The sequence below is a fragment of the Schistocerca nitens genome, chromosome 5 (genome assembly GCF_023898315.1).
Source record: "Schistocerca nitens isolate TAMUIC-IGC-003100 chromosome 5, iqSchNite1.1, whole genome shotgun sequence".
NCBI classification, from domain to species: Eukaryota; Metazoa; Arthropoda; class Insecta; order Orthoptera; family Acrididae; genus Schistocerca; species Schistocerca nitens.
This window is the reverse complement of record NC_064618.1, coordinates 839,362,232-839,434,320: the sequence shown is the minus strand read 5'-3', so window position 1 is coordinate 839,434,320 and position 72,089 is coordinate 839,362,232. Positions and strand designations below refer to the sequence as shown.

Below are 72,089 nucleotides of genomic sequence, written 5' to 3'. Positions count from 1 at the left end.
GTTCCGGACTGCAGCGTCAGAACCGCTAGACCACCGCGGCCGGCCTTCAATAAACAGTCCCTCCTCAAACAATGTCCAGTTCCGTTTTCTCTTTCTGATGACTTTCAGCATATATCTTTCTTCTCCAACTGTTCTTAATACTTCGTCATTCCTTACTCGGTCTTCACTTTTCACATTCTTCTCCATATCCACATCTCTAGTGCCTCCAATCTTCTTTCATCTTCCTTCCTCAACGTCCAGATCTCCGCACAATATAGTGCAACCCTCCAGATGTAACATTTGACAAGTCCTTTCCTCAGATTTTTCTTTAGTGGTCCACCAAGAAATTTCTGTTTCCTCTTGAATACTTCTTTTTCCATTGCAATTATTTTCCTAATTTCTGTTGAGCAATACATATTATCCACTATTACACTTCCCAAGTAACTAAAGTTATTCACTTGCTCTTTCCTCTCCCCCTATTTTCATATGGCATCCCCCCCCCCTTTCCTCCAGTTACCATGCTTTTCGTTTTCTTCTTCTTAATATTCATTCCACATTCTTCTAATTTTGTGTTTGGATCATCTAACATTTGTTCCACCTCTCTTGCACTCTCTGCCATCACAACAACATCGTCTGCAAAAGTTATACACTCCACTCTCCGACCCCCTATACAAACTCCTCTCCTTACATCAAAACTTTCATTAATAATTTCCTCCAGATAGCTATTGAACAGTGTTAATGATAAACAACAACCTTGTCTTACACATCTTCCCAATTCATTTTTTTTCACTCATCACACCTCCTATTCTTACTCTTGCTCTCTAATTCAAATATAAATTTCTAATTAGCCGTCTGTCCCTCCAGTCAACCACGTTTCCTGAGGATTTCCAGTTTGTCCCATCTGACACAGTCAAAAGCCTTCTCAAGATCAATAAACACAACATACTCCTTCCTCTTCTTCTCCATGGCACTGTCACCTATCACTCTCAGTAGCCCAATGACGTCTCTAGATCCTACTCCTCGCCTGGCAGATGACCTGGGGATGTCGCTGCTAGAACCTTGCTAAAATGGGGGTGAGATGCGAATACCAGAACCCAACAAGAGAGTTCTCTTAGCCTCTCACACCCCAATTCTCCACAATCCTACCTAAACGTGGCGCCCTTATTAAGCTGAGTAACCCAGTGGAAGGTTGGGTAACGAACCCCAGCGGGAAACTGGGTCAGCGAGCCGACAGGATGTGGAGGACAGTGGAAGGCAACGGGAAACCACCCCTATAACTACTTCCCCAGACGTTCATGGGATGGACCTCTTTGTACGATACTCCTTATACCATAGAACGAAACAAAAAATATTGTAATCCATGAAATATATTTGTACAACGTAAATGAAGGAGGAAGAAAAAGGAAAAAATTATTTCTCTTGACAGTGGGAAAAATGGAATTGGGTGCTGATGCGTCGCCTCCCAATGGAAATATCACACGAAAACACATCCGAAGCACCATCAAAAAGTTTTATTGGAAACAAAACATATGTCACACAGGAAATGCCACTGGCTCTATCGTAACACAGTCAGTAACTTACACAGAAACAAACTTGGGTCTTCATCAAGTGAGTGATCAGATACACTATTGGCGATTAAAATTGCTACACCACGAAGATGACGTGCTTCAGAAGCGAAATTTAACCGACAGGAAGAAGATGCTGTGATTTGCAAATGATTAGCTTTTCGGAGCATTCACACAAGGTTGGCGCCAGTGGCGACACCTACAACGTGCTGACATGAGGAAAGTTTCCAACATATTTCTCATACACAGCAGCTGACCGGCGTTGCCTGGTGAAACGTTGTTGTGGTGCCTCGTGTGAGGAGGAGAACTGCGTACCATCACGTTTCCGACTTTAATAAAGGTCGGATTGTAGCCTATCGCAATTGCTGTTTATCGTATCGCGACATTGCTGCTCACGTTGGTCGAGACCCAATGACTGTTAGCAGAATATGGAATCGGTGGGTTGAGGAGGGTAATACGGAACGCCGTGCTGGATCCCAACGGCCTCGTATCACTAGCAGTCGAGATGACAAGCATCTTATCCTCATGGCTGTAACGGATCGTGCAGCCACGTCTCGATCCCTCAGTCAACAGATGGAAACCCTTGCAAGACAACAACCATCCACACGACCAGTTCGACGACGTCTGCAGCAGCATGGGCTATGAGCTCGGAGACCATGGCTGCGCTTACCCTTGACGCTGCATCACAGACAGGAGCGCCTGCGATGGTGTACTCAACGACGAACCTGGGAGCACGAATGGCAAAACGTCATTTTTTTCGGATGAATCCAGGTTCTGTTGACAGCATCATGATGGTCGGATCCGTGTTTGGCGACATCGCGGTGAACGCAAATTGGAAGCGTGTATCAGTCGTCGTCATACTGGCGTATCACCCGGCGTGATGGTATGGGGTGCCATTGGTTACTCGTCTCGGTCACCTCTTGTTCGCGTTAGCGACACTTTGAACAGTGGACGTTAGATTTCAGAAGTGTTACGACCCGTGGCTATACCCTTCATTCGATCCCTGCGAAACCCTACATTTCAGCAGGATAATGCACGACCGCATGTTGCAGGTCCTGTACGGGCCTTTCTGAATACAGAAAATGTTCGACTGCTGCCCTGGCCAGCACATTCTCCAGATCTCTCACCAATTGAAAACCTCTGGTCAATGGTGGCCGAGCAACTGGCTCGTCACAATACGTCAGTCACTACTCTTGATGAACTGTGGTATCGTGTTGAAGCTGCATACACGCCATCCAAGCTCTGTTTGAGTCAATGCCCAGGTGTATCAAGGCCGTTATTAAGGCCAGAGGTGGTTGTTCTGGGTACTGATTTCTCAGGACCTATGCACCCAAATTGCGTGAAAATGTAATCACATGTCACTTTTAGTATAGTATATTTGTCCAATGAATACCCTTTTATCATCTGCATTTCTTCTTGGTGTAGCAATTTTAATGGCCAGTAGTGTACGTACATAACTTCAGACTTCTATAAAGTTAAGTTTATAAGTTCGACCAAATTAAAGTCTGATGTGTAGCGTAAGGCTTGTCAGTTACTTAACAAAGTTAAGTTCTGAAACAGGAACCAAAAGTTACAGTCCCGAGTCATTTGTGACTTACGAAATGCTGCAGGAATCAGGATGATACTCATCGTAGAAACATGGGATACAGTAATTATTGAGACATACAGAACAATTAATGAACGCCGAATTTTTGAATGTGCTTGTATTTTTCAGTGTGTCTATAGCAAAACAAACTTGCCTTACGTTCGTAAACGGTTCTCGATCGTCGCAGAATTTCGCAGTGTGCCACGCATACCGAAGCGTATCATCGAATACTGATACAGAGGGCACCAAAAGAAAAGTACCATTGGTAGCTAGATTCGATATAAAAATCCTCGAGCATACGAAAGTAAGCGCTTACAGGATCGGTTGCGGACTCGTTCCAGATCAAGCAACAGAACAAAATATATACGTACAGCTAAAATTTTCTAACTCGATTTCCTCGAAAAGTGTGAACTGCTGCGTCCTGTTTACATATGTTGAAGTCCTAGTCGTTCCCTATTCACCCAGTGAGTATAAATCCAATGGGTGAGGGGAGGTTTGCGCGAACCCCTGTAATTCCGACACTGTCAAAGCGCTGATGAAGTAGATCAAATGGCTCTGAGCACTATGGGACTTAACTACCGAGCGAGGTGGCGCAGTGGTTAGACACTGGACTCGCATTCGGGAGGACGACGGTTCAATCCCGCGTCCGGCCATCCTGATTTAGGTTTTCCGTGATTTCCCTAAATCGCTCCAGGCAAATGCCGGGATGGTTCCTTTCAAAGGGCACGGCCGACTTCCTTCCCCATCCTTCCCTAATCCGATGAGACCGATGACCTCGCTGTCTGGTCTCCTTCCCCAAACCAACCAACCAACCAACTTAACTTCTGTGGTCATCAGTCCCGCAGAACTGGGAACTACTTGAACCTAACTACCCTAAGGACATCACACACATCCATGTCCGAAGCAGGACTCGAGCCTGCGACCGCAGCAGTCGCGCGGTTCCAGACTGTAGCGCCTAGAACCGCTCGGCCACCCTGGCCGGCACGGTAAGCTTCAGAAGGCTTTTGGAGAGGAAGTTATGTCAAGTGCTCAAAGGGATCACCCAGCCAAAAAAGCTTGCATGTCAAAGTCAAAGCCGGCCACAATGGCCGAGCGGTTCTAGGCGCTTCGTTCTGCGACCACGCGACCGCTACAGTCGCAGGTTCGAATCCTGCCTAGGGCATGGATGTGTGGGATATCCTTAGTTCGGTTTAAGTAGTTCTAAGTCCTAGGGAACTGATGACCTCAGATGTTAAGTCCCATAGTGCTCAGAGCCATTTGAACCACTTTGTCAAAGTCAAAAGTGAAATGCATGCTTGTGTGCTTCTTTGATTCCGAGGGAATTGTTCATATAGAGTGGGTGCCTCCTGGACAAACAGTTAACCAATATTGCTACAAAGAAAGTTTAGAAAGACTTTGTAAAAGAGTTCTTCGTGTCCGTGCCAACATTGCTGGTAATTGGATTCTGCATCACGATAATGCGCCATCCCACACTGCTCTGTCAGTACAGCAATTTTTAACCTCAAAACAAATTTCAGTACTACCACAGCCACCTTATTCACCAGATACCGCGACCGCAGCAGTCGCGCGGTTCCAGACTGTAGCACCTAGAACCGCTCGGCCACTCCGGCCGGCGAAGAAGTAGTGAAGCAGAGTATACCAAGGCCTTCCATCACGGCACCGTTACAGTGACGAAGTAGGGAACAGTTCGGCTTGCACGCGCCGATCGTAGCTGCGTGCGTGAGTCGGTGCCGTAACTCGGCCGCTGTTGCCGCTGTTCTCTGTAGGTCCAACGATGCGGCTCTCCTGGTACCGTCGCCGCGGCCTCTGGTCTGGCGGTGCGTGGGCCGTAGCACTGCCTCCGACCTGTGTGTTGTGCCAGTAGCTGCTGGTCCGTGCTGTTCGAGTCGCAACAGCACTTGCACTCAGCTTCGTGATTGAGGTGCAGCTAGTTCGACAAGTGGCGGCTCCAAATTTGAGAAGTTGAAAATGGCTGGGCCAGTGGTTTACTGACCTCATGCCCCTCAAAATCGTATCCGAGTCACGCCCTTCGCAGTGGATGCAACGGCGGCTGGTCGGTTCAAACGGCGCGTCTGAACCAGTACTTTAAACTACAGTGAAGCGCCAAAGGAATTGGTGCAGGCATGCGTATTAAAGTACAGAGATACACTATACGATCAAAATTATCCGGACACATGGCTGAAAATGACTTACAAGTTCGTGGCGCCCTCTATCAGTAGTGCTGGAATTCAATATGGTGTTTGCCCACCCTTAGCGTTGATGACAGCTTCCACCCTCGCAGGCATACGTTTAATCAGGTGCATGAAGGTTTCTTGAGGAACGGCAGCCCATTCTTCACGGAGTTTTGCACTGAGGAGAGGTATCGATGTCGGTCGGTGAGGCCTGGGACGAAGTCGGCGTTCCAAACAACCCAAAGGTGTTCTAAAGGATTCAGGTCAGGACTCTGTGCAGGCCAATCCATTAGAGGGATGTTATTGTCGTGTAACCACTCAACCACAGGCCCTTGCATTATGAATAGGTGCTCGATCGTGTTGAAAGTTGCAATCGCCACTCCCGAATTGCTCTTCAACAGTGGGAAGCAAGAAGGTGCTTAAATCATCAATGTAGGCTTGTGCTGTGATAGTGCCACACAAAACAAAAGGGGTGCAAGGCCCCTCCATGAAAAACACGACCACACCATAACACCACTTCCTTCTAATTCTACTGTTGGCACTTCACACGCTGGCAGATGATGTTCACCGGGTATTCGTCATATCCACACCCTGACATCGGATGGCCACATCGTGTACCGTGATTCGTCACCCCACACAACGCTTTCCCACTGTTCAATCGTCCAATGTTTGCGCTTCTTACACCAAGCGAGGTGTCCTTTGGCATTTACCTGCGTGATGTGTGGCTTATGAGCAGCCGCCCGACCATGAAATCCAAGTTTTCTCACCTCCCAGCTGTTAGTCATAGTACTTGCAGTGGATCCTGATGCTGTTTCGAACCCCTGTGTGATGGTCTGGATAGATGTCTGCCTACTACACATTATAAGCCTCTTCAACTGTCGGCGGTCTCTGTCAGTCAACAGACGACGTCGGCCTGTGCGCTTTTGCGCTGTACGTGTCCCTTCACGTTTCCACTTCACGATGACTTAGGAGACAGTGGAGCTAGGGATGTTTAGGAATGTGCAGATCGCGTACAGACGAGTGACACACTCTAATGCAACTGCCAGTTTTATCTGTTCACTTTTAAACCACGTTGTTTACTTTGTGTATCAAATTCTTCAAGTTTTTTCTTCTCCGGCACCCCGATGTACCATTTTTGACTTTCATACTATTTGTTTTGAAGGAATTCATCCCATTATATGACATATAAGAATTTTCTTTTTGGAGAAAACTTTCTTCATCTGCATCATTAGCTCATTATATTGTTTAATATTGTTCCTCTTCTTTCACTTTATTTCTCTCATTTTTTAAGTCATTATTTTCTTTGCTATCGCTATAATAGTTTTCCATTTTCCTTCTTATTATCCACAAGGCAAATTTGTGGTCTAAGGAATGTGTCCGTTCCACTTAAAAGTTGTTCGAAGTATTCTTCGCTTTTGGCACATATGAAATATAGCAATAGACTCTTTTCCACTTCCACTTTTATCCTGTTCTGAATTTTTTTCTTATATCTATCGTCACTATTTCTTCATCATTCACCTTGAACAGTTGACCAACTGTAATCTACGTTTTGAGTACCATACACTTCTTTTACAGCTTCCATTATTCCACGAACTTGGTTTCCGTAATAACGTAGACTATCTTCATTTAAGTCGAGTATTTTCCTGTACGTCAGATAATCGAAGAATTTGGCTTGGCCTACGTGCGTCATGTTCGCTATTTCTTTCTTCGTCTTCGCTTCCTTACCAGACACAAGTTCAGAACCGTCTCTCTGATACCACTACTTAGTTTTCATCATTTAAAGATTAATTACAATGCTTTACTTTCGAAAATACATGAATCTGGATTCCACTCCACTGCTCACAGCTCTTGCAGACTAAATTTTGCCCTCTGCAGCGGAGTGTATGCTTATGTAAAACTTCCTGGCTAATTGAAACTCGGTGCCGAACCGAAAATCAAACTCGGGGCCATTGCTTTCCGCAGGCAAGTGCTCTACCAGCGGAGCTACGCAAGCACAACTCACGACCCTTCCTCATAGTTTTGCTTCCGCAATATTCTTTCTTGCTGGAGTGGTAGCCATGCAGTCTTCGTGGGAGAGCTTCTGTGAGGTTTGGAAGGTAGGAGACGAGATACTGGCGGCAGTATTGTACATACGTGGGGACGAGTTGTGAGTCGTGTTTGGGTAGCTCATATTGTAGAGCATTTGCCTGCTAAAGGCAGAGGTGCCGACTTCGAGCCTCAGTCTGACACAAAAAGGTTTGACCTGGCAGGAAGTTTCATATCAGCACACACTCCGCTGCAGAATGAAAAATTCGTCAATGTAACTACATGTTGTCTCTTCCGCCGACAGTTATGTGGGACACGTCCGACAGAACAGACAACACCCGGGATGACGCGGCCTGCACTTCATTTTCTGAAACAGAGGAAGGTGGAAGGAAGAGAACCCGGCTACATTGGGCGTCGTGGTATTGCAGTGTCGAAAGCTGAAAATTTGTGCTGTCCCGGGATTCGAAACCGGATGCTCCGTTCCTCTAAAATGCATGTCTTAACTGTCTCATCTACATCTACATACACACTACGCAAGCCACCGTGCAGTGCGTGGCGGAGAGTACCCTGTACCCTGTACTAGTCATTTTCTTTCCTGTTCCACTAGCAGAGAGAGCGAGGGAAAAACGACTGTCTGAAAGCCTCCGTATGAGCCCAGATTTCTCGTATCTTAACTTCGTGGCGCCTACTCGAAATGAATGCTGGCGGTAGTAGGATCATTCTGCAGTCAGCTTCAAATGAAGGTTCTCTAAACTTTCTCAGAAGTGTTCTTCGAAATGAACATCTCCTTCTATCCAGAGATTGCCACGAGCTCTCAAAGCGTATCCGTAAGACTTGCATGCTGATCGCTGATGATGATGATGATGATGATGTTTGGTTTGTGGGGCGCTAAGCTGCCCGGCCATCGGCACCCGTACAAAGTCCGAATTTTACCACAGTCCAGTTTTGTACACGGTCGAATCTATTCACTGTCCCGAATGATGAAGGTGATGATGAAATGACAACACAAATACCCAGCCCCGGCCAGAGAAAATCCCCGACCCGGCCGGGAACCGAACCTGAGACCCCGTGTTCCAGAGGCAGCAACGCTGGCCGCTAGACTGCGAGCATTCGGGAGGACGACGGTTCAATCCCGTCTCCAGCCATCCTGATTTAGGTTTTCCGTGATTTCCCTAAATCGTTTCAGGCAAATGCCGGGATGGTTCCTTTGAAAGGGCACGGCCGATTTCCTTCCCCATCCTTCCCTAACCCGAGCTTGCGCTCCGTCTCTAATGACCTCGTTGTCGACGGGACGTTAAACAACACTAACCTAACCTAACCTAGACTGCGAGCTTTGGACCTTGCTGATCGAACTAACCGTTAACAAATCTAGCAACTCGCCCCTCAATAGTTTCGATGCCTTCGTTCAATCCGACCTCGTGCGGATCCCAAACAGCCGAACAGTACTCAAGAACAGATCGCGCTAACGATCCCCTTTACAGATGAAACACACTTTCCTAAAATTCTCCCAATCACCAACTTATCGCACGATGCATTTCACTGTTCTTCATCCATTACATCTCCTACTCGCACATTCTTGATTCCCATAGCCTTTCAAACGATATCCATGCATCCACTCCGACATGTATGTCATGGAATCGTCGCCATCGATTACATTAATGTAAATGAGTACACTCTATTCTGTCTGATATGAGCGACAGATAAGGTTTTCAAAAATGCGTCTAAAAAGTGTGGTGCGCAAAACAAAGAAAATTAGACCATACAATGTACCTCTGTTGACTCTGGGTTTCCGCTGGTAATACACGTAAAACGGCTGAACAGTGTTAGCGAGGCTTTGTTTCGAAATCAATAGAAATATTGCTATGACATGTCTTAGAAGTGAAAAGAACAAAGAATAAGAAATAGTGGATAAAGGATGTATGCTTATAAAATGGATGAACACAGGAAACGGAAAAACGGTACTTCCGAAGTAAAACTGAACAATAAACTAAGAAGTTTAACAGAGAGGATTGGATCAGGAAACAGTTTGAGGAATCGTCTCAGTTGTGCGACTGGATTCGTGATTTCCTGTCAGGAAGGTCGCAGTTCGTAGTAACAGACGGAAAATCGTCGAGTAAAACTGAAGTGATATCAGGTGTTCCCCAGGGAAGCGTCCTGGGACCTCTGCTGTTCCTGATGTATATAAATGACCTGGGTGACAATCTGAGCAGTTCTCTTAGGTTGTTCGCAGATGATGCTGTAATTTACCGTCTAGTAAGGTCATCCGAAGACCAGTATCAGTTGCAAAGCGATTTAGAAATGATTGCTGTATGGTGTGGCAGGTGGCAGTTGACGCTAAATAACGAAAAGTGTGAGGTGATCCACATGAGTTCCAAAAGAAATCCGTTGGAATTCGATTACTCGATAAATAGTACAATTCTCAAGGCTATCAATTCAACTAAGCACCTGGTGTTAAAATTACGAACAACTTCAGTTGGAAAGACCACATAGATAATATTGTGGGGAAGGCGAGCCAAAGGTTGCGTTTCATTGGCAGGACACTTAGAAGATGCAACAAGTCCACTAAAGAGACAGCTTACACTACACTCGTTCGTCCTCTGTTAGAATATTGCTGCGCGGTGTGGGATCCTTACCAGGCGGGACTGACGGAGGACATCGAAAGGGTGCAAAAAAAGGGCAGCTCGTTTTGTATTATCACGTAATAGGGGAGAGAGTGTGTCAGACATGATACGCGAGTTGGGATGGCAGTCATTAAAGCAAAGACGTTTTTCGTCGCGGCGAGATCTATTTACGAAATTTCAGTCACAAACTTTCTCTTCCGAATGCGAAAATATTTTGTTGAGCCCAACCTACATAGGTAGGAATTATCATCAAAGTAAAATAAGAGAAATCAGAGCTCGAACAGAAAGGTTTAGGTGTTCGTTTTTCCCGCGCGCTGTTCGGGAGTGGAATGGTAGATAGATAGTATGATTGTGGTTCGATGGACCCTATGCCAAGCACTTAAATGTGAATTGCAAAGTAGTCATGTAGATGTAGATGTAGATGTAGAATTATAAGAACTATAAAAGAAAGGATAATTGGAAGAAATGTACAAAACAGTGAAATCTTTAACAAAGAGATAATTGGGAAAAATAAAAATACGGGGAGTATTAAATAAACACGGGAAGAACAAAGCAGGGGAATTTGTTGTGAATTGGAACACTTTCGAGACTCTTCCCTCTAAGCAACCATGTAGTAGAAGTTTAATATATTTTCGATTACATTTTCAAATGGTAGCATCCACTTTATGTGCGCTGCAGTCTCTTCCTGAAATTACAAAAATTACACCAGAGAAGTAATATTTTTCCAAATGCGAAAAACTGTTCCAAGCCACATGGTCTTGTACCTAGGAACAAGTATTCTGTTCATATTTAGAAGTGTTACAATCAAGAAAATCTCGTCAACAGTATGCTTAGAAATCAATGTGTTACATTATTACTGTACTACATACCAACAATCAGTAAGCGAAATCAAATTAAGATGGAGTATTGTGAAAAACCAGTTAAAATTGGAAAACATTTTCAGGTAGAAGCTAATGGCAACTAAATCAAAATTTCCAAGGCAGGTAAAATTGTTAAGACGTTAAAGAAACTCAGTTCACTTGCACATATCGCGAGTTTCAAGGAAGACCTTCTTCAGTGTTGAGGTAAAAGATGCTGCAAGACTTACGAACTATGGCTTAACCGTCCACACGTTATGTAACTACAATAGTTTTACAAAATATATAGAATTTTACTCACCATAAAACTCTGTGAGATAAATGAACAATATTGTCAGATAGCTTTTATATATTATGTGATATCTAAATATATGGAACTAGTAATAATTACAAACGCTTCACAAAACAAAGCCTCGTGTCTCACAATAATAAAAATCGTGGAAAATTTCGGAAAGAGCTGACGGCGGTGACTAGTGCTCGATCCTTCATAGGATTCTAAAATTTGTCTCTAGAACTGATATCGCTGCGAAGAAACATCACTTGCCCCTACGTACATCATCCTCCAGGTAGTCACTCTCTCCTATTACACTGAAACGGGAACTGGAAATAGCAATTCAGGAACTCCGGTAAAAGAAAGGATTGGGATGTGACGGTACGTTGTCCAAATTCCGTATCAGACTAACTGTTGGCTGAAAACAGAATTTATAACACAGGAATATGATCTCAAAATCAACTTAAGATCATTACGCTACCCTTGCCTCAATAGTGCAACACAACAATATGAAAAGACTGTAGGACAATTACTTTATCAATCGTGTTACAAAGGCTGTAACGAGATTCAAAGGAGAACTGAAAAAAAATTGACGAAAGTACTGGGGAAAACCAGTTCAGCTGAAGAAAGGGTAAAGGAACAAGAAACGCTTTAGGTTGCCTAAGGATGATTTTAGAAGGAATGAAAGGAGTAATCTAAGAAATTATATTTGTTTTATCTGTTTGAAGGAGGCGGTCGAGAGACTGAACTGGAGTATACCACCGACAATTTTAAAAGATTTTGGAATAAACTGAAAAGATAAAGGGTTAATAAAAGGGATGTACAGAAAGCATACAGTGAAAGCACAAGTAGAGAATGAAGAGACCCAAGAGATGAGCATTGGAAGAGGTCTAAGGCAAAGATGTTCTCTGTCACTGAAACGGTTCAACATACATGGAGAAGAATTGACAGCTAACACCATGGAAGACGCAAGAGGCATTGGCGGAAGGCTAATGACGAAAGGATAATGGAGCATCAAGCAGTACTGAAGAAATAAGAAGAGCAGCTACAGCAGATGTTGCAGAGTACTGCAATAAGGGATGAGAACAATGGGTTGAAGATAACTACAGGAAAAATAAAACTAATGGGCAAGAAGGAAAAGCCACTTGACATAATCTAGACCGAAAAAATATTGAGAAAATAAAATCCTTTAACTACCCTGAAAGTTTAATGACATGGAATTAAAGCAATACAGAAGAAATAAGGAGGCGGAATGCTACGGAAAGAAGAGAATTTAAAAAGATAAAGCAATTACTTACAGCTAGAAAAATTCCAAAGGAGCTGAGAAAAAGATTTGCTAAGTGTTATCTGTAGTGTAGCCTTGCACAGCAGTTAATGATGGACAGTTAAAAAGAAAGAAGAAAGAAAAATTTTGAAATGTGAGTATGCAGTATAATGATTTAGATCAAATGCAATGACTGACTTAAGAATGAAGAAGTAATAAAGAAAACAGGTGAAGAGGAAGATTATTGGAAGTGATGTGGAAGTGGGAAAAAAATATTGGCTGGGAAACGTACGGTGTAATAATTGTCTGCAATAAGGAATTATAGAGGTAAACGTGGAAGGAATGAGAGGAAGAGGTAGAAACAGAATCAGAATCAAGAATGTAAACACAGATTAAGAAAGATGCTCAGAACAGAGCACGATGCAGTGCCTCCAGTTTACACCTGTTATGAGACAAGTACACTAGAGAAGAAATAAGAAGAATCTTATCTATCAATATTTGATGCATCAAGTCCTACATTACGACTGTTTTAGCTCCCTAAGCTTCTGTTGCTCCAACCGACTGCGCTAGGCCACAAGCCTTGTACTTATCATTTACAGGATGGACAAGTCGATCGCACGGAATTTCGAGCAAACTGTATCCGTGTTGCTTTCTCCTCGTCGGTCAACTTGTGGGGTGCAAATTGGGAACAGGTCTTCTGCTTAACCATGTTTTCGTTGATGATGACGTTAATAGTGGACGGTCGACAACGAATCTAAAAATAAGCTTAAATCAGTCACAAAAATGATAGACAATGTGGCGGCACGTGTCACACATTTTTAGTGTCATCTATTGTCAGATTTGTTGACGGTCGACAGGACTGCGGTACCTCAAGAATTTTCCTTCCGTTCCAGTAAGCGTTTGAATATGGCCGTTGCTCTACAAATCGTATCCTCACACTCACTAAACTCAAAGGCCCGCAACAGAGAAATCTACTTCACGTAACCATGTTTGTTATTGGGTAGCGCATCTCATCTTGTCTAGGCGCAATCGAATACTTTTAGCACAATGTACTGTTTGACTACCAGTCTGTTCAATAATTTTTCAGATACATCTTGTATCTAATAATGATGAAGATAAAGAAAGAGGCAGATACTGATGTGCAATTGAAGTTTCTGAATGGTCCATTTAAAAAAAATGTCACTAAGAGTATGGGACGTCGTTTCTTGGTAACAATAAATAAGAAAAAAAATGTACACTAAGCGCATTTATGGAATCTCAAACAGTCATTTTGGATGTGAACGATCTCCTTCAGTATAGTGTCATTCAAAATATTTTTTGTAACTTAAAGTATGGGAGATGGGTAATTGACTGGACGCATATATACTAAATTATTGTAGTCCGAAATTTGATGACGATCTGGCACCTCAAGGAAGCGTCGAGTGTTATTTTAATAACTATGAAGAAACAAACTACGTGAACGATGTTGCAGGTATCAATTATTGCAGATTAACAGCTAGGAAGGTTTACGTAGGAGAAGAATAAATTCTAAGCCGAGATCGTTATAAGCTATAGGCATGACGTGTTATGTCATGGGAACAGAATCGTCATGAGCATAGTAATTGTGATTTTGTCGTGCCAACATTTCATATTTTATATCCCGCAAAATCAGTGGAGAGATTTTATGTGTAGATGTCACAAGATGTTCAAAATAACCTGTATGAAGATGGTGACTTTGTTTTAACGAAACTGGTTATCTACAATATACGTTTTATAGCTATCTATGGTAAGAAGTTCTTCTTCTCCTAAGTAATTATTACTGATCGCCCCTACGAACTCAACATGAGTAAACTATTAGCTAGGAAAACTTACACAAGGCAAGTACTATAATTTATTATATTTAGGCAAGTAAATGGCTACCCATTGTCGGATGTTTACTTACTAACACGAGTCGTATATTTGACAGGAAAGAAATGAAATCAGATTATAATCTAGGAAGAAATCAGGTTTATTTAAATGTGTTCAATAGTATAAACGTAATATACAAATAGTAAAGTACACTCAATTTAACGTATTCTTGATTTCATACAAAATTTTAACAGTTCCTTGAAGTTGCTATAGTACATAAAATCCTGAGCAAGCATTCCTTCCCTACAAATAGGACTGCTAATGGACATTTTCTACATGGTATGTTTTGTAGATAATAAGCTGCATGCGTACAAAGTCTCCATGAGTTTCACAGTAATGTCTTGCACGCTTCCCCCTTCATTCCCCTTCACCTGCACCATTCCTAAGAGTATTAGGGATGTCGTGGCTGCTAGAAACTTCAAAATGGTTCAAATGACTGTGAGCACTATGGGATTTAACATCTCAGGTCATCATCATCAGTCCCCTAGAACTTAGAACTAGTTAAACCTAACTAACCTAAGGACATCACACACATCCATGCCCGAGGCAGGATGCGAACCTGCGACCGTAGCGGTTGCGCGGTTCCAGGCTGAAGCGCCTAGAACCGCTCGGGCACCTCGGCCGGCGCTAGAAACTTCTTCCAGAGTGTAAGCCTTCTGCACACCAAGTTTGGTGCGAATTGCTACTAGTGTTAAAGAATATTCTTTGTTATTCCTACCTAAACTACTCCCACTAGCGGCTAAATGTCAACGGGACAGTCACCAAATAAATCCCCTAACCATAAGAACTGGGCTTTCGACATCGATACGGCTAATTTTCGATTATTTCTGTATGTCACATCCTCCACATTGTCATCTCAACCCAAATTGTGTCAGGGATGCATTACCCCAATGAAATACTATTCCAGGAAGTACGTCGTGTGTCTACAGTGTTTGCTGGAAATTCATCCACACATTCTAGAGATACGTTGGAACACACACACAAACACACACACACACACACACAGAGAGAGAGAGAGAGAGAGAGAGTATATATCCTTGAAATGTCGAAAGCTCGAGGCTCGATGACATGGTTTCAGTAACCGGCATGGGTCTAACCGTGAATACTTTGATGATGTTTCATTAACGTGTGTGTAACGCCAAATGGGTTTCGAGGAAATCCAGTGATTCCATTTCGTGCACGAGTATGTAGGGAAGCCAGTCTCAAGTAGGGATGGAGTCACGGAGCCTTGGGCTGTCTGCGGGTAAAGACTGCGCACTGGACAACGCGCTCCAGTCTGTAAGCCACCGTTCGGGGTGGAATTACTTGTAACTGAATTAGTTCCCGGCGGGAGTTTAATTAATAAGCCACAATTACCAGTTGGCCCGACGCCACCTGCGCCTCTCTCAAAGCGGTCCGGCATTCCTCTGCCCGTCAGCTACGCCCGTCTTTGCTGGAATGCATAATAAATACTGGAAGCCGGCTCGCCGCTTCTTATGCCAAATTGGATCGCATATTTCTCTCCTCAAAGTTTGCCAGCTCCGGAGAGGTCTTTCGCCTTCAAAGATGGAAATAATCTTCAGTTGCGCCTCGAAAGATCCGCACCCGTCGCTCCGGAGTTATTGCTGCTGGAATGAGCATTTCTTGCTCGGCAAAGAATTCTCGCGTTAGTGATCGTCGGAGAATCTGTTAATATTTGCCCTCCCTGTGAAGAACGAGGTACAGCATGCTTTGGTTTTCCAGACTGTTTGTCGATTGCCGCTTTAGATGCTTGCCTCAGTGACTTGGGAGGGAGGGAGAGGGGAGAGGAGGGAGCTCTTGCTGTGGCAGTTCGCAGCTATTTTCATTTTAATTTGGGTTTGAAATATGATGGCATTTTCCGTAACAATTTCAGCAGCGCACCTCTGCAAACTAGATGTTTAACGCGTCAGGTACACAACAAATGTGACGCCAGTTATATTGTTCGATGTTGTTGCGCTTTTCAGTCTGAAGACTGCTTTGATACAGCCAACCAAGCTGACCTATCTGTGGCAGTGTCTTCATCTATCCATAACTAATGCAACCTACAACCAATTTAACCTGCTTACGTCGTTCGCTCTTTGATCTCCTTCTGCAAGTTTTGCCCCTCACACTTCTCTCCGTTAACAAAGTGCTTCCTTTATGCCTCAGAATGTATTCCATAAATATCTTCTTTTAGTCAGCGTATACCTTCTTTCTCTTTTTTTTTACACGAAATCGGATTAGCTCTGTTTTATCTACCCATATAATCTTATCATTCATCTGTAGCTCCACATCATTTGCAAAGCTTCTATTCTCTTTTTGTCTGAGTACTTAATGTGGACGTTTCGAGTCTTAAGATGGGGACACTCAAAATACCAGCAGGACACACTTCCACACATTCAAATTTACATTCGATGTTACCAAATTCTCCTTTTCAACAATGATTTTCTTCTTATTGATAGTTTCAATTTTATATCTACTTTACTCGGGCAGTCCACAGTTATTTTGACGCCAAGTTAACACTGGAGTACTTACTGCCTGAACCTAGTCCTAAAACAAGAAAGACTCTCATGTTGGTGTTTTGCTCTTCAGTCATAAGACTGATCTGATACAGCCTTCCACTCTGGCTTCATTAAAAGCAAGCCTTTTCACCTCTACATGACTTCAACCTACATTAATTTCAACCTGCTTCCTGTATTCAAGCGATGATTTTCCTCCTCAGTTTATACGCCATCGATTTAATACAACTACATTCCGTTAACCTTGTGTCACTTTTGTTAGTATTCGTCTTATAATGTCTTTTCTAAACACTATCCGTTACATTCAGTTATTCTAGAAAGTCCTTGACATCTGTTGCAGAATTACAATGTCATGATCAAACAGCGAAGTTTTGGCTCCGTCTTTCTGAACTTAAATTAAATTTGCAAATTTCTCCTTGATTTCCTTTATTTCTTCCTCATTCTACAGACTAAATAGCTTCGGTGTGAGGCTACAACCATCGGGTCCTTCCCTTCCCAACTAGTGATTACCTTTCTTGCTCTTCCATTCTTATAACTGCAGTTCGGTTTCTGTACAAGCTACATACAATATTTCTTCCCTTTTTTTTATTCCAGCTACCTTCAGACTTTCAAAGAGTGTATTCCAGTCAGCATCTCTAAATCTGCAAATATTTGAACGTAGGTTTGCCTTTCTCCATTGTATCTTCTAAAGTAAATCGTAGGGTCAGTATGGTCTGACATGTCCCTACATTTCTCCGGAACCCAAAATGATCTTCCACAAGGTCAATTTCTACCAGTTTTTCCATTCTTCTGTAGATAGTGCGTGTCCCTAGTTTGCAACCATTACTTATTAAAGCGGTGTTTCGCTAATATTCATACCTTTTAACACTTGTTTTCTTTAGAAGTCAAATTATTGCATTTTAAATTTTTGGGTTATAACTATATGAAATTTTTATTGTCGTTACTAGCCGTTAGATAGGCAACACGCAGCTGGCTCGTGCCCCGAGTTGTCGGTTCAGTAGTATTAAGACTTCGGCTCTAAATAGTGATAAGAGGCAGCCGATGAGAAACATAGTTTGTTCAGGCAAGACGTGATAAGAGATTTGCTTTATTTGTATTAGTCGATGGATCCACAATAAAAGGAAAAATGCAATTCTGTCTCTAATTCAAGAGTCCCTCTAATGACAGTGTGCTCAAGATGTGTGCTTGCAAACAGTGGTAAGTGCCGAACACATGACGGGCAGTAGCAGTAAGGGGTGCAGTTACGAAAAGCCCTCTCAAGTGCGATTTTCGCCAATCTCAGGATGACGTGGATAAATAGGACACAGATAAAGATCCTAAATAAAATGCCGAAACCAAATGCGCTTAAAAAGTAGTTGTTTATCTGGTAAATGCGAATATTCATTTAAGAAAGTAAACAATGTTACGTTGTATACCTTATTATAGTTTATGTGAATTTAAGTAAGAGAGTGATGATAGAAATATTCAACACCATCCCAGATACTGAATACTCGCTACAATAACGTGGTTGCTTGCTAAATTTAATTCTGTATTGTGCTGAATCGCAAACTAATTTTTGGAATTGTTACACGTTATTATTGAAAACATTCATAATGTAACTCTTGTTATCAGAAACTGAAACAAGTCGAATCTTTTAAATTTGTATTTTTAGAGGTATCGCAATAATATTTCGTTATGTCGCCCAACAAGCAAACACTGGTAATTCAATGCTGATCCATGTTAAGTGCATTGTTGCAATTAAACAACGTTGTACACCCACCGACGAATTTGTAAGATTAAAATTTTAGGTAGAATTTACTGTTTTAAAAATGTGCCGTTACTGTAAATATACACATACCAAAAAAAGTTTTGTATCACCTCAGTTTCCAAACTCCTGAAAATAGACGTTGACTGTGGATATTGTATCACAGACAAAGTCCCTTTGACTGTTCAGAGATGTCACTGAGCCCGCCTAAAGTTGTAAACAACCATGCATGAGCAGCGCCTATTAGATGGAGGGGGTCTGACAGCCTATCAGTTCCAGTCATTCCACTAGGAAGGAGGTACACGGCTCGTGTTGTCTGTATTTCAGTCATGTCTAGACGGTCAATACCGCGGTTCGATCGCGTCCGCATTGTTTCTTTGTGCCAGGAAGGTCTCTCCACAAGGGAAGTGTCCAGGCGTCTCGGAGTGAACCAAAGTGATATTGTTCGGACATGGAGGAGATACAGAGAGAGAGGAACTGTCGATGACATGCCTCGCTCAGGCCGCCCAAGAGCTACTACTGCAGTTGATGACCGCTACCTACGGACTATAGCTCGGTCGGTCCCTGACAGCAACGCCACCATGATGAATAATGCTTTTCGTGCAGCCACAGGACATCGTGTTACTACTCAAACTATGCGCAATAGGCTGCATGATGCGCAACTTCACTCCCGACGTAAATGGCGAGTCCCATCTTTGCAACCACGACACTATGCAGGGCGGTACAGATGGGCCCAACAACATGACCAACGGACCGCTCAGGATTGGCATCACGTTCTCTTCGCCGATGAGTGTTGCATATTCCTTCAACCAGATAATCGTCGGAGGCGTGTTTGGAGGCACTCCCATCAGGCTGAACGCCCTAGAGACACTGTCCAACGAGTGCGGCAACATGGAGGTTCCCTGCTGTTTTGAGGTGGCATTATGTGGGTCCGACGTAAGCCGCTGGTGGTCATGGATGGCGCCGTAACGGCAGTACGATACGTGAATGCCATCTTCCGACCGTTAGTGCAACCATATCGGCAACATATTGGCGAGGCATTCGTCTTGATGGACGACAATTCGCGCTCCCATCGTGCACATTTTGTGAATGACTTCCTTCAAGATAACGACATCGAACATGCCTGGGCTAGATTGACCCACCAACCGCTCTGGGGATCTACGCCGAATCGCCGTTGAGGAGTGGGACAATCTGGACCAACAGGGCCTTGATGAACTTGTGGATAGTATGCCACGACGAATCCGGCATAAATCAACGAAAGAGGACGTGCTACTGGGTATTGGAGGTATCGGTGTGTACAGAAATCTGGACCACCACCTCTGAAGGTCTCACTTTATGGTGATTCAACATGCAATGTGTGGTTTTCATGAGCAATAAAAAGGGCGGAAATGATGTTTATGTTGAGTCTATTCCAGTTTTCTGTACAGGTTCCGGAACTTACGAAACCGAGCTGATGCAGAACTTTTTTTGATGTGTCTATTTGAAAACTATGACCCGAATTAAAACTCACATTGCGTGTACATGAAATATATTATCTATGGGATTTTGTTGAAAATTCACTGTGGAGTTTCACAAATCAATCAACTTATCGCTTACCATTTATTACAGCTGAGATCTTCATACGGATTTCGTTTATTATTCAAGGATTTCTAGATGGCCCTGTCTTTTTCCCTATTTGAACCTCTGCTGCCTTCACTACATCATCTGTGTTGGCTACCCATTCGTCTTCTGTTGCATTCCTTACCCCAGTTTCAGGCAATTGTTGTCTAGGCCCCGTTTGAAAATGTAACATAACCTCTGGCTCTTTCAACTTAATCCAATCCTTTGTCCTTCGTTACACACCTTTCTGCCATTCCTTCGCTTTAATTTGTAGTTTATTACCAATAATTTATGGTTAGATTCGACATTTTCAATGTTTGTCAATTCAAAATATGATTCCGAAATCTCTTTCTCGCCACTATATAATGGAGCTGAAACCTTACAGTGTCTCTAGGTCTCATCCACGTATATATGATTTTTAAATCAAACCTTAGCGATTGGTAAATTGTGCTCGGCGCAAAATTCTAGCAGTTGGCTACCATATTCATTCCTATACGTCAGTCCATAATTTCATAACACCTTTCCTTCGCGTCCTTTTCCTACTACCGAATTCCAGTCCCATAGCACAACTTGTGGGGCAGAGGGTGGAATAATTGTTAATGTTCCTATTATTTATTTAATGCTGTTGTTTGCCGTTCTCAACACTGGCTCTCTAACTACAATATTGGCAACCAGAAAGTGATTAGCAAAACGTGAAGCCTGTAATTAGAATTCCTAGTGCCCACTTCATCTGAGAAATACATTTATAGCTACAGCTTATAGCTCTGAAAAATTAGGAGATTGTCTGGGATTCATAATCAAAAACCATTCTCTCTAAAATGTTCACTATATTCTGAAAGTCACAGACCAAAAAGCATCCACACAATCCAACTACCAGAGCAGTTCAGAGTCTAATGCGCTGATGCAACTATAACTGTTCAAATTAAATGTTTAAGTGAATGCTCGCCATAATTTGATGATAATATTCATCAAACGCCACGCCAATAATGGTAGAATGTCTGTCCTGCGGTGGCACATGAAAATACGACATACACAAACTAAAGATAGATCATTAACATCATCCCAAAATTAACACTTCACTCGAAAATGATTTCATGGTTATGCGTATCCCGAGTAACTTATTACTGCATCCGAGGCTGTTTATAGCAATGATAGCGACGCGACGGCGCGACTCCCGGCACAGGTGGTGCGCTAATCAACGTCTGGAGAGAACTGGGGCCTTCCTCTTCTCGCGCAGCGTTCTTACATATAAAGCCGCGGTGCGGACGGCTAAGGGAACGCCTGATCAAATCTGCTCTCCTGACTAGCCGCTGGGCTAGTAATGCACCACTTTAAGTTATCGAATAAATTATTGCATCCTTTGCTGATGGCTGATGAAGCTTTCAATTTAATTGTGCAAACATTACACAAATAAGTAATCATAATAGAAGTTTTACGTGGCTAAGTCAAATATTTTGGGCGAGAGAATTAATTTAATTACACTACATGCAGTAGACGAGCTCTGAAGTTGCTCTTTGGAAATACGCTATAGCTATAGTTTTATAGTTATTCTGTTGAAACTTCTCACATTTTTATGATTATAGCGGATCTCCCTTCTACTTAAGTTTAAACATCCTAGCTTTATTTATTCGCCTACTTAATCTATCTTTCTTCCTTAATTTCTAAAACAAAAACCAGAAAATCATGAATTTCAACTAAAATTTTAATATATGAGATCCAGAATACTGTTTCTACTAAATTATTATGCAAAAGGAATCTAAATATAAATCTTTAAGTTTCTAGCTCTTTCCTGTTGCGCCAATGATTTTTACAGAAAAACATCCAAATTTCGAAAATGGTTAAAGATATTGAACTGATATTTTGTATTAATCCTGACATGCTAGAAACGTTTCAGGTTATTTACTTCATTTTAAAGTATTGCGCAATATTTATGACGTCAGAGCAAGTTACAGCGGACTGCCTGGCACACAATGGAAAGACTGATGTGAATTTTATAAGGCGTGAGTATGCTGCTTCCCTACAAACTGAATTTTCGTTTCTCTGAAGTGTTTCTATAATTAATTTTATCTCATTGTATGTTCTTTCAATCTCTTCATCATTTGCGGAGTTAGTAAGCACATGTATGTTTGTGTGTGTGAATTCCTAAGGGACCAAACTGCTGAGGTCATCGGTCCCTACACTTTACACACTACTTAAACTAACCTAAACTAACTTGTGCTAAGAACAGCACACACACTAATGCCCGAAGGAGGACTCGAACCTCCGGCAGGGGGGGCCGCGCAATCCGTGACATGGCGCCTCTAACCGCGCGGCCACTCCGTGCGGCCTAGTAAGGACATAAACGTGTACTGCTGTTGTGGGTTTTGGCATTGCGGCTACAATGGCTGCTATAACACGTTCACTATACTGTCCATAGTAATTAAACAGCGTTCCTTTTTTCTTATTCATTATCAGATGTACTCAGCATTATCCCTATTTGATTTAGTGTCGATAACCCTCTACTGAATCGTCCAGAAGTCCTGTCCTTCCTGGCATTGCACTTTACTAATTTCCACTATATCTATCTTCAAACCTATCCATTTCCTTTGTTACATTCCTTACTCCAGATATCCGATTAAGGCGATCTAACAATTGACATTACGACCCGTAGGACAACAGTTTTGTTTTCCGCAGTGAACATAACTACCTGAGCAGTCTTTACACAAAGATACATACCATGCCAAATGGCGGAATGGCGGAATGGAAAAAGTGTGGTTTGTGGGCAAGTGGCGACTCGTCCTTTCTGTCGGGTAAGGAGCCAGGGCTGAGCAGTGCTGTGGTTAACATCTCGCTAGCTGAGCAGACCATTGTGGCTCATATTCTTGGAGTTTTGAGGTAAGAGGAGCTTAAGAGCAAAATGTATGCGCCTCGGATGCTGCGTTTCGTGACACTATTATCATGGCATAGTTTTTTGGCCCTATAAAAATACACTCCTGGAAATGGAAAAAAGAACACATTGACACCGGTGTGTCAGACCCACCATACTTGCTCCTGACACTGCGAGAGGGCTGTACAAGCAATGATCACACGCACGGCACAGCGGACACACCAGGAACCGCGGTGTTGGCCGTCGAATGGCGCTAGCTGCGCAGCATTTGTGCACCGCCGCCGTCAGTGTCAGCCAGTTTGCCGTGGCATACGGAGCTCCATCGCAGTCTTTAACACTGGTAGCATGCCGCGACAGCGTGGACGTGAACCGTATGTGCAGTTGACGGACTTTGAGCGAGGGCGTATAGTGGGCATGCGGGAGGCCGGGTGGACGTACCGCCGAATTGCTCAACACGTGGGGCGTGAGGTCTCCACAGTACATCGATGTTGTCGCCAGTGGTCGGCGGAAGGTGCACGTGCCCGTCGACCTGGGACCGGACCGCAGCGGCGCACGGATGCACGCCAAGACCGTAGGATCCTATGCAGTGCCGTAGGGGACCGCACCGCCACTTCCCAGCAAATTAGGGACACTGTTGCTCCTGGGGTATCGGCGAGGACCATTCGCAACCGTCTCCATGAAGCTGGGCTACGGTCCCGCACACCGTTAGGCCGTCTTCCGCTCACGCCCCAACATCGTGCAGCCCGCCTCCAGTGGTGTCGCGACAGGCGTGAATGGAGGGACGAATGGAGACGTGTCGTCTCCAGCGATGAGAGTCGCTTCTGCCTTGGTGCCAATGATGGTCGTATGCGTGTTTGGCGCCGTGCAGGTGAGCGCCACAATCAGGACTGCATACGACCGAGGCACACAGGGCCAACACCCGGCATCATGGTGTGGGGATCGATCTCCTACACTGGCCGTACATCACTGGTGATCGTCGAGGGGACACTGAATAGTGCACGGTACATCCAAACCGTCATCGAACCCATCGTTCTACCATTCCTATACCGGCAAGGGAACTTGCTGTTCCAACAGGACAATGCACGTCCGCATGTATCCCGTGCCACCCAACGTGCTCTAGAAGGTGTAAGTCAACTACCCTGGCCAGCAAGATCTCCGGATCTGTCCCCCATTGAGCATGTTTGGGACTGGATGAAGCGTCGTCTCACGCGGTCTGCACGTCCAGCACGAACGCTCGTCCAACTGAGGCGCCAGGTGGAAATGGCATGGCAAGCCGTTCCACAGGACTACATCCAGCATCTCTACGATCGTCTCCATGGGAGAATAGCAGCCTGCATTGCTGCGAAAGGTGGATATACACTGTACTAGTGCCGACATTGTGCATGCTCTGTTGCCTGTGTCTATGTGCCTGTGGTTCTGTCAGTGTGATCATGTGATGTATCTGACCCCAGGAATGTGTCAATAAAGTTTCCCCTTCCTGGGACAATGAATTCACGGTGTTCTTATTTCAATTTCCAGGAGTGTATAATTCCCTCGCCAAGAAGATCAGCAATAGGGCGGCGCCAACAATACTGTCATGACTGCATCGCCGCTACGTTAAAGGCCACTGCAAATTACGCCACCAATACCACCAGCCTTCCACTAGATTGTTTATATTTGCTCCTCTGGGTAAATAGACCAGGTATTTGTGAAATCTGTTCGATTTTAATAACAATCGTGGTGTTGCTAAGAACTCTATCTTACACCCGAGGTTATCCAAATTCACAAACATCGACAGGAATCCTGTCCTAGTGAAATTAAGTCTGAGTGTCTTTATTTATTATCGAAAGATTTTTCGACACCTGAAAAAAATAATTTGATTGCTTTCTAATGTGTGGAGCTGTAGTGCTTAAAGTTCTGTTCTATAGTTTGAGAAATACTCCACTTCCAGTGCGTTTTTAAATCAAGCTGCAGCCATTTTCTTAAATACTTAGCCTTACTTGGAAAGCTGCCTGAAAATAGTAAAGTTGTTAGTTAAAAAAACAGTAATATTGATTTGAAGTGAAGAAGATTATTAACTCTAGCATTTGTGCATTTTGATCAGAATTACAAACTTTTGTCACTGTTCATTTCATGACAAAGTGTTTGAATTTCAATTTAATATTCTGTTGGCATTTGCACAGCCAACTATATTTTGAATAGGTTAAAAGACGGCTTATCAAAGCACATTTGTTATTTAAAGAGAGATAGTTTGTTGTACTTTTCTTAATTAATAATTATTGATGAGAATAGTTACCATTTCTCATACATACCTGTGTAGTTTTGTTAATGAGTATGGTTCGTCAAATCATGAATATGTAAGGGTCCTCATGTGCTAGTCTAGTTAGGTAAGGGGAAGTTTACTATCTTTGGCCCGAAAAAAGCATGTTCTTTTAGAATTTTGTTCTCGGGATGTGTTACAGATATCAATGTCAAATTTGGTCAACATGTTTATTGATATTTCCGCTACAAACTGAAATTTTTTCGATCGGAAATGTCGAAGACCAAAGGCGGAAGTGCCGTCGGAACGAAACAAAATTTCGATGTAGACCTCCACGCGCGGTATGTCACAGGTCAACCGGCTCGTCTGAAATCAAAACTGAGTTGACGTTAGCGAAGAATATAAGATTCTTTAGGAGTTGCACCTCGCTTAAGTTATTGGGACCAAAGAAACAAAATGGCGGCCATTTGAAAAAAATTGGGGTTTTTTAATTGATTTTTCGACTTCGTCGGCCAAGTAAAAATATTCATAGTTGATGGATCGGAATGAAAGTGGTACAACTCCTAAACAATTTAGTTAGCTTCGTCGGAAACAAAGAATCATGCCAATCGGTTCAGTAGATTTGAAGTTACCATACAACGCGATAAAAATTATGTCATTTCGAGAAAAACGCATCTGAAGTTTTGACTGCATATAAATGCAATATTATGCAACTTACATTCAATCTGCAATTCCGGGTCCATAAACTAGTCCTTCCTCTTCCTCATAGAGGGCGTTCTGCTCGATCTGGGCCATCCTGCGCTGCTCCACAGCCGCTCGTAGGGCCAGTGACAAGCGGTTTTCGGCCGCTTGAATCCGGTGCTCGTCCGAATGCTTGGCGAACTGCGTCGAATAGGGTCCCAGCGTGATGTCCACCGTTGTCATGGTCTTCAGAATTGCTGAATACCCTTCCTTGAAGCTGCTCACTGCCAGGAAAGTCTCAATCTCCACAGTCTTCGCACCAGAATGCAATTGCTTGGAGGCTAACTTCCAAACACACGCTTTCAAATTTTCATTTGAATTTTGTGTGTTTCCTCCCAAGCACCGGTACAGTAACTCGTCCTCCGAAAGGGCCTCGTAGATCAGATTGTGGGGCGGCTGGTTGGAAAATAATGTTGTATTATAAATATGCTGTTTGTTGAAACACTGCATTTCCCGGCCGATTAACCATATGTGGGGCGGCTGGTGCAGAAATTGTTGTTATATTAATGTTTCTATTACTTATGCTGTTGTTTGCCGTTCTCAACACTGGCTCTCTAACTACAATATTGGCAACTAGAAAGTGATTAGCAAAACGTGAAGCCTGTAATTAGAATTCCTAGTGCCCACTTCATCTGAGAATACACTTATAGTTACAGCTTATAGCTCTGAGGAATTAGGAGATCGTCTGGGATTTATAATCAAAAACGGTCGTGAAAAAAAAAAAAAACGTTCTGTATTCTGAAAGTCACAGATGAAAACAAAAGATCCACACAATCTAACTAACAGAGCAGTTCAGAGTCTAATGCGCTGATGCCACTATAACTGTCCAAATTAAATATTTAAATGAATGCTCGCCATAATTTGATGATAATGTTCATCAAACGCCACGCTAAATAATTGGTAGAATGTCTGTCCCGCGGCGGCACGTGAAAATACGACAATACGCAAACTGAAGATCGATAATTAAAGTCAACCCAGAATTAACACTTCACTCGAAAATGATTTCATGGTTACGCGAATCCTGAGTAACGTAATACAGCATCCGAGGCTGTCTGTAGCAATGATACCGACGCGACGCGACTCCCGACACAGATGGCGTCTTATTCAGCGTCTGGAGAGAACTGGGGCCTTCCTTCCTCGCGCAGCGTTCTTATATATAAAGCCGCGGTGCGGACGGCTAAGGGAACGCCTGATCAAATCGGCTCTCCCGACTAGCCGCTGAGCTAGTAATGCACTACATTAGGTTACCGAATAAATCATAGCTTCTTTTGCTGATGGCCGATGAAGCACTCAATTTAAATGTTCATTTAGCACACAGGTAAGTAATCATGATAAAATTTTGATGTGGCTAAGTTAAATATTTTGGGCGAGAGAATTAATTTAATTACACTGCACGCAGTAGACGAGCTCCTAACTGGCCCTTTGGAGATACGCTATCGCTATAGTTTTATAGGTATTCAAATGAAACTTCTCACATCCTTATGGTGATAGCGGATCTCCATTCTACCTAAATATAAACATCCTAGCCTTATTTATTAGCCTACTTAATCTATCTTGCTTCCTTAAGTTTTGAGACGAAAACCAGAAAATCATGAATTTCCACTAAAATTTTAATTTGTGAAATCCAAAGTACTGTTTTTATTAAATAATTATGAAAAATGAATCTAATTATACATTTTTAACTCTCTAGCTCTTTTCTGTTGCGCCAATGATTTTTACAGAAAAACGTCCAAATTTCGAAAATGGCTAAAGTTATCGAACTGATATTCAACACACATTAATTTAGTATTACTCCTGACATGCTAGAAATGTTTTAGGTTATTTGCTTGACTTTTAATGTATTGCGCAGCATTTATGACGTCAGAGCTAGTTACAGCGGACTGGCTGGCACACAATGGAAAGACTGATGTGAATTTACTACGGCGTGAGTAGGCTGCTTCCCTACAAGATGAATTTGAACTTTATTGGAGAGCGGCTGGTCGTGTTGATATTCGTCCAGATGTCCGGTAGCCTCTGCAATGCGCCAGTTGCACCAACTAGTTTCCCCAGCCGGACAATTTTGGTATTGTGGGTCGTCATCCGTCGAACACTTGTGGAAATACGTTGCCAAAATTTCCTTCTTCATCTGTTCCACCGAACTGGAATGCCATCGGATTGCCAAGCCGTAGTACGTCGTAAGCTCCTTGATCACTTTATCAGTATTAGTCATGGGCTAACACATAGAATAATTTTTCGCGGTTACAAAGTCTAAATTCCCGAAAAAACTGGTCCGCGAAAAAGACCAATATCAGGCAGGTGCATTTTTTTGTTCAACGGAAAATAAAAGACATTTCCGTTCCGTATTCCGAAAAACCGTTTCTGGGGTGGATTCTAAACACTTTTATGGATCCAAAAATGCAATTTTTAAAAAAATCGATTTTTTTAACCAAAAGATAGTAAACCTCCCATTAATGAAGCAAAGCAAAGGCTCCTTCAGAGTCAGCATAGTTAGATTTCCATTCTGTTTAATTGCTTCAAGCAGAGCTTAAGAAAGAAATATTTACTGTGTGAGCTATCCTGTTGCAAGTTGGTTAATGGACAGGCATAGAGATCCTGTACTAAGCAGTGATGTTATACAGTAGGATCATTAATAGACCCCTGATTTAAGTCAGAATCATTTCATGCTCTTCCCTGTTTAGTATTGCTGTTACTTTCATGTGTGTTGGTGATTGTTTCTACAAACTGCTGCATCTTATTCACTTAAGGTACGTGTTGAGAGGCGTATGTTACTATCTCATTCCATTTCGATATCAGCTGTGGTAACTTTACAGGAAATAAGAAGTACTTCTAACGGCTGAGGAAACTGTTTCGATCAAGGAGTCCAGATCAACAATATCTCCTTAATCGAAAGAAGCGATGTACTTCAGTAGCTTTCAGTGATAATAAAAAGAATTTCTTGGAACATTCCTTAGGAAAAGAGCAATTGATAAAATTATATTATTTCAGTAAAAAAGAACATGAAAGTTGGTGACTTGTTTCGGTCTTTTATCGGACCATCATCAGACCATTTCATTTTTATTCCTTGGTGACATCAAGAGCCGGTGGCGTGGAGCAGGCCGCTCTGGAAGCTTGTTGAACATTGCTCCAGCAGTCACCAAACGAAACTCATTCGACGCACATGAGACGTAGAGAGTTTTATCGAAATAATTTGAAGAAAAAATCTGTGAATTTTTGGTTCAACGAAGGAGTGAAGAAAAATTTAAATTAAGCTATGAGAAAAACCAGTTCCCTTTTGTAAAACCTGAGCAAAATTTGCACAAGTGGAAGAAAGGACTCCAGCAAAAAGACGTAAGTGCTAAAATGAAACTCGAGAAAGTATGAAAGAAAAACTATTCGAAAGCGGTTCATTCACAGTGTATACGGTAGTCGAAACAGTGAGTATGATTTTGCCTTTGTCGAATGTCGATGTCGTTAAACAGAGCAGCCCTGCGGTTCTACGCTGAATTGTACCGTTGTCATCCGAGCCCTCGCGATTTGTCTTAGCCTGCCTTTGCTAACATTTAGAAAATCGTGAAACTGAAAATTCAAAGCGTGAAGAATAACATAAACCAACAAAATTAAACAGCAATAATGAGATAAATGCAACTAATGCTCGAGCAACACACAATACACAGATCACTAAGCGCTATCTTGAATGTTCAAGACAGATCAGCAAATGGAGTGTCATATTATATTCTAATGTATTTCATCCTATACACATTTACACATTTAGTTCTATTTACAGCTTCACAGCAACGACAATCGTTTATTGTTCAGTGAATGGTGTCTCAGCTGGAGAGCGACGCGACGTCTCTCTCTGCAAGATTTTGTTGCAGTGGAAGCATCGTTCAACAAACCGTGAATAAATTTATCATTCCTGTACGTACTGCTAGTGGGTAGAAAATGGACGCTAGCTGACAGAGGTGGATAAACAACGACCTTGGTCTGTTAACGTGTAGTAGGACTTTCCAATAATCGCGTCATTGGTCTGTTTTATTGATGGGGTCCAAATAGCCACAGGTATCCGCAGTCCCTAACAGATATGCTGCTGCAGTTACTTTAGAAGACGTCGCTCTGGACATAAGGCTACCTACGTGGCATCAACATGACGCAAGTAGCACCCAAACTTCAAAGATAATTACAAATCTTCTCAACGGAACATTTAGAGGTCGCTTGATCGATCGTTCAAAATGGTCTGCAAACTCGCCAGTCTTAGCACCTGTGGACTTCCATCTGCGTGGATACTTAAAATGATGAAAGACGTATTCGCAAAGACATGAAACGCTGGCCAAATCGGGCATATGTTACGAGAAGCCGTACTCAATTCAACGCTTTCTATTGTATGTTCTGAATCACATTACAGCAAGTTCAATTCCTGAAAGTGCACATGTTGAGCATTCGTTGTACAGCTGAAGACACTGTAGATTATTTTTGTAGTTTTTATCTAACATTTTGTGTAAAGAATTACTGTTATTATGGTAATGGCAACACAATATTTCATTTGTGGTTGAATAGTTAAATAATTATTTTGTATCACAGTATGGTGAAGAAAGGCGCTACGGAATGTGGAGCACAGATAAACAGCATTTAGTTGTAACAACGTATTTAAATGGGTATCACGGATTAAATGAATGTGAATAAATATAAAATGTTCCTAAGCTAATAATTAAGAGCCATGCAAAAAATAAAAACAAAAATGCAAACGGGACATAAAAACTTTTGGCCATAGGCAAAGTGCTTTCCAGCGAACCTGAAAATGAACAAAAAGAGCACACTTGTACACCTGAAGAGATGAAGTTCGGTGCAAGGCAGTCGAATGTATGGAAAACACTTTGCAGAACGAAACGGACTGCCCCTTAACTTCAGTGCATAAGAAGCCACGGCAGGCAAAAAGTGGATTGAAGGTGCCCACCGAAGAAATATCGCCGAATCCGAGGGAAATGATGAAAACTCCAAGCAAACCTCGCAGATTCAGCCTAAGAGCCTTTGAGATGCCCAGAAGCACATGCAAACATAAACTCATACTTAAAACAGAGGAATGTTATAGCGATATTTCAAAGGAAGATCGAATGGAAGAAATGATCAGAGGCATGAAAAGTAAAATGTGGATTCATACAAATTGCGCAAGGGTGGGGAAAGATGAGACAATGTTATACTGGAGGAGGAGGAGGAGATTAGTGTTTAACGTCCCGTCGACAACGAGGTCATTAGAGACGGAGCGCAAGCTCGGGTGAGGGAAGGATGGGCAAGGAAATCGGCCGTGCTCTTACAAGGGAACCATCCCGGCATTTGCCTGAAGCTATTTAGGGAAATCACGGAAAACCTAAATCAGGATGGCCGGTGACGGGATTGAACCGTCGTCCTCCCGAATGCGAGTCCAGTGTGCAATGTTATACTGTGAACGCCTACAGATACTGATGTAGGAACTAAAAATGGAACATTTCCTTAATTTCAGACTAGTACATATCTTTAAGCCCATGGACATACACTACGTGATCAAAAGTATCCAGACACCTGGCTACAAATGACAGGATCGTGGCGCCCTCCACCGGTAATATGGTGTTGGCCCACCCTTAGCGTTGATACAGTTTCCCCTCTCGCAGGCGTACGTTCAATCAGGTTCTCAAAGGTTTCATGTGGGATGACAGACCATTCTTCACGGAGTGCTGCACTGAGGAGAGGTATCGATGTCGGTCGGTGAGGCATGGCACGAAGACGGCGTTCCAAAACATCCCGAAGGTGTCCTATAGGATTAAGGTCAGGACTCTGTGCTGGCCAGTCCATTACAGGGATGTTATTGTCGTGTAACCACTCCACCACAGGCTGTGCTTTATGAACAGGTGCTCGATCATGTTGAAACATGCAATCTCCACCCTCGAATTGCTGTTCAACAGTGGGAAGCAAGAAGGTGCTTAAAACATCAATATAAGACTGTGCTGTGATAGTGTCACGCAACAAGAGGTGCAAGCCCCGTCAGTGAGAAACACGACCACACCATAATACCACCACCGCCGAATTTTACTGTTGGCACTGCACACGCTGGCAGATGACGTTCACCGGGCATTCGCCATACCCACATCCTGCCAACGGATCGCCACGTCGTGTACCGTGATTCGTCACTCCACACAATGTGTTTCCACTGTTCAATCGTCCAATGTTTACGCTCCTCACACCAAGCGATGCGTGGTTTTTCATTTATCAGAGTGTTGTGTGGCTTATGAGCAGCCACTAGACCATGAAATCCAAGTTTTCTCACCTCCCGACTAACTGTCATAGTACTTACAGTGGATCCTGATGCAGTTGGAAATTCCTATGTGATTGTCTGGATATGTGTTTGCCTATTACACATTACAGGGCTATTACAAATGATTGAAGCGATTTCATAAATTCACTGTAGCTCCATTCATTGACATATGGTCACGACACACTATAGATACGTAGAAAAACTCATAAAGTTTTGTTCGGCTGAAGCCGCACTTCAGGTTTCTGCCGCCAGAGCGCTCGAGAGCGCAGTGAGACAAAATGGCGACAGGAGCCGAGAAAGCGTATGTCGTGCTTGAAATGCACTCATATCAGTCAGTCATAACAGTGCAACGACACTTCAGGACGAAGTTCAACAAAGATCCACCAACTGCTAACTCCATTCGGCGATGGTATGCGCAGTTCAAAGCTTCTGGATGCCTCTGTAAGGGGAAATCAACGGGTCGGCCTGCAGTGAGCGAAGAAACGGTTGAACGCGTGCGGGCAAGTTTCACGCGTAGCCCGCGGAAGTCGACGAATAAAGCAAGCAGGGAGCTAAACGTACCACAGCCGACGGTTTGGAAAATCTTACGGAAAAGGCTAAAGCAGAAGCCTTACCGTTTACAATTGCTACAAGCCTTTGAATTTTCGGCGCGGTTGCAACAGCTCATGGAAGAGGATGCATTCAGTGCTAAACTTGTTTTCAGTGATGAAGCAACATTTGTTCTTAATGGTGAAGTGAAGAGACACAATGTGCAAATCTGGGCGGTAGAGAATCCTCACGCATTCGTGCAGCAAATTCGCAATTCACCAAAAGTTAACGTGTTTTGTGCAATCTCACGGTTTAAAGTTTACGGCCCCTTTTTCTTCTGCGAAAAAAACGTTACAGGACACGTGTATCTGGACATGCTGGAAAATTGGCTCATGCCACAACTGGAGACCGACAGCGCCGACTTCATCTTTCAACAGGATGGTGCTCCACCGCACATCCATCATGATGTTCGGCATTTCTTAAACAGGAGATTGGGAAACCGATGGATCAGTCGTGGTGGAGATCATGATCAGCTAATCATGTCATGGCCTCCACGCTCTCCCGACTTAACCCCATGCGATTTCTTTCTGTGGGGTTACGTGAAGGACTCAGTGTTTAAACCTCCTCTACCAAGAAACGTGCCAGAACTGCGAGCTCGCATCAACGATGCTTTCGAACTCATTGATGGGAACATGCTGCGCCGAGTGTGGGAGGAACTTGATTATCGGCTTGATGTCTGCCGAATCACTAAAGGGGCACATATCGAACATTTGTGAATGCCTAAAAAAACTTTTTGAGTTTTTGTATGTGTGTGCAAAGCATTGTGAAAATATCTCAAATAATAAAGTTATTGTACAGCTGTGAAATCGCTTCAATCATTTGTAATAACCCTGTACGACCCTCTCCAACTGTCGGTGGCCTCTGTTAGACAACAGACGAGGTCGGCCTGTACGCTTTTGTGCTGTACGTGTCCCTTCACGTTTCCACTTCACTATCACATTGGAAACAGTGGGCCTAGGGATGTTTAGGAGTGTGGAAATCTCGCGTACAGACGTATGACACAAGTGACATCCAATCACCTGACCACGTTCGAAGTCCGTGAGTTCCGGAGAGCACCCCATTCTGCTCTGCGACACTGAGGTCACGGACATGGAGTACCTGGCAATAGGTGTCTGCACAATGAACCTAATATGAAAAACGTATGTGTTTGGGGGTGTCCGGATACTTTTGATCACATAGTGTAGTTAATCATGGCGGTACAGCTTTAGTATTTGTATGTGCTCCAGATGTTTAGAAAATTAGGTATATGTGTGTTATATTTTTGTAAGAATTTTCATTCCTTAAGTCACATTTCTAGAAGAACACCCTACAGTTTAGAACAGCACTGTTTAAATAATTTTGTAACTTACTGTTTATGCTATAACAAATATAAACTCAAAAGTGGCAGAATTTCGCTAACTGTCCATTAATAAAGAAAGAAAGAAATTATATTTCTTACAGCAGGGCAGACATTAATGTGGTCTGTTCTTGTGATGGGTAGGCTATGTTTTGCGCGCTATTATCAACTTTCACACACGTTTTCTGTGGCTGTATGAACACAGAAAGAAAAAAAAACGTAATACAGGGTGATTCAAAAAGAATACCACAACTTTAGGAATTTAAAACTCTGCAACGACAAAAGGCAGAGCTAAGCACTATCTGTCGGTGAATTAAGGGAGCTATAAAGTTTCATTTAGTTGTACATTTGTTCGCTTGAGGCGCTGTTGACTAGGCGTCAGCGTCAGTTGATGCTAAGATGGCGACCGCTCAACAGAAAGCTTTTTGTGTTATTGAGTACGGCAGAAGTGAATCGACGACAGTTGTTCAGCGTGCATTTCGAACGAAGTATGGTGTTAAACCTTCTGATAGGTGGTGTATTAAACGTTGGTATAAACCTGAACGTCAACTACCCGAGGCGATGGATCGGCCGCCAGGCAGCCCGTGACAGAGCACTTCATCACTGGCCTCCAAGAAGCCCTGATCTTACCCCCTGCGATTTTTTCTTATGGGGGTATGTTAAGGATATGGTGTTTCGGCCACCTCTCCCAGCCACCATTGATGATTTGAAACGAGAAATAACAGCAGCTATCCAAACTGTTACGCCTGATATGCTACAGAGAGTGTGGAACGAGTTGGAGTATCGGGTTGGGATTGCTCGAGTGTCTGGAGTGGGCCATATTGAACATCTCTGAACTTGTTTTTGAGTGAAAAAAAAACCTTTTTAAATACTCTTTGTAATGATTTATAACAGAAGGTTATATTATGTTTCTTTCATTAAATACACGTTTTTAAAGTTGTGGTATTCTTTTTGAATCACCCTGTAGTTTTCGCTACTTGGTCCTGTAATGGGAGCAGTCAAATTTGAAACATAATGTTGATTTGTTAGGTGACAGAAATACCAGCCAAATAATTCAGTATATGCGAACAGTGATGTTGTGCTACATGATGTGCAGGGAAGGAGGAGACATCGTTGCATCGTGACCAGATACTAGGTGCGTGCTCGAACACGTGCAACGACTGAAAAATACGTTCTACGCCTTTCACTGACTGTCTAGAGCCCGTCTTTACAAGAATACATTGATTTTTCTGGGCTCTAATTGGCTGATGTTCGGGACAGTGGCTGCGGAACAATGTGACGTGGTGGCGTCGCTACAGTCCCTGAGCGCGAACGCTCATGCAGAAAGATGTACGTTGTGCGGGCATGTAAATACTGCTGGCTCAAGAACATTTGTAATATTGTTTACTATTGTAAGAAAATATGTAAAGTACGTAGTAACTGACAATAGTCTGGGCTGTCAGAATGATTTAGTTTATACATTCTGTGATGAATGCCTCTATAAATGCCAAACAAGTAAATAAATTACGATGTGTGTGATCGTTTTTCAAAGTGATTATGAAAATGTGGCGTGCACTTTCCACAAGGATAATTCTGGTGCTAAATAAAACGAGATGTTGGCATCCACAAAAGCAACTGAATACTCGTTGCCAATAGCCAAATAGGCTATTAATTATTTGTAGATATCATCGCTGTACCCAAGGCGAGTGCTGTCAACGTAACTACGACCCTGTGATATCTTCTGCGCAACGGGAACTTCTGTAGAAAACGCAAGGTTTCTGGAAAGAACATTTTCAAAGTGTATCTGAAGTCTATATGTCCACTTGCAACGTCTACGTACAATGACTGGCTGTTAAAACTAGAATAAGTGATCAAATTCTCGGCAGTAATGACAAGTGCAGACGTTCCATGTTTGTAGTTGAAGAGGAAAAGAACAAAATAGGCGGCCTAGTAATTCGTCAACTATAAACTTTGAACATTAATTTCTTACGTCCGAAAATTCGACACACTATCCGCAGTTCGATATACTTAATCGTTTTTGATGGAATTGGGGAAAGGACGGTGGCGGGGTTGTTGAACTTCCTCATCCTTTATAAACTGCCCCTTTCGCTGTTGATGATTTTCATTACAACCTGCAACACGTTCAAATGGCTCTCCGCACTATGGGACTTAACATCTGAGGTCATCAGTCCCCTAGAACTTAGAACTACTTAAACCTAACTAACCTAAGGACATCACAAACTTCCATGCCAGAAGCAGGATTCGAACCTGCGACCGTAGCAGTCGCACGGTTCCAGACTGAAACGCCTAGAACCGCTCGGCCACACCGGCTGGCCACCCACAACACGTGAAACGGATGGCCACCAACGTCTTGTATACTACATTTTGTAATTCTTCTTAGATCCTTGAACTAAACAACTCTTAAAATGAACTCACTGGAACTAAACCACAAACTGCAATCTCGCAGGGCCGATCAATATCACCGACCGACGGGGTGTAGAGTAACGCTTCAAATCTCGAAATGGCCATGCATTATCTTATCTTGTACGACGTGACATGAACTTGTTGCATCTAGACGTCGTGAAATTGAAAAAAAATGGTTCAAATGGCTCTGAGCACTATGGGACTCAACTGCTGTGGTCATAAGTCCCCTAGAACTTAGAACTACTTAAACCTAACTAACCTAAGGACAGCACACAACACCCAGCCGTCACGAGGCAGAGAAAATCCCTGACCCCGCCGGGAATCGAACCCGGGAACCCGGGCGTGGGAAGCGAGAACGCTACCGCACGACCACGAGATGCGGGCGTGAAATTGAAGAAAACTAAGCTTATCACGAGTGAAAAATGTGATTGGTGATTTTTAGTTACCTGGTCGGATAATTTTTTACAGTGTACCCGATGGGTTTAGGATTTTAAAATCACCTGTTTATCGTGGGCTTAGATGGCTGCCGGGCTGTACTTCTAAAGATTGCAGTTTTTTGCTTAAATCTTATGGGACCAAACTGATTAGGTCATCGGTCCCTAGGCTTACGCACTACTTAATCTAACTTAAACTAATTTATGCTATGGACAACACACCCATCCATGCCCGAGCGTCTGTACTTCTAAAGGGAAAATATTTCAGCAGTCCCTTTGTGTCACTGACAGACTGCCATAATTTTTGTTCATCACTGCTGTGGCGAAATGATGTTGCAGCACATACCACTGGTTCACTGCTACAGTAGAAGAAGAGGTTGTCTGCAGCTTACGGTTTGTGAACTGCAGTGCATCCTATTGACAATCGCTACTCCGCCGTAGCATCTCACTTTGTTCCTAAATTTTACGTTAAATGTTTATTGTAAAGTGAAAAAAAGATTCTTATGTTACATAGTACGAGGTGCTTTCAGTAAGTAATGCAACACCTTTTTTGCTGAAAAGAGAGTGGTTTTAATCAGGATTTCAATAAACCATAAATCGGCTACAAAACCCTACTTTTCAACATAATCTCCTTTCAATGCGACGGCCTTACGCCACCTTACCGGCAGGGCCAGTATACCCGCATGGTACCGCTCTACTGGTCGATATTTCAGCCCACGTGTTACTGCATCAAAAACATCCCCAGCATCCACGTACTGCTTCGTGTTGAGTGAGTCCATCACTGGGCCAAAAAGACAGCAGTTGGAATGTGCGACATCGAGACTGTAGGGTGGATGAGAAAGAACAGGTGTGCGCGACCCTGTTCCGATGGTGAGAAATGCATAGTCCAACGACTCGCCGGGCTTTTGTTCACTGCCACGTGTCAGTAGACACTCTGCAAGCTCCTCTGAATGGTAGCTCTCTGCTTGGAACGCACATCCGTAACAGACGCCATTTTGAGTGCTACAGATATAGGGACGCCTCCTGTGGGAATTTCATGAAATTGTATGTACTAAAGCGGGAACGTTCTACGATGTCCCAAAAAAAAACAGCATTTTTTTTCAATCCAAACCGGCCTGAAAAACCGTTACATTACTTACTGAACGCACCTCTTGTAAATTGTTTTCTTTTTAAGGAGGTGGAGGGAGAGGGGAGGGGGCAAAGTGCGTTCCCTATTTTAGTATACTGTATCAATCCGTTCTTTCTGCAAGTTTATTAACGTAATATTTTTTTTTAGAAAGAGAGTCAGTAACAATCATGGGTATCCTTTTGCAAAGTGCGTGAAATAATACGTAACATCAAATTTTCATGGAAAGCCTTTGAGACCTGTTGATATCAAGTTGGAAAGCGACTTGTTTTTTCTATGGCGAGAAGACAGAAACATTGGCGTACACATCGACTGCCCGTCATGCATGGTAAAAGATGGTAGATGGTGCCAGTGATTTGCAGTATCACACAAATTCATCCCTGTTGTTGACTTCGACCGATGAATTTCTAAATTGTGAGAAAGGTTTCTACTGAATTGACCAAAATACGTGATGTAAAATAATGAACGAGACTCACTGCAAGAAAAACCTCATAGGGCAACCAAAACGTTACGTAGTGAGACAGAAACAATATAAACAGGAGGGAAAGAGAGAAATAAGAAAATAACAGTGTGAGCGGAACCCGCCCTCTGAGGATTCCATACAAACGTAATCATGTATATAGATAGTAAGCTCACCTGCAGTTCTTGATAAGTGAGTCTGCCAGTATCAAAAGGTACTGATAAGCCATAACGTTATGACCCCTGTCCAGCCCGACGTTGGATGGCGCCTGGCGACGTTGTGGGCACGTGACGCGCTGTGAAACGTATGTAAGCGCAGCAGAGATGCATGGGGGATCATCCAAACGAAGACATGGGTTGCAAATGGGGAAATACACTGAGACAAGCTACTTTATCAGAACATTATTACGCAAAGCGTGTGGACGAGCATTTCGAAAACGGCGCAGCTGGTTGAATGTTCACGTGCTACTGTCGTCAGCATCTACGGAAAGAAAAGTACAACGAAACTACCACTAGGCGTTAAGGGGCTCCGGAACGCCCTATACTTGCAATGTTAAAATAACGCATATAAATTACATCTTTCCTCACAAAGTATTTGAGGTAGGAAGTTGAACTTTTTACAGATTATTTATTGGAATATGGGCTACAACTTAACACAGGGATTTTACAAAATTTTAGTTCAGTTATTAAAGATGATTTTTTTTTCAATTGTAATGAAAATTCACAACATTTTTTGCAATTTTTTATTTATATATTCAAAAATCTACAGTTTTTTTGGAAAAAGGCTGTGTTAAATTATGCAGAAGGTACTGTGTAACATTTACTGAAAGTTTGAAACAAATATGTTTGGAAGATCCTTAGAAAACATGTAATTAGTATGAGAAAATAAAAGTTTTGGGAATCGAGCGACAAAGATTGGATTAACTTTTTAGTGCATTCCAGGTCCATAGGATGGATTATCTTCATCCTCTGGAAACTCCTCCTCCAGCTTCCTCTTGTTCCTCCTCCTCTTTACTCTTGCTTGTATTTCTAGACTCTTTACAGCCCTGTCTGCAGCCCGAAGGCGTTCCTTGTCTAAAGCAAGCATCGCTCGTTGTTGTGTTCGTAGATTTTTCTACCATTTTCTTCAGTTGCAGTTACTGCAACACTGTTCCAAAAGGTGGTCATGTATGAACACTTATCACATTTCAGTTGTATTTCACTAGCAAGTCCTACGTGCTTTATTATGGAGAGTTCCAGACCAACTTCACTACAATGAATACACCTTACACAGTTTGAAAAAATTCCTTTGAGAACCGACATATCAAATATTTCATTCACATCCGATTCGCCCATAAAACATTCATAGTTTTCACTCATTGAACCAAGCTTCTTCTGTGAAGTATTTTCTTTCCCACTTTGACTGCTGTGGGCAGGTGTACTTGAGAGGTTAGGTTCACTCACTTGGTTATCGTCTTCATTGTTTACAGTAATAACACATACCTTTGGCTTACCAACATTTCTCCTTTTCTTAAAAGCCTTCAGAGGATTTCTAATAACTTTACTTTTACTCATTATTATACTTCAACAAAACAGAGACTCAAGAAACAGAATTAATTACGAATATTTTCGAGATAACGACAGAGTAAATAAACATGAAACAATCGACAATCACACCAGCGATATATATTGAACCATCACAGGTTAGCCACAACACATACTTTATCTCACATCACTAAAATGTACCTGATGAACACGGACGTTAATAATAACACCATTTGACAGCAGTTTAACAGCGCCACAGTGGGTCACGCCCATGTAGAACACATTTCAAAAAAAATTTAAAAATAGTTGTAGTCTTCGGAATTGAATAAATTATATATCTATTAAAAGGTAATAGTCTGCAGATTCAGAAAACGCAAAAAAGTAAAAATTGAACTTTTCATTATTTTGAGCCTTTGAGGGGTTGGAGGTGCAGGACTCTTCACAGAACGTCGTTTTCGGAAACTTGTCTGCTCTGTAAAGTAGGATAGGCGGTGATCAGTGGCATCTTTGCCGAAAGAGCACAATGCTGGTACACTCACAAGTGTTTCGGAGCACATCATTCATCGAACATTGTTGAACACAGAGCTCCGCAGCAGACCACCCCTATGCGTTCACATGTTGACCCAACGACGTCGTCAGTTACGATTGCAGTGGGCACCCGACAATAGCGATTCGCCCGTCGACCAATGGATACGTGTCGCCTCTTTGGATGAATGACATTTTCGCTACTGGTCGTCTCCACAAACGCCGTCATCGTGGTGAACGGCGGCACGAAACATGCAGCGCGCCACGGACGCAGGCTGGTGGTAGTGGTATTAAGCTGTGGGAGACATTCTCTTCCCCTTGCATGGGACCCATGGTAGTAATCGAAGACACGCTGACAGCTACGAACTACCTGCATCCCGTCATGCTTGACGTCTTCCCCGGCGGCGATGTCATTTTTCAGCAGTACAATTGTCCGTGTCTCGGAGCCAAAACCGTGCTACAGTGAAACTTCCTGGCAGATTAAAACTGTGTGCCCGACCGAGACTCGAACTCGGGACCTTTGCCTTTCGCGGGCAAGTGCTCTACCATCTGAGCTACCGAAGCACGACTCACGCCCGGCCCTCACAGCTTTACTTCTGCCAGTATCTCGTCTCCTACCTTCCAAACTTTACAGAAGCTCTCCTGCGAACCTGTAAAGTTTGGAAGGTAGGAGACGAGATACTGGCAGAAGTAAAGCTGTGAGGGCCGGGCGTGAGTCGTGCTTCGGTAGCTCAGATGGTAGAGCACTTGCCCGCGAAAGGCAAAGGTCCCGAGTTCGAGTCTCGGTCGGGCACACAGTTTAAATCTGCCAGGAAGTTTCATATCGGCGCACACTCCGCTGCAGAGTGAAAATCTCATTCTGGAAACATCCCCCAGGCTGTGGCTAAGCCATGTCTCCGCAGTATCCTTTCTTTCAGGAGTGCTAGTTCTGCAAGGTTCGCAGGAGAGCTTCTGTAAAGTTTGGAAGGTAGGAGACGAGATACTGGCAGAAGTAAAGCTGTGAGGGCCGGGCGTGAGTCGTGCTTCGGTAGCTCAGATGGTAGAGCACTTGCCCGCGAAAGACAAAGGTCCCGAGTTCGAGTCTCGGTCGGGCACACAGTTTTAATCTGCCAGGAAGTTTCATATCAGCGCGCACTCCGCTGCAGAGTGAAAATCTCATTCCATGCTACAGTGGTTTGAGGAATATTATAGTGAACTCACTCCGATGTCTCGGCGACCAAATTCGCCCAATGTATATCCTATGGAACATATTTGTATCGCTATCACGTACCACCACCGCTTACGCAAATCAGCGCCGGCCGCTGTGACCGAGCGGTTCTAGGCGCTTCAGTCCGGAACCGAGCTGCTACTACGGTCGCAGGTTCGAATCCTGCCTCGGGCATGGATGTGTGTGATGTCCTTAGATTAATTAGGTTTACGTAGTTCCAAGTCTAGTGGATGATAACCTCAGATGTTAAGTCCCATAGTGCTTAGAGCCATCTGGACCATTTTTGAACACAAATCAGCCCGTTATTTACGCAAATTACATGACCTGTGTGTAGACTTCCAGTACCACATGCCTCCACAAACTTACCAACAAACTGTGGGATCTGTGGTATGCCGAATCATTGATGTACTTCGTTCCAGAGACGGAAAAACAAGCTATTAAGCAGGTAGTGACAATGTTTTGGCTCATCAGTGTATACGAGAGATGAATTTAATGGTACTATGGCGTTGTCATTACCGCTTTACGTAAACACGAGTTATACATATAATGATCAAAGTGGAAGCACCACATTTGAAATTCTGGCGACACTGAAGGCCTGTACATTTAAAATGAAATCGTTCGTACCTGCGTTAAATGTAGACTGCCGTCCATTAAAATTGCAACACCAGGAATGATAGCAAAATAAGACATTTTACTTATTGTACGTTTACAGTATAGTAGAAAGATTACACGTTTAAATCTGTAGATGATTTAAGGCTGTACTGAGTCCGGAAAACAATCCAAAGAGATGCCACCTCTGGTAGCAACAACAGCTGTACCCCAGCTGGGTATCTAGAGAAAATAAGATTGGATGACTGCTACGCTTACATTACTCGATGGCGCACCAACTTTATGCCAGAGGTCATCAATCTCAAGCTACGGGCAAGTGTTGGCTTGCCAGTTCCTCGGCAACCCAAGGCCAGATGTTTGCAGTGGGTGGGATATCTGTGGAAAAGGCTGATAAGGGCTACTGTCAAACACACTCCTCTGTATCGAAGAGGGGCAGGACAGCACGAAGAACATGCATCTTGCGTTATCTTGTTAAAAGATAACGTCACAGAGAGCGGGAAAATGGGAAACAACCAACGGCCTTAACACATTAGAAACGTAACGCCTGCTGTGCAAACTACTGGCTATGCGACCCATACGACGATGACGAATGGAGCTTTCGAGGGAGCCTGCATTGTTTACCACTTGTAACTATGGTGACATGTCACTCTAAAAGTCTTACGGACTTTATTTATTTATTCATCCTTCATAATTACAGCCCATTACCTGAAAAGGTAAAATTGAAAATACAACTCACATTTCCTTGGATAGTAATAAATTTATATATTAACTATTTATTTCTGATACTTAATTTTTTAATGCTGGAACTGCATCTACTAATACAAAACCACAATAAAACATTTCCCCAGCTACCCAAGTACTAATACTGCTACAATCCCTACAGAATCTGTTCTCTGTTTGTTCATTTATTTTGGTGTACTTCACTTTGTACATGGTTTTTTTCGTTACTGGATGCGACCTCATACTACACCGGTCAACAACCATTGTCTGCTGGATTCCTTGGGCGTCGGGCAGCCCGCCAGCAGCGTTTCCACAATAGCAATGAATTCCAGTCATCACTGTTACGCCTTAAAGTCCACATTTCCATGATCACTTACACTGTAGGGTTGCCAAGTTGTTCCGAGCGATCGTTTCTTTTAGGATAGCTTGCTGTATGTAACTTCGTGGGCTGACATCTAGCGGCCTACCCGGGAGACACACGTGCATCTGTCACTGCCTTCCATGGGAAAGCTATTCAATGTCTCTTACTAAACGCGTAAATTCACCACCTATAAGAATCTAAATAAAGGAAAGTAGTTCTCGCTTAATCGCTTTCAGAATTTGTATACTGCACTCTGTTATTAATAGAAAGGTGGTGTGAAAATCTGAGCTTTCTAGTAGGCATATTTTCGGAGATAGAAAAATTTACTTCAAAGTTAGAAAAACTACACTTAGGAAATGCACCTGGGAACATTTAGGGCTTGTTTTTGGTTGTCAATTGAAGTACGCACCTGAAGTATCAGGGTATTAAATTATTTAATTGAAATTTAATTTCAAAATTTCAAATATCTTACAATTTTCGTACTACGAAATCTAGAACAACTTCAGAAAGAACTATTAAAATCAATATTTATTTTGTTATGTGTTATGTGAGTCTGTGAGTAAATGAGAGTGTGTATATGGGACATTCATCAAATTTCAATATTGCATTATATACTATCTTAGGTAATGTGCAAGAGTTACACACGCCTGTCGTGGGAAAATGAACCTAGAAGATTTACCCACTTCGCTGATGACGTATGTCTAGGTGTGATTCCTATTGTAACAGAGCACCAGAAAGTCAGCTGGAGTAAAATCTGTATCTAAAGATTTTTTCCAGAATTATTGTCTTTTCGTTTTCGTTTATTGAACATTACTTTAATATATGCATGTCAGATTGATGCAAATGCGACTGTGAATAAGGATTGGCGCAGACCAGTTTTGGTGCGTGTATGATCACAATTGAGTATTCTTATTGGCAGTCAGTTTGGTCAGACAATCAGAATTGAGTCGGTTCCCGCACGTTACCTGATATAGTGAGTATTTCAATTGACAACCAAAAGCAAGTCATAAATGTTCCCAGGTGAATTTCATCTCTTAAGTGTAGTGAGTCGCTCTCTAGCTTTGAACGCAGATGGTCATGTTACTAGTGCCAGTAAAAATAATCTGTATGATGAAGAATTACTTAGTGTTTGTGTTACTGGTGAGCTAAGTCGATAGCAGTCGTTGTTGGGGACTATTTGGCGAAATTTCAGAGGTTTTGACTAAATCTGTTCGATAGATATTCGCGTGTGAATTATTGGCCTTCATAGATTCCGTGTGGCATGCTTCAGTATTTAACTACTGAGCATTTTTTGCCAGCAGTTTCTTTTCTAGAAATCCACAAGAAGGACCGATTGTAATAATTCATGTTAGTGGTGAAATTAATAACTGCGGAAACGTTGTTTAGTTTGGGTCGGATTTGAACAGATTTCTGGCTGCTGTGCGTGTGAAACGTGTGTACGAATCGTGAACTGAAAGGTAATAGCCAATAGTTTAAATGTTGACTGAATAGTACCTCTTCTTTGGTTATCAAGGACAAAATGAACATTATTGTGTGGAGGTTTCGGACATTATTTTTCAGAAGCCAATCCATTTTCTTACTGCCCAATAAAATTGGATGACAATATTTCTACAGATCTTTCTTTCATAACTAGACTGCACGGCCTCAGTTATTGTAGATAATTGAGTGGTGCTTTTTATCAACACTGCTTTTACATCATCTTGTAAGTATCTACGTTGCCGTGTGAAGGGACATTGAGCAGACGCCTTTCTGAAGTAGGTGAATTTTTATTTGTAGCCTGCACAATGACATCGACGAATAGACACAAGAAATTAAACCCCGACCTGCCACAGCACCAATTCAATGTAGGTTCTTGGGAAACTCTTTCAATCGGTGGTTGCTGACCTCTCCATCTGCAGAGTATATTGTCTAGAACGGATGGCAGCATGCTGACTATAGGATCCTGCCCAGGCGTGTCGTATAGGGTGCCTAAAGGATTCTGCTTTCTCGGAATGCTACACAACAATTCAAGCAAATCAAATTAATAATTTTTATTACAAATAAAAAGATTGACAATACTTAACGGTGAATTTACAACTCTGTCGCAAGCGGCTGGCGACATTCGAACAGTTAAAATCCTTTGCTGTATAAAAGGTGCATGCAAGAAATTGATATGAAACACACGTCACTGCTATCGTAGTGCTCTCCGCTGGTACCATGCTAATACTGTCCATAAACTGTCCGCCCATGGCTGGCACGAGCGGCGTTTATATTCTCTTTGGCTGGAGGGCGCTCCTGCCGTTGTGCGGTCCTTGTCTGTGGGCTATTGCCTGACGTCTCACCGCCTTCTTTACTCTTGCGATCTTCGTCTTCGTTCCGGCGTTTTTCGATACGCGGGAAAACTGACTTATGGTTGAATGCCTCGTGACGTCTTCCCATTGGCCTTCCTCGACACTGCGGCTGCAATCTCGTCCAAGATGCGCCAGATCGACTACATCCTCAGTGCTGGTTTGGGATCCAACATCCTTAATACCTGACGTCCACTGCCCGCCGCGTCTCCATAGAGCGCGCAGTCCCACAGTGTATGTTCTGCTGCGCCCGTACTGCCGCAGGCGCAGCAATCATTTCCTCTCTCCCTGATGTTAGACAGAAATTGGTATTTCTCCTACCAGTGCCTGAAATGTCCCATTCACTTTGCCACAGTTGTAATATGCGATATTCTATTCCCTGTCCCAACTAGCCTCACTTCTAAGCACCTTAAGCAGTTCTGAGCACCCTTGTAAGGTGTATGCTTCACCGGCGATGGGCGAGGCATGACAGAATCTCTGACCAGAGAGTAGTTTATTGTTAGTTGTTGCTTGTCGCGTGTCTGCGCTTGACTGCGCGAGTCGACAGTAGTAGTCGGTCGGCTATAGTAGCGAGTGGACAGTAGAAGGAGTCTGTAGTAGTCAGTCGGATACAGTAGTAGTCTGGTGTAGTAGCGAGTCGGAGTGTGTAGTAGTCAGTCGACAGTAGTAGTCGGTCGGCTTTAGTAGCGAGTGGACAGGAGTAGTCTGCGGGAGTCGGCATGCGTTGGCGGTGTGCTCTGCTCGCGAGTCTGGTCAGGATTCTGGACGATGAGTATTGTTGTAGAAGGTAAAGAAGCAGCATTGCGCATATCTAATAATGTATGTTAATTGTAATTAATTTGTTCAAAAAATAATGCCCCAATAATATTTTTTTATAAAGTAACTCTTTTAAAGAAAAACATTCATTTCAATTTAAAGAACATTTCCAATGGATCATCACTCCTTTCAATAATAAAAATACATACATATATATATATATATATATATATATATATATATATATATATATATATATATATATATACACGCCAGCATTGCACGAAGCTGTGTCGAAGAATGTATAATTTAGAGTAGATATAAGTGCAGTTTTATTGAGGTAAGAATTTTTGCTTGTTTTATTCAGAATACAGGGCCGAATGTCAGCGCTACTGTCCTTATACAATTTACCAGACATTATTATTTCTGTTAGGAAGTTACATTTCCTACATGGTTCATTATTTAATCAATATTATTGTGTGGGTTTATGGTCAATTATCATTTAATTAATTTCTGTTTGGAGGAGACGCTTGGCTCCATTACCATTTCCATTTCATATGTAACAAAAATCGTGCGGGGAGGTTACACCCTTCATACTTCCATTTGATTGCCTTTCCCAATTTACAAGTCCAGTAGGCGTATTCCAAGAATTACTAACAAAGCATCATTCAGGGTAGTGCAGTAGGTGACCGTTATTCTTAGCAGCATTCCTCATTCAACTCTTCCCACTAATGAGGCTGGCTTCACTAACTGCATTCTATAAGCCCAAACTCTCGCACCATATCCTACGACTGATGCTAATACAGGTTGTTGCTATACTCAGATTGTTTTCAAGGGAAGCCGAAATTTCCGATCTGCAATAGGTTGTAATTTTATTCATCACGTTCGTACGTTCTGGCTCCTTCCCCTATATGGAATGCAAAGTTTGCAACGTTCGTCTAGAAATACTCCTAGATATCTCATTACTGTTCTTCTCCTAATCGTTACGTCATTTAATGTTATTTTAGGGTTTCTTACAAGGTTCCTAGGAGATACCTTGTTTTGTGAGGTGCTAGTAACAATTTAACAGTTCAACACCAAGTCTCAAGTTCGAGGAGCGCCGCATGACATTTGTCTTCTGTAATTCTTATGCAGTCACCACTTACAACGAACAGCACGTTGTCTGCAAATGTCACCAGTCCGCTTTTGTTGCCACTGTTATGTAACTTCTGTAGTATGGGCTCCAGTGCTACATCCCAAAACTCTGGACCACAAACTGAAGCCTGTGGACAAGCTTTTGGTATTCTCTTCACTATTTTCTTTCCTAGGCTTGTTAAAGAAGCATTTCACCCGTGCCAATAATCTCTCAGGCAGTTGTGCAGCGCTTCTGCACACTCCAAATCTCTAAGATGACCAAAGAAAGGCAGCTACCATAGGTTGTAGAAAGTGCTGACAATGTCGATCAGCGTCGCAAGAGCGCATGTAGAATGAGTATCTGTCGCTAGCGAAATCGCCTTCTTAATTGCGTCTTCAGTTGAATTCTCTCTTCCAAACGTTTACTGGTGAGGGCTCATCCCGTGTGGCTATCTATGATCTTGTAATCTTTTGCATAATTGTTTTTCAAATATGTAGCCAAAAACTTTGAAAAGACAAACTGGTCTGCAGAATTTGGCTATCATTGGATTCTTATCTTTCCCTTCACTAATTATTACCAACTCAGTGTTCTTCCACGGTGCAGGGACTCTTCCTTGCTAGAGACAATCGTTTTATAGATCGTACACTTAACTATGTAATTGGTCACGTAAGATTTGTATTACTTCGGCAGGGGTCCCGTGCGGTCCTGGAGATATTTTCCCTTCTTCAGTCTTAAGAGTATTAGCCTAATTTTTTTTGTGTGTGAAGGGGTACACAAGGTTACTGTTTTTATAATCTTCGCATAACGTTTTTCGTAACCACGCTGATCATCTACCTCACCTTTTTCGTCAGGAAGTAGTGTTTCCATTAGCACGGCAGTTGACTGTTCCCAACTTTCTGTTACCGTCCGGTCATTACTTCCGAGCGTGGTCAAGACTGTTTGTGATCGTACTTTCTCTCAGAGTTTTTTTTATGAGGTACACCCCAGAGATCGGTTTCTAAGTTAGCCTCCACGAAGTGCTTCCAACGTTCCATTTTTGTTTTCCATAACTCTTCCTTAAAGCGTTGTTTAACGTACCAGAGTCTATGCAACCTTGGGACTCTTTCTTCTTGGGTTTTGCTGCTTTGGTATAGCCTCGTGGCTCTTCTTGTTTCATCCTAATTTCTGCAGCGCCTCGGTCCACAGGCAAGGTACTCCATTAATTTGACCTCTGCTGACAGGTACTGATGCTTACATTTCTCTGTGTGTAATCATTGTCAGTTCTTGTCCTTCAACATCCACATTAACACCGAGCGATGGACTTTAAGGACACTGAAACACCCTTTAGTGTCCTTGATGTTGTGTCTCGGCCTTTTGCGCACGTTTCCTCTGGAGTCTTGGGTTTCCGTTCCAGTGATGGTGTAGTGTGTGATGTTGTGGTCACTCGATGTCATTCCACTCTCAACCTTCCAGCATTCCACGCAGCACGCTCACACCGTATTTGCTAAAGTGACGTCGGTATTGGACGTTGCTCCGACCCTCTCTTCATACGCTGGTTGACTGCGGTGCGGTGTCCATTCAGTGCCTGTATGTTGTGTTCCATAATGCCTTTCTCTAGTTGTCTTCCACGGCCATCAGCAGCTATGCCACAGTCCTAACTCCGCATTTACAGTAATGGAGTACGTAATGGGCTTAGTTTGTCCTAGAAAACTAATATCCTTTAGTCTTAGCAGAAACTCGTCCATCTCATCACTATATTGAAAATACATGAAACCAGGATGCAGCTCTCCCACCTGATTAACATTTCCCCACAGATTACTTGTTGTGAATAGTACTGTGACATTTTGTCACTGTTATGGCCTTGTTAAACACTATTATTGTTACCATAGTTCGTTGCCCTTGTGTGACCATCTGGTTGATTACTGGCATACTAGGAGACTTTCCTACTTTCCTACACGGTTCTTGGAGGCACCATTACTACTTGTTTATCACGATATTTTGTCAAACGACCAAGGTCTTGGCATTAAGCACACTGCCAATGGAGAGACGTCTACAAACGTTAAAGTAACCTCAGGCGTGCCACAGGGGAGTGTTATGGGACCATTGCTTTTCACAATATATATAAATGACCTAGTAGATTGTGTCGGAAGTTCCATGCGGCTTATCGCGGATGATGCTGTAGTATACAGAGAAGTTGCAGCGTTAGAAAATTGTAGCGTAATGCAGGAAGATCTGCAGCGGATAGGCACTTGGTGCAGGGAGTGGCAACTGTCCCTTAACATAGACAAATGTAATGTGTTGCGAATACATAGAAAGAAGGATCCTTTATTGTATGATTATATGATAGCGGAACAAACACTGGTAGCAGTTACTTCTGTAAAATATCTGGGAGTATGCGTGCGGAACGATTTGAAGTGGAATCATCATATAAAATTAATTGTTGGTAAGGCGGGTACCAGGTTGAGATTCATTGGGAGAGTGCTTAGAAAATGTAGTCCATCAACAAAGGAGGTGGCTTACAAAACACTCGTTCGACCTATACTTGAGTATTGCTCATCAGTGTGGGATCCGTACCAGATCGGCTTGACGGAGGAGATAGAGAAGATCCAAACAAGAGCGGCGCGTTTCGTCACAGGGTTATTTGGTAACCGTGCTAGCGTTACGGAGATGTTTAGCAAACTCAAGTGGCAGACTCTGCAAGAGAGGCGCTCTGCATGGCGGTGTAGCTTGCTGTCCAGGTTTCGAGAGGGTGCGTTTCTGGATGAGGTATCGAATATATTGCTTCCCCCTACTTATACCTCCCGAGGAGATCACGAATGTAAAATTAGAGAGATTAGAGCGCGCACGGAGGCTTTCAGACAGTCGTTCTTCCTGCGAACCATACGCGACTGGAACAGGAAAGGGAGGTAATGACAGTGGCACGTAAAGTGCCCTCCGCCACACACCGTTGGGTGGCTTGCGGAGTATAAATGTAGATGTAGATGCCTCACTGCTAGATAGTCTTTCACTGAAACCGAACTAAACCCAAAATATTTCGTTCGTCGCTCCATGAGAGGTGTTCTGACCTCAGAGCTCACTTCAATGGGCCACTTTACTATCCATTGCTCATGTTCAGAAACCGTACTGTAAAACCGCTGTTGAAGCTTTCTTTAGACCGCTCATAAACAATGTTCTGCATGTATATTATATCTTTTAGTATCTTTGCATCTGTGTCCTCTGGGAGGTCGTACAATGTCATTAAAGATCTATTTTCCTTAGGCTGTTCACAAATCTGTTTACGGACTATATCTCCCAAAGCCAACTATTAAATGATTCAAAATATATAATCATAATGCTACAAAATACGACAGGTAAAACACAAAAAGGATAGTCACAAACAAACGAACTCAACATACACCATTTTAGAAAGAAAGGAAGAAGACTTTTGACGAGATCTTTATTGCAATGTAACATTTAGACTGCAGTTTCTCGTAATAAACAAGGAGAACTTCATAACACGAAATGTTTACGTAGTACAAAAAAATGGTTCAAATGGCTCTGATCACTATGGGACTTAACATCTGATGTCATCAGTCGCCTAGAACTTAGAACGACTTACACCTACCTAACCTAAGGACGTCACACACATCCATGCCCGAGGCAGGATTCGAACCTGCGACTGTAGCGGTCGCGCGGTTCCAAACTGAAGCGTCTAGAACCTCTCGACCACACCGGCCGGCTTTCCGTAGTACTCATCATTACCAAAGACGATAGTGGAACAAGACAGATGAAACATGGCCAAGGATAACGGTGTAACAAGACTAAGAGGTCTCGAAAATACAATCTTTGCAACCAAAATAAAATTATTTATTGTAGTAAGGAATGATTTCAAATACAAACACAAACGTACATACATACACACACACACTCACACACGCACAGGTTGCTTATCGTAATATGTAACTATAATTGCAAATCTGTGATCATGAACGAAAACTGGAACTTTGGGCAAAAATAAAATTGTATTATTTCTCGAAACATATAAGATTTCGAATACAGAACACACATGATACTACCATCGTAACTTAATTGTTCTATGGAATTTAAAAAAAAAATACATGTGGCTACCACATTAGCACCACTGATACAATTGAAACGTTGAGCAACTGCTGCTAACAACATTCGACTTTCGTATAACACGTTGGAAGTACAATGGACCTACGACTGAAACATTTCCACATCGAAATTATCTGTATCATTTACTAAAATCAACACACCTCACGCATTGGCACTACTAAAATAAATTATAGGTAAACTGACGAGCGCAGTTTGGCTTCTGTATCTCACGTAAAATTCATAAAATAGATAAAAATTGATTCCACAACATTGTAAACCATACATAATCGGTAATGCTTATCCAACTTACAGGTTAAAGTCCACTAATCAACGAGAGTCAATACAGAAAACAGGGTTATTTCCAAATCTAAATATGTCAAAAATTCGTCTCCAAGACCGATATCAGAGTCAGCCAAACATGCTAAGTGACCACATGCTATGGTATTAATTTAATTCAAAACATTTACCATCTTCTGTTCATAATGCTAAAATGTGCTGTCATAGAGTTGCACTGTGACGAACTAGCACATCGAACAGTAGTAATACACATTTGTACGGGTAAGAAACAAGAGTCATACAAACATACAGGTAGGCTGCTAAATTTGTTACCAGTAGGTTTGAACAACACGCACGTATTACGGGGACGATTTGGGAACTCAAACGGGAATCACTGGAGGAAAGGCGACGTTCTTTTTGAGGAACGCTGTTGAGAAAATTTAGAGAATCGGCGTTTGGAGCTGACTGGAGAATAGTTCTGCAGCCACCAACGCACATCTCGCTTGAAGACCATTAGGAGTCATATACACTCCTGGAAATTGAAATAAGAACACCGTGAATTCATTGTCCCAGGAAGGGGAAACTTTATTGACACATTCCTGGGGTCAGATACATCACATGATCACACTGACAGAACCACAGGCACATAGACACAGGCAACAGAGCATGCACAATGTCGGCACTAGTACAGTGTATATCCACCTTTCGCAGCAATGCAGGCTGCTATTCTCCCATGGAGACGATCGTAGAGATGCTGGATGTAGTCCTGTGGAACGGCTTGCCATGCCATTTCCACCTGGTGCCTCAGTTGGACCAGCGTTCGTGCTGGACGTGCAGACCGCGTGAGACGACGCTTCATCGAGTCCCAAACATGCTCAATGGGGGACAGATCCGGAGATCTTGCTGGCCAGAGTAGTTGACTTACACCTTCTAGAGCACGTTGGGTGGCACGGGATACATGCGGACGTGCATTGTCCTGTTGGAACAGCAAGTTCCATTGCCGGTCTAGGAGTGGTAGAACGATGGGTTCGATGACGGTTTGGATGTACCGTGCACTATTCAGTGTCCCCTCGACGATCACCAGTGGTGTACGGCCAGTGTAGGAGATCGCTCCCCACACCACGATGCCGGGTGTTGGCCCTGTGTGCCTCGGTCGTATGCAGTCCTGATTGTGGCGCTCACCTGCACGGCGCCAAACACGCATACGACCATCATTGGCACCAAGGCAGAAGCGACTCTCGTCGCTGAAGACGACACGTCTCCATTCGTCCCTCCATTCACGCCTGTCGCGACACCACTGGAGGCGGGCTGCACGATGTTGGGGCGTGAGCGGAAGACGGCCTAACGGTGTGCGGGACCGTAGCCCAGCTTCGTGGAGACGGTTGCGAATGGTCCTCGCCGATACCCCAGGAGCAACAGTGTCCCTAATTTGCTGGGAAGTGGCGGTGCGGTCCCCTACGGCACTGCGTAGGATCCTACGGTCTTGGCGAGCATCCGTGCGTCGCTGCGGTCCGGTTCCAGGTCGACGGGCACGTGCACCTTCCGCCGACCACTGGCGACAACATCGATGTACTGTGGAGACCTCACGCCCCACGTGTTGAGCAATTCGGCGGTACGTCCACCCGGCCTCCCGCATGCCCACTATACGCCCTCGCTCAAAGTCCGTCAACTGCACATACGGTTCACGTCCACGCTGTCGCGGCATGCTACCAGTGTTAAAGACTGCGATGGAGCTCCGTATGCCACGGCAAACTGGCTGACACTGACGGCGGCGGTGCACAAATGTTGCGCAGCTAGCGCCATTCGACGGCCAACACCGCGGTTCCTGGTGTGTCCGCTGTGCCGTGCGTGTGATCATTGCTTGTACAGCCCTCTCGTAGTGTCCGGAGCAAGTATGGTGGGTCTGACACACTGGTGTCAATGTCTTTCTGTTTTCCATTTCCAGGAGTGTAGATAGTCGTTTCTCCCTCGCTCAATTTGCTTGTGGAACAGTATGCAGATGCAGAACATTATAGCGACTCATTGCTAGAGTGTTAACCTTACCTTGCAGTACAAATCGTCTGTTATCTTCTACTGATAACGCTAAGCAAACAACGCAATAATTGTTCACACAAAGAGGTATTCACAACTTAAATATTTTAAATCCAGGAGCTGCAGTGTATGCGTCGTAACTTCACGCTGTACTGTAACACCACTAGTTGACAATGTGTATGTACAATGGCTTGCAACTACAGGGAGTGCCTCCTACTGGTGGTGTCATCTACTCGGAAGGTGGGGGGGAGGGGTGGGCGACGGGGGAGGAGGAGGAGGGGGTCAGGAACTGGGGCTGTCCTCCGAGTTATACACTGAAGGGCCAAAGAAACTGGCATAGGCATGCGTATTCAAATACAGAGATGTGGAAACAGGCAAATTGAGTTTGAACGTGGTGTTGTACTCAGCGCACGAGCGATGGGACATAGCATCTCCCAGGCAGCGATGGAGTGGGCATTTTTCCGTACGACCATTTCACCGTGAATATCAGGAATCGGGTAAAACATCAAGTCTCCGACATCGCCGCGGCTGGAAAACCTTCAAGAACGGGACCAATGACGACAGAAGTGCAACCCTTACGCAAATGACTGCAGATTTGAATGCTGGGCCATCAAAAAGTGTGGCAACGGCCTTGCCGCAGTGGATACACCGGTTCCCGTGAGATCACCGAAGTTAAGCGCTGTTGGGCGTGGCCGGACTTGGGTGGGTGACCATCCAGCCGCCATGCGCTATTGCCATTTTTCGGGGCGCACTCAGACTCGTGATGCCACTTGAGGAGCTACTCGACCGAATAGTAGCGGCTTCGGTCAAGGATACCATCACAACAACCCAGGAGAGCGGTGTGCTGACCCCACGCCCCTCCTATCGGCATCCTCCACTGAGGATGACACGGCGGTCGGATAGTTCCGGTAGGCCACTCGTGGCCTGAAGACGGCGTGCCATCAAAAAGTGTCAATGTACGAACCATTCTACGAAACATCATCGATATGGGCTTTCGGAGCCGATGGCCCACTCGTGTACCCATGACGACAGTGCGACACAAAGTTTTACGCCTCGCCTGGGCCCGTCAACACCGACATTCGACTGTTGATGACTGGAAACATGTCGGTCGGACGAGCCTGGTTTCAAATTGCATCGAGCTGATGGACGTGCACGGTTATGGAGACAACCTCATGAATCCATGGACTCTGCATGTGAGCAAGAGACTGTTCAAGGTGTTGGAGGCTCTGTAATAGTGTGGGGAATGTGCAGTTGAGTGATACGGGACCCCTGATACGTCTAGATACCACTCTGACAGGTGACACTTACGTAAGCAGCCTGTCTGATCATCTGCATCCATTCATGTCCATTGTCCATTCCGACGGACGGGCAATTCCAGCAGGACAATGCGACACCCCACACGTCCAAAATTGCTACAGAGTGGCTCCAGGACACTTGCAACGTGCTATTCAAATGGTTCAAATGGCTCTGAGCAACTATGGGACTTAACATCTGAGGTCATCAGTCCCCTAGAACTAAAAACTACTTCAACCTAACTAACCTAAGGACATCACACAAATCTATGCCAGAGGCAGGATTCTAACCTCTGAACGTAGCAGTCACGCGGTTCCCGACTTAAGTGCCTAGAACCATTCAGCCACCGCGGCCGGCATAACGTGCTATTCAGAAGATATCTTCGCCCTCTCATGCTCTTAAGGATTTATGGACAGCCCTGCAGGAATTCATGTTGTCAATTCCGTCCAGTACTAATTCAGACGTTAGTCGGGTCCATGCCACGTCGTGTTGCGGCACTTCCAAGTGCTCGCGGGCACCCTACACGATATTAGGCAGGTGTACCACTTTCTTTGGCTCTTGTATGATATTCTGGTGGAAAATGAAAACTGTGCGGTTCTGGGCGCTACAGTCTGGAACCGAGTGACCGCTACGGTCGCAGGTTCGAATCCTGCCTCGGGCATGGATGTGTGTGATGTCCTTAGGTTAGTTAGGTTTAATTAGTTCTAAGTTCTAGACGACTGATGACCTCAGAAGTTAAGTCGCATAGTGCTCAGAGCCATTTGAACCATTTTGAAAATGAAAATGTCAAAAGGAAGAATATTTAATTAAAAATCAAAACATTCGTTGAACTGAATATGTGTACATTCTATAACTTATGACGCTGTTGGGCTTGGTCGGCACTTGGATGGGTGACCATCCGGGCCGCCATGTGCTGTTGCCATTTCTCGGGGTGCACTAAGCAAGGTGATGCCAACAGAGAAGCTACTCGACCGAATAGTAGCGGCTCCGACCAACGAAAACCATCATAACGACCGGGAGAGCGGTGTGCTGACCCCACGCCCCTCCTATCCGCATCTTCATCTGAGGATGACACGGCGGTCGGATGGTCCCGATGGGCCACTTCTGGCCTGAAGACGGAGTGCAGTGCTATAACTTATGAAACAGCTTAATACGGAGGTAAGTGGAAACAACGTGTAAACCGCTTAACACAAGAAAGGTTATGCAAGGAAATCTGGACATAGGTCTCGATAGGAGAGACATAAACCGACGAAAATAACGCTGAGCTTAAATTTTGTGAGGGCGGAACATCTCTGGACGCAAAACGACCATTATTTTCAGACATCTTTCAGAGGATACTCAAATAGGAATCGAATTTTGGAAAGCGTAACCCGTGCCGACGCGGCGTAGCGCGACTGGGCGGGGTGATTGCACGCGGCGTGTTTTCGGCGCGGCAGGTGCTTAGAGGCGGCAGCCCAGCTTATGGAGGTGGGGGCTCCGGGCGCGTGACGTTAAGACCTGCTGTGCTGGCGCCGGCCGCTAAGTTTTTAAGACCCACGGGGACGCGCGCTGACGGCGGCCCGCGGGCCTCCATTAACTCCAACCCCGAACACCTTCCTCCCCCTCCCCCCACCCCCTCTCCCTGGTAGACCAGCTCACCGCCGCCGCCACCTCCGCTGCCACGCCTCGTCGCGGCGCAGCTTCCGCCGAAAGCAGTGAAGCGTCTCAGCGCCGGTGCCTCGCCAGAGCCGGGACTTTGTCACCTCGGGCGCCCGTCGTCTTCCGTAAGCAGCCTTCCTTCGACCGTGATCTCCGCCGAGGCAAGTTCGCTGATTTCAGAGCATTTATGTCTTGATAAAAGCTGGAGTTGGTTCGACATAGCTCTCGCTAGGCTTTCTGGTCCTGATTATGCATCGTAAGTATCAGAGAAGCCTTGACAACAGCTGAAAATACACTACTGGCCATTAAAATTGCTCCACCTAGAAGAAATGCTGATGACAAACGGGTATTCATTGCACAAATATATTATACTAGAACTGAAATGTGATTACATTTTCACGCAATTTGGGTGCATAGATCCTGGGAAATCAGTACCCAGAACAACCACCTCTGGCCGTAATAACGGCCTTGATACGCCTGGGCATTGAGTCAAACAGAGCTTGGATGGCGTGTACAGGTACAGCTGCCCATGCAGCTTCAACACGATACCACAGTTCATCAAGAGTAGTGACTGGCATATTGTGACGAGCCAGTTGCTCAGCCACCATTGACCAGACGTTTTCAGTTGGTGAGAGATCTGGAGAATGTGCTGGCCAGGGCAGCAGTCGAACATTTTCTGTATCCAGAAAGGCCCGTACAGGACCTGCAACATGCGGTCGTGCTTTATCCTGCTGAAATTTAGGGTTTCGCAGGGATCGAATGAAGGGTAGAGGCACGGGTCATAACACATCTGAAATGTAACGTCCACTGTTCGAAGTGCCGTCAATGCGAACAAGAGATGACCGAGACATGTAACCAATGGCACCCCATACCATTACGCCGGGTGATACGCCAGAGTGGCGATGACGCTTCCAATGTGCGTTCACCGCGTTGTCGCCAAACACGGATGCGACCATCATGGTGCTGTAAACAGAACCTGGATTCATCCGAAAAAATGACGTTTTGCCATTCGTGCACCAGGTTCTCCGTTGAGTACACCATCGCAGACGCTCATGTCTGTATTGCAGCGTCAAGGGTAACCGCAGCCATGGTCTCCGAGCTCATAGTCCATGCTGTTGCAAACGTCGTCGAACTGTTCCGTGCAGATGGTTATTGTCTTGCAAATGTCCCCATCTGTTGACTCAGGGAACGAGACGAGGCTGCACGATCCGTTACAGCCCTGCGGATAAGATGCCTGTCATCTCGACTGCTAGTGATACGAGACCGTTGGGATCCAGCACGGCGTTCCGTATTACCCTCCCTAACCCACTTATTCCATATTCTGCTAACAGTCATTGGATCTCGACCAACGCGAGCAGCAATGTCGCGATACGATAAACCACAATCGCGATAGGCTACAGTCGGACCTTTATCAAAGTCGGAGACGTGATGGTACGCATTTCTCCTCCTTAAACGAGGCATCACAACAACACCGGTCAACTGCTGTTTGTGTATGAGAAATCGGTTGGAAACTTTCCTCATGTCAGCACTTTGTAGATGTCGCCACCAGCGCCAACCTTGTGTGAATGCTCCGAAAAGCTAATCATTTGCATATCACAGCATCTTCTTCCTCTCGGTTAAATTTCGCGTTTGTAGCACGTCATCTTCATGGTGTAGCCATTTCAATATCCAGGAGTGTACTTCGGAACAGAACCTTAGCACAAACAAAATCAACCGTAAGGTTTTCCCAAGAAACCACCTTCTCACACATAATGTGATTGTTGTTTACAATATTTATTAGAGTAACTAGGGACATGTCTCTAAGTCATTTCGTTCATCTCTTACTCAACCACTCAACGGAAGGACTGAGGGTCGCAAAAACTGATCAAAAGCTGGGCGATTATTGTGCATGACGACTAGAAGAGGTTCAAATGGTTCAAATGGCTCTGAGCACTATGGGACTCAACTGCTGAGGTCATAAGTCCCCTAGAACTTAGAACTACTTAAACCTAACTAACCTAAGGACAACACACACATCCATGCCCGAGGCAGGATTCGAACCTGCGACCGTAGCGGTTGCGCGGTTCCAGACTGTAGCGCCAGAACCGCTCGGCCACCAGCGGCCGGCCAACGACTAGAAGACCAGGAGGAAAACTTAATATTCCGTCAGTGACTTGATTTTTCGAGACGCCCCAAAATTTCGGACTGGACAAGCATGAGGCTTGAAATGGGCAGTAGCCAGTTAAATCAATTTACGGCAGCCTCGGGAAACCTACATCTCGAGAGTCAGACGAGAGTTTAAACACACGAAGGCGAACTCACAGGTGACATTACTTCGTAAAACATAGTACAAGATATTTACCTTTACCACGAAAATAGGTCTGTACAACAAGGTACATAGTGACACAGTCTAGGTACAATGTAGCTCAATTCAGTGCGCAACTAATCTGAAATGAGGGCATTTAGACTCTCTCGTGCGACCGAAAATTTCTCACCACAGTGGTTTCCGACCGAAGCGTAGCACAGCAAATAAAATAAGCAGTCTCGCATCTCAAGCTGTCTCGATGCCAAATACCGCTGTATTCTACTTTGAAATTTAACAACACTGCAAGATATAGAAAAATTATTTTGAAAACAATGCAGAGAATACTAATTTTTCTTACTAAAACTCGCGATTTATTTATGATCATTAACACTGAAGCCATTGTGGCAAGCACTTGAGTAATTACGAATAATTACGCGGGTCACTACACAAGTCGCAGTGACAACAAGGATGCGAATAACGCTTCTTAGAGCACTATAAAATCTGAGTGAGTGGTGGGAATTTACAATTCCAAACGATGGCTACAGTGTAGTGTGTCCGTCTTCCACAGTCGTCATTGGTATGCGTCGATCGTGCGAAACTAGCTGTTGACTCCTGGACAAACTTTCTGGGTGGAGGAAACAGAAGATCACATAGGTCAAAATGCAAGGTCTAATAGAAATCCCTGGATAACACACGAGATATCTCATTTAACTCATCAAAGGAGAAAATACAGAAATGCTGCAACTGAAGAAGACTCAAAAACAGGATTGACGGAAAGTGTAAAATGGCTGAGGAGGAATGGCTAGAGGACAAGCGCAAAGCTGTAGAAGTATGTATAACTAGGGGAAAGGTAGATGATTCCTAGAGAAACATTAAAAAGAAAATTGGAGAAAAGAAAAGCTTATGTATGTATACCAATAACTCAGATGGCAATTCAGTACCAAACAAAGAAAGGAAAGCTGAATGGTGAAAGAAATACACTCCTGGAAATGGAAAAAAGAACACATTGACACCGGTGTGTCAGGCCCACCATACTTGCTCCGGACACTGCGAGAGGGCTGTACAAGCAATGATCACACGCACGGCACAGCGGACACACCAGGAACCGCGGTGTTGGCCGTCGAATGGCGCTAGCTGCGCACCATTTGTGCACCGCCGCCGTCAGTGTCAGCCAGTTTGCCGTGGCATACGGAGCTCCATCGCAGTCTTTAACACTGGTAGCATGCCGCGACAGCGTGGACGTGAACCGTATGTGCAGTTGACGGACTTTGAGCGAGGGCGTATAGTGGGCATGCGGGAGGCCGGTGGACGTACCGCCGAATTGCTCAACACGTGGGGCGTGAGGTGCCCGTCGACCTGGGACCAGACCGCAGCGACGCACGGATGCACGCCAAGACCGTAGGATCCTACGCAGTGCCGTAGGGGACCGCACCGCCACTTCCCAGCAAATTAGGGACACTGTTGCTCCTGGGGTATCGGCGCATTCGCAACCGTCTCCATGAAGCTGGGCTACGGTCCCGCACACCGTTAGGCCGTCTTCCGCTCACGCCCCAACATCGTGCAGCCCGCCTCCAGTGGTGTCGCGACAGGCGTGAATGGAGGGACGAATGGAGACGTGTCGTTTTCAGCGATGAGAGTCGCTTCTGCCTTGGTGCCAATGATGGTCGTATGCGTGTTTGGCGCCGTGCAGGTGAGCGCCACAATCAGGACTGCATACGACCGAGGCACACAGGACCAACACCCGGCATCATGGTGTGGGGAGCGATCTCCTACACTGGCCGTACACCACTGGTGATCGTCGAGGGGACACTGAATAGTGCACGGTACATCCAAACCGTCATCGAACCCATCGTTCTACCACTCCTAGACCGGCAAGGGAACTTGCTGTTCCAACAGGACAATGCACGTCCGCATGTATCCCGTGCCACCCAACGTGGTCTAGAAGGTGTAAGTCAACTACCCTGGCCAGCAAGATCTCCGGATCTGTCCCCCATTGAGCATGTTTGGGACTGGATGAAGCGTCGTCTCACGCGGTCTGCACGTCCAGCACGAACGCTCGTCCAACTGAGGCGCCAGGTGGAAATGGCATGGCAAGCCGTTCCACAGGACTACATCCAGCATCTCTACGATCGTCTCCATGGGAGAATAGCAGCCTGCATTGCTGCGAAAGGTGGATATACACTGTACTAGTGCCGACATTGTGCATGCTCTGTTGCCTGTGTCTATGTGCCTGTGGTTCTGTCAGTGTGATCATGTGATGTATCTGACCCCAGGAATGTGTCAAAGTTTCCCCTTCCTGGGACAATGAATTCACGGTGTTCTTATTTCAATTTCCAGGAGTGTAGATACAGGGTCTACGGGTCTGTACAAGTATAACATATTTCAGGACAATTTTACAGCAACAGGTGATGAAGTAAATGAAGGCGACACGGGAGATATAATGCTGAGAGAATAATTTGACACAACACTGAAACCCTTAAGTGGAAACGAGTCCATGGAACAGAAGAAATGTCCTCAGTATTACTGACATGTTGGAAAGAGCTATCCACAACAAAATTATTCCCCCTGCTGTGCAAGACGTATGAGACATATGGAAAACCCTCACACCTCAGGAATAAATCCAGTTCTAAAAAAGACAGGAGCTGCCAGGTGCTACAGTTACCGAACCATCAGTTTAATAAGTCAAGCTATCTGAGCCGTGGCTGGTTCTCGTTATGCGTTGGATTAAACTTTGGTTGCTATTCTGTGTTTAGTCTCCCGCGGTTATCGCGAATATGCTGTTATCCTCTCTCTCCGCGAGTGGCAGCAGCGGTGTGTATCGATATTGGCACCTTGTACTATCTTTGGCCTGGCGCTTATAGTTTCCACTGTGCTGTGTGCGACCAGTTGGTCGGTTGACGTGGAGCAGCGAGGAAATCTCCGCAAGGCGTAGTTTGGCCGGGCACACTGCCGGCCTCTATGCGGTGTCGGAGTGTGTGGTGCTGTTCCCATTGCTACGAGGTCCGTGGCTCACCGATCCTCGACACTAAAGTTGAGTTTTGACTTAATCTACCAACAGGTCACGACTGTTCACATTCTGTCGTTTGGATCTCATTGGCGGCTGTTGGGACATTCCCGCGAGCAACAACGTGTGTTTTCAAGATGGCAAATTTCAGCCCCCTTCGGTGGAGTTTAACTGTACTTGGTTATTTTGAATTGAAGTGCACCAGCGGAATCTTCTGCCTTGTGGTCGTTAACGTTCCGATTACCTGCCCTGGCCGTTGACGTAAATTCAGGCAGTGTATTTTCCACATCGTGTTGTCGATGTCAAGCACGGTGTGTAGTTTGACAGCTCAATGTATGATTGGTTGTGGGCGCCAATACTTCCTACATTGTTCCATTGAACTCCCTGTTGTGTGCTGGTCGGGTGGAGTGGAAGTTATCTTGTCGCTGGGTCCATTGAATGTCTGTCGGTTGGGTTATCGGCGGATCGAGAATGGTTGGACCGACTGCCTGTCTCACCTAAGCGAGCGTCAGTGTTTGAATTCCAGGCCGATCCTCGGAAACTTCTGAGCGCAGTTGGGTGTACTGCCTTTTCTTATTTGTTCTTGTTGTTTGTATTTGTATGCCTTCCAGCCGATTTTTTAATTAAGTTTGCTTTGCCCTTAAGGCGTAAGATTGTTTGGTCCTTCAGCCTTATTTAAAGAACTGTTTTACATTTTGTTGAGTCTTAAGTGATAGGCCTTCAGCCGATTTTGAATTAAAGTTGTTTAGCTCTTGACGTTTCAGATTGTTTGGGCCTTCAGCCTGTAACCCCCCCTCACTTATCGACCTTAATGACAGTGAAAAATTAAACTGCGTGTCACTAATGAAAATTTGGGAAAAGCAATCGTCACCGTAGTTAATCTGTCGGTAAAGAAGGAGGAAAGGGTTACATTTAAATGAAAGGAAAAATGCAACTGAAACTGGTGGAAGTTAATTTTGAAAAGGGGTAAGGTTAATAAAGAAAGTAAATGTGCGGCCGCTACGTTAACAATAACTAGCGGTAATTAGACATTTGAGATCTGGGGGAAATTACGGTCGCCAGTCCTATGGACAATTACTACAGTAACTGAAAAAGAAAAGTTATTACACATATAATTAGCACTAGAAGCGTGGCAACTGAAGGTCGACACGTGTAGTGTGAAAACTGAAAGTTTATCAGAAGTAATAAATTTCGCTACACTCTGACTTAATTTAGCAAAAGAATTAATAAAACCGGAAAATTGAAAGTTAATTTAGTGACTGAAATTTATAGTGAGCTTTGTTTCTGAAGCACATCGAAATTCAGTAAAATACGGTTAGTCTTGGGCTACCTCAACAATCATTTCAAAAGCTAATTGAATCTACGCAATTTAGAAGTAAGAGATTTAACTTTGAACTTGAATTAAATGATTCTGAACAATTAACAACAGTAAAATTTAGTACGTACCAAGCTGAGCTGCAGTCACAGGTAAGCTAAAATACGGTAACAAAACTCGCACTCTTAATTTGTGCTTGTGTAATCTAAATATTGTAGCCAGCTATGAATACCTTAACTGAACTTTGAAATTAAAGCAGTGTAATCGAATGATATTACTTTAATGCTGGCGTTTGAATTTCATCGACACTCGGGTTCATTCCGGGAAAGGAAGGGGCCCTGCTTGGTAATGCAATTTCGACAATGAGCAACAAAGGTTCATGCTACGTTGCTGTAATTTGGTTATGAAAATGGAACAGTTTGAAAAGCTGAGGTCTGCCATACAGTTCTAAAACTTTACGTGCTACCAGTCTTCCTTGTTGGTTCATTCAAGGTTTGAGGTCGTCGATCGAGGAGGTGGCGACAGTCACTCATTGTCGGCTGTCGCTGTTGCAGAAGCTGGATGTTGGCGCGCCTTCTTCTCGACACGGTCACCAGGCGAAACGGGCTCTTGATGTGCACCAGCTAATGCTTCCCGTCCGCGACACCGTGTCAGAAACTATCATAGCAAGTCGAGCTCAATTACATGCTGCCAAACCCCGAAATCGCGGCAACTCGCGGGAGCGTCACACAACACACCTGCTCCACCGCCCTACACCAGCCAGACTCTCTCTCTGCTCGCGCTCCACGCGGCAGAGTTAACACCACCAAAGATCCTAACCACTTTGGTTCTTCACACGACCTATTGATGTAATCGTTCGATAGCATAGTTTTCCCAGAGTAAAAATACAAATAATATTTACAAAACAAACCATTTTTACATCGCCATAAATGCATAAATATATATCTACAAACAGTAAGACAAATACAATATATAAAGAGACAGAAATGTCATATTTTCAGGTGACAAAATAAGGAAACAATTTATAGTACAATAGGTGGAAATAGGAGGATATGCATTTCCGGCGTTACACGTGCCCCACATTGTCTGAGGATGTCCGTGTAACCTAAACAGACTCAGAAAATGTCCCAAAAAAGAAACAGCGGAAATACATATGCTCAAAACAACAACAAATTTTAGTATTCATCTAATTAACCATAAATAAATTTTTAGACGATAATAATTGAGTGGAGACACTCCTAATCTTATTCCACTCTGTCTTCTTGCACAAAATAAAACAGGTTGACAACATATTAAAATTCATAGAAAATATAGAAAATGGTTTAGCTATTCTAAAATCGTCAAAATTCCGAACAGTATCAAAAATGGAATTCTATTTACAAAATTAACCAGAGTACATGGTCATAAAAACAAGTATATCAAAATACGCAAATTAATAATTAATTACATAGAATACACATTTTACATAACCTTTTCATAATTAATATTCTAGTGATGGGAGTCCACTTAACGCTAAACAAGAAAATAATATACAGCAGATCGACAAAAACATAAATATTGACAGCAGAATTCTTTCACATCAGCTGTCCGGGAAGAAAAACAACTCCGCCTTCCGTAGTCGAAAGTACAAGGAATGCCGACAGCGGCACAAGAGCCGACAGCGGTTCCGCCTCGACAGTATTGTTGCGCCCGCCTGTGCGGCACGCTTGATCTCACTTTCCTGTGTAACGGCATTTCCAGAACGTCCGTTCCACCGAATTCTTTAGGAAAAACTCACTTCCGAGTAATCTCAAGGAGTCCATTAACGTTATCACAGTGGATAACTCAACACTGTCCATCATCACACGCATGTACTAGCCTGAAACTTAAAACAGCGTCTAAGTACATCGGCAATGACTAGTAAATCACATATTTATGAAATCTTACAGCTAGTTACAAAATCATATTTACATTCCTTAACCTACTGTGTCTCAGCTGAAAACTTAAACTAGCAGCGTGGATTTTTCAATTGATTAATAATCACTCTCTCTTAAATCATTTAGTAAAAATTAATTACTTATTAATTACAACTTCTTTAATGTCCTCTTGGTCAGGCAAAAGCATAGCAATCTAGCAAATCGTTTAAATCTTACACTCTATATTTACATACTGTACAAATTACCTATTGTGTGGTATTAATCAATTCTTGGTTGATACAATTTCAAGTTTACAATGTTCCGTATACCTAATCGTTTTCCAGAGTTTGGATACTCTAAGCAATAAGCATTTGTGTGAGGTATACCAATGACTTTATATGGTCCATTATAAACAAACTTTAATTAAGAAATTTCATTGTCTACCTCGCTCGATTTCTCATGGGCTTTTACAAGTACTAAGTCTCCGATTGCAAACTTAGCAAAACGCGCTTTAGCGTCATGACGACGTATGCGACCATCGGTCTTTAGCTTCATTACTTCTCGCAAACGATCTTTTTTCACACCAATACTAATGTCAATTCGTGGAGGGAATTTGATTATCTCTTCCACTAAACTTTTACTTCTGTCATCCAACAGGATTTCCTCTGGAGAAAATCCCGTAGATTCATGTCTCAAGGTGTTCATAATTCTCTCAAATACTGCTACATATTTGCCCCATGCCCTATGGTTGTGATGGCAATAGGTACGGCAAAGTCGGCGTAGCTCGCGCATATACCTCTCAGCGGGATTCCCAGCCGGACAGTAAGCTGAAATATGGATCACCTCGACCCCATTACTTTCCATGCCTTCATTCCACAACTTAGAAGTAAATTGTGACCCATTGTCTGATGAACAAAATAATCGTTCACAAGCTTGCTCTAGACCGCTTTGGCTGTAGTTTTTCTAATCGGGTATAATTTGATGAACTTGGAAAAAGCTTCTAGCACTACTAAAATGTAGGCAAAGTTTCCTGATGACTTGGGCAAAGGTCCGTACAAGTCCACGCACAGTAATTCAAAGGTGTCGTTAGGCCTTATACTTTGCATAGGACCACGACTCGTACAGTTGGTAACCTTCACCTTCTGACATAAATCGCAAGTTTTCACTCTGTCACTAACGCGTTTTAACATGTTGTTAAAATGCACTACTTCACTCAGCTTTTCCGTACATTTCCTTGGTCCACAGTGACCATACGCCAAATGGTAGTAGTCTATTATTTCCGTGACGTATTTGGTGGGTCAGCATACCCGCCAAATATTACTATCTTCACCCTTACGTATGTACGAGATATGATCGTATATCTTGTAATACTTCATTAATTTCTCTCCTTCTGGACTCCATTCGTCATATCGGGTTTTCACCATATTTAAACAACCATCCTCGTTCTGATGACGACGTAGATTCTTACAGATGTTCACTATTAATTTGCGTCCCTCAACTTCTTTAAAATAGTATAATTTGACCACTCCATCTGACTCATCTTTCAATACATCTTGATTAGACTCGGGCAACCGCGACAGCGCATCCGCTACGCAATTGTCGGTCCCTTTTACGTAACAGATGTCATAGTTAAATTGCTGTAAATACAGCGACCACCTAGTCAGTCTTTCGTGAAGTAGTTTACAATCCTTCAGATAAGTGAGCGCCTTATGGTCCGTATGAATAATCGTCTTACGGTCCCATAGGTAACCGTCGATCTTCTTGAATCCTCACACGATAGCGTGACACCCTTTCTCAGAAATCGTGTAGTTTCGCTCCCATTTTGATAAAGTTCGACTCGCGAACGCTATCGTCCGGTGTTCCTTATCCTCTCCTTTACCAACTTCTTGAACAGTTCTACCCCCACCCCGTAATTCGACGAATCCGTTCCCAGATGGAAGGGTACCGATAAATCACGATGAATTAGTATGTTAGATCTTATAAACTCGTCTTTTAATCTCCCGAAAGCGGCCTGACACCGGTCAGTCCACACAAACGGAACATTTTTGCGCAAGAGGTTATTCAAATTTTCATCATTAAACACTTGTCCTTTTACAAATTTACTGTAAAATCCTGTGAGCCCTAGAATACTTTTTAACAGTCTCCTAGACTTGGGTGGAGGACAATTCCTTATTGCCTCTAGTTTCTCTGGGTCCTTCGTAATACCAGCAGTGGTAATTACATGCCCTAAAAATTTCAGTTCCTACTTCACAAATTCGCATTTCTTTACCTTTAGAGTCATTCCGCCACGGCGCAATGCTCTAAAAACTTCATCTAACAGGTTACAATGGTCATGCCAAGTGGCATTGGCCAACAATAGGTCGTCAACATATACAGTTAATCTTGAACTCAAAGCCGGTCCTAGCACTTTATCGAGGGCCCTGATGAATATGGACACAAATATATTAAGTCCAAACGGCAGTACTCTAGACTGATAACACCTGCCCGCAAACAAAAAGGCGGTGTATGGCCTAGATTCTTCTTCGTGTTCAATTTGCCAGTAACTAGCCGTCAGATCGAGGCTAGTCATGAACTTAACGTCATGAAAACGTTGCAAAATCTCCTCCATACTCTCCGGTCTGTCTGTTTCGCGTTGAACGACCCTATTCAATGTGCGTACGGCAATCACAATACGCACACTACCATCCCGTTTTGCTACAATGACCAAACCGTTATTGTATGGACTCGTGCTTCTTTCAATCACTACCCATTCGATCATCTTATCTATCTCCCGTTGCACTGCTTCCTTTTTGGACAGCGGTATAACATACGGTCTCACGAAGAATGGTTCATGCGGAATTACATGCAACTTGCATTTATATCATTCCACAAGTCCCGGTTTGTCTGAAAACACACTCTTATTCCTCATTATCACTTCATACAGGCCTCGTCTTTGTTCGTGTGTTACGTTTGACACACCGTCTACAATACTTTCCAGTTCTCTTTCTACACTATTGTCAATGCCGAGATTCCTCACATTAAAGTAATTCAAATTCATACCTACGTCAATACCATCCGGCCAGTTAACAATGTGTATAGGCTGGTATTGCCTATGCACAATGTCTCCTGCCTCGTCAAAACTAACTACTTTTGTTTTATCTTGTGATGTACATGTCAAAGTTTTGCTTTCGCAATTAATCACTGTACGGTTCTTTAATAGCCAATCTAGCCCGGTAGTTACTTCCGTAGTTAAGTCTGGCACGACGACAAACTTTTGTTCAAATCGTGCCCCACATATCTCGAAGTTGACAAAAATCTGTTTTGTGACCGGTTTACTGGCCTTTCCAGTAACACCGATAATTTTCACTCCTGTTACTGGCATAACTACGATACCAGGTCTGTCTTTCAGTAACTGAAATATTTTCCCAGATACAGCACTCAGTTCTGCACTGGTGTCAATCACCACGTTTAGTTGTAGGTCGTGCATATTAACAAACACTACTATCTGTCTACACTTGTCCTCGACTTTCTTTATTTTCCCACAATAAATCCTCGTCTATATCCAGGTCATTCCAGAAAAAACCATCCGGCTTTGATCCTCAATCCGGCTTATCTGGCGGCTTTTTCAGCGTCTGTTCACATACAGTTTTAATTTCAACACGTTTGTCCTGAGGCTTAGTCTGTAGCTTCGCCTCCAATACCGAAACCTTTTCCTGTAACTCGTCAACTACTGAGTGTTGCTTTGCTATCAATTCACTAATTGTCACCTTCGTTGATTCCTCTTTGGTCAGATTGATCTCATCTGCCAATCTACCTGGAGGAATGTGCCCAGTAGTCTCTGCAATTACTTCCTCTGGATCTGCGCAACCGACACTGCTACCGTCCGACCGTATAATATCAGCTCTAACCTCATACACGCTGTAATCTGCGTGCCTTTCTACCAATCGTGTCCGGCTATCACTAAAATTCTCGTAATCTTTCTCCTTAATAGTTTCGCAATTTTTAAACTGGAGTTTTGCTCAAAAAATGGCTCTGGGCACTATGCGACTTAACTTCTGAGGTCATCAGTCGCCTAGAACTTAGAACTAATTAAACCTAACTAACCTAAGGACATCACACACATCCATGCCCGAGGCAGGATTCGAACCTGCAACCGTAGCAGTCACGCGGTTCCAGACTGAAGCGCCTTTAACCGCACGGCCACACCGGCCGGCTGGAGTTTTGCGTCGGATGGGTCGGCCACTTCTACCACTATAACTTTCGGTAAGGTCTGCCGGTTAGGGCCAGAACTTTCCGTTACTACTTCAACATCCAACTCCTGCGGGACGAAACACGACGAATCTTGCTCGTGCTCACCATTAACATCAACTATTTCTGGTAAAGTCTGCCGGTTAGGGCCAGAACTTTCTATCACTCCACAAACACTATTTTCCTGCGGGACGAGACGCGGCAAATCCTGCCCGCGCTCCCCATAAACACTTCTCCCGTACAGGCCCCTATAATCTCTTAGTTCGTCGTATAAGCTACCGAACTGCCTTAACCAGACCTCATCCCTCTCTGCATCCCCTCGCTCGATGACGGACGTTTTATCCGACATCTGATCTTCTCTCAACACTTGCGAATCATTCTTAAACTTTATCTCCAGTTCCGCTGTGGGTGTTAGAGCTGCCACTTTATAATCGATTTCCGGAACACTACTTAAATTGTTCTCACTGACAGTGAATGTATTTTCTGCTGCCGTGTCTACAGCTAATCTACTACTTGTGGGCGCACTCCTTTCTCCTAACACTGGCACACTCTCCCGCCGTTGATTATTCCATACGGAATTTTCTTAACGACGACACCTGGGTTTTTTCCTATTATTGGGCCACCAAAATTTCTCCACGCCCGGTCGGCCCCTCACCGGCGCGGCTGATGGTTTCCCTGTCTCGTCCCAGAAGATACGCTCCCCGGATGCTGCTGAGGCGGCTGATCACACCCTCTGGCGTTATTACTATTCTGCGAAGCCCGTATCACGCTAGTATGATACTGGTTTCCGTCATTCCTGTTATTATTTGCATTGTACCGATTGTCATTACGGCCCGAACCACTATTGTTATTGCTGCCAAGGTTGCGGTATGCATTATTACCATGGTTATCGTTGTTGTGGTTGTTCTGGTACCCGTTGTTGTTACCACGGCCTCTACCACTATCGCGATTATTGCGCTAATTGTCCTCGTCCTCAACTCTTTCCAGTAAATCATTGATTATCCTGTAAATGCTTCCTACGTAGCGTTTTGTATCAGCTGGAAGCTTCTTGTAGAGTTCCCAGACTATTTCGGATTCCGTGCGGCGATCAGGCAAATATTCCAACTTGCAGATCCAGCCCTCACAAAACTCCTTCATCGAGCCACGCGAATTCGCATCAAAAGGCCTCGATACGACAAATTCGCGCCAGACACTTTGTTGTCTTTGCTCTGACCAGTATTCAGCCAGAAACAAATTTTTAAACTCGTCAAAACTCAGGATCGTAATGTTCAGGTTTAAGCCCCAACGCTTGGCATCACCAGCCAACACGTCAATAACCACATTAATTTTTCTCTCATTGGTCCATGATCTGGGTAAAACTCTTTCACAATTTTTAATGAAATGCGTCGCGTGTATACCGCCTTTTTTCAAGGGGTCGAACCGCTACTCTTTCGTCAACAATTCCGAACTGTGTGAACAGATTGGCACATAGCTCTGTTTTTCGTCAAGTTTCTTTTCTAATTCCGAAACTCTCGTAATTACTTGGCAAGTTGTGGTCGCAAGCGTTTCCACTTCCCTCTTTTTCTCTTCGCAGGTATTAGCCTGCTTCCTCACTTTGGTATCTACTTCGGATACTAAAGCCTTTAAAGTTTCCACCTTCTTTTGATCCTCTTTTTTCACTAATTTAATTTGTTCTGTCGCCTTATTCTCGATGATCGGAGCAACTGCTTCTCCTACACTTTTCTCGATTCTGCTAATTTCGGAATAAAAACGAGTATTTATGCTCGCAATTTCCGCCTGAACGCCTATCATTTCCTGTTTAAGATTACCGATTTCGGTATTAATCACAACAATATCTTCATTGATTTTATCAACTTTTGTGTTAACAACTCCAACATTGTTGTTAACGATATTAATAGCTTTGTTCTGATTGTCTAGCTTCCGTTCAATTTTTTCAGACTGAGCTTCGTGCTTGGCAGACTGAGCATCTTGCTTGGCAGCCTGAGCTTTAATTTCTGCCGATTGACTCTTGATTTCGTTAATCAAAACATTCAATAGATCAGTTAAATTCCAGGAAACTACCGGTTTTACTTCCGTAGCGGCTTCCTCTTTAATTGTCCCCCCGTATTCGTCATAAAGGAGTTCAGATTTGTTTTCACTTCCGATTCAAAACATTTTCTAAAGTTTGGAATTCCATTTCTGCTCTTTGTTGCGTTTCGGCGGTCGCGTCTTTCATGCTAGCCGCCTGCCCCTGAACAATGGGTACCGCGGTGCGCGTTTCCCACTGTTCGACCGATTGTTCCGTATCCAAGTCTACCAAATTTTGGTAATTGTTGCCTTCACTCATTATAATAATTTTCAATATAAATGCCAAATCTCAAATAAAATTGGGATTACTCCCACTACTTAT

At 43.7% G+C, this 72,089-nt stretch overlaps 1 pseudogene; it reads left to right on the top strand.

Moving 5' to 3' along the window:
- Positions 1–54,665: 54,665 nt before the first annotated feature.
- Positions 54,666–54,781, top strand: LOC126260990 (5S ribosomal RNA; annotated as a pseudogene).
- Positions 54,782–72,089: the final 17,308 nt, after the last annotated feature.